The 60,948-nt window shown below is 41.0% G+C and overlaps 2 protein-coding genes across 9 annotated transcripts; both read right to left on the bottom strand.

Moving 5' to 3' along the window:
• Positions 1–16,295: 16,295 nt before the first annotated feature.
• ZNF287 (zinc finger protein 287) lies at positions 16,296–28,626 on the bottom strand. 7 transcript variants are annotated; one of them, XM_060204467.1, is made up of 6 exons: positions 28,222–28,482; positions 24,998–25,501; positions 24,059–24,156; positions 22,593–22,719; positions 21,554–21,640; positions 16,296–18,085 (listed from the first exon to the last, which is right to left on the bottom strand). In XM_060204467.1, the coding sequence occupies exons 2-6, from the start codon at positions 25,398–25,400 to the stop codon at positions 16,482–16,484; spliced, it is 2,319 nt and encodes a 772-aa protein (XP_060060450.1). In that variant the 5' UTR covers positions 25,401–25,501; positions 28,222–28,482; the 3' UTR covers positions 16,296–16,481. The 7 variants fall into 7 exon arrangements, with proteins under 7 accessions (XP_060060450.1, XP_060060451.1, XP_060060452.1 ...); XM_060204468.1 differs by having other exon boundaries at positions 24,998–25,498; XM_060204469.1 differs by lacking the exon at positions 28,222–28,482 and adding an exon at positions 28,096–28,221.
• A 3,740-nt stretch (positions 28,627–32,366) lies between these two features.
• On the bottom strand, positions 32,367–54,738 carry ZNF286A (zinc finger protein 286A). Of its 2 annotated transcripts, none has more exons than XM_060204473.1 (5): positions 54,331–54,738; positions 52,881–52,969; positions 49,904–50,018; positions 48,605–48,697; positions 32,367–32,735 (listed from the first exon to the last, which is right to left on the bottom strand). In XM_060204473.1, the coding sequence occupies exons 1-5, from the start codon at positions 54,479–54,481 to the stop codon at positions 32,608–32,610; spliced, it is 576 nt and encodes a 191-aa protein (XP_060060456.1). In that variant the 5' UTR covers positions 54,482–54,738; the 3' UTR covers positions 32,367–32,607. The 2 variants fall into 2 exon arrangements, with proteins under 2 accessions (XP_060060456.1, XP_016041970.2); XM_016186484.2 differs by lacking the exon at positions 32,367–32,735 and adding an exon at positions 39,929–42,317.
• Between the last annotated feature and the right edge of the window lie 6,210 nt (positions 54,739–60,948).

The following is a 60,948-nucleotide window of genomic DNA, read 5'->3' as shown; positions in this document are numbered from 1 at the left end:
TCAGGCAGTAGCACAGCGGGTCAAGCACAAGGACTGATGTAAGGATTCTGGTTCGAGCCCCCGGCTCCACACCTGCAGGGGCGTCGCTTCACAAGCAGTGAAGCAGGTCTGCAGGTGTCTATCTTTCTCTCCCCCCTCTGTCTTCCCCTCCTCTCTCTATTTCTCTCTGTCCTATCCAACAATGATGACATCAATAACAACAACAATAAAACAACAAGGGCAACAAAAGGGAATTAATAAACAAATAATAAATATCTTTTAATAATAAAAAAAATAAAGTATCAACTCCCTGATTCACTGAGAATATGCAAGACTCTTCAACATGAAGGATAGCTACGTCAATCTCTTGATTCGAAAGCTATTGTACTGAGATGAATTACAAGATCACTATCAGCAAAGCTCGATTTGAAGCAGTGCTGAGAAAAAAAGATCAGAGAGAGAGATAGACAGACAGACATCTGCTTTGCTTCTGGGGTTGCCAGAAATATCAGATTGATGTCAGACTGAGATCTTTGTACAAACAGCTCCATACTCCTGGTTGTGAGCAACTTGGGTCTCAGTAAGTATTTGATGTTTCGCAGATCCGTGTGTATCATTCTGTCTCTGAGCAGGCCTGACAACACTGCTTGGTTTGGCTTCTGTCCAGCTGTGACTTAGTCTGGAAGGCAGAGTCAACAGGGAGGATAGCTAATCTAGTGTTGCTAGGCGATGGCTCTAACTCCAAGGCGATCATGTCCCCTCCCCTCTCCCCAGTGGCTTCAGGTGAGTGTCCTGATGCCAGACCGGAAACAGCTGAGGTTCCTTCCGGTCTGAGCTCAATGGTCCAGGACTCCTGTGTCTGCAGGACTCCTGTGTCAGCAGCCAACAGAGATGAATGCCGGGCTCAGAATGCACCTGGAATGTCAGTCAGGACTCCAGCATCGCTTAGAGTTCTCCCTCCTTATTCCCCCCAAATTTGATGACTGCTCTTTCAGGATTCAGGGGTGGGGGTGGGGGTACATTTCCAGAAAGCTTTTCTGATTTATTTTTAAATATTTATTTATTTATTCTCTTTTGTTGCCCTTGTTTTATTGTTGTAGTGATTATTGTTGTTACTGATGTCGTCGTTGTTGGATAAGATAGAAATGGAGAGAGGAGGGGAAGACAGAGAGGGGGCGAGAAAGAGAGACACCTGCAGACCTGCTTCACCGCCTATGAAGCGACAACCCCTGCAGGTGGGGAGCCGAGGGCTCGAACCGGGATCCTTCCACCAGTCCTTGCGCTTCATGCCACCTGCACTTAACCTGCTGCGCTACCACCCGACTCTCTGCCTTTCTGATTTATATTGTGCAGTCTCAAGAAGAACTCACCCGCCCCACACCCTTCCTGTCATCTATGGGTGTGTATTATCCAGAATACTTTGTGGTACTTTGTTTTTGCACTGTTTAAGTGTCTGCCAGGTGGGGGCGGGGGTGGTGGTGTCTCTGCCCACACCTGGACTTCTGAGGGCAAGGCCGGCCCCTCGTCTCAGTCCTCTTGGCACATCTTAGTTTTTGGTGCCGGATCTGGGAAGGGTTTGTTCAATAAAAGCCCATTGGACAAAGAGATAAACAGTCATTTTCTATAAACAAAAAAAGTAAATTTTACAGCACATGTAGGTTTTGCGTTGTGTCTGTTCTTTTTTATTTAAAAGATTTATTTTATTTATTACCTATGGAGAAAGTTTTACATAAATCAGAGAAAAGGAGAGAGAGAAAGAGAGAGAGAGAGAGAAAGAGAAAGAGATACCAGAGCACCACTCTGGTACATGTAGCTTCAGGGCTTGAACTAGGAACCACAGACTTGAAACTCCTGTGCTCACCAGTTGAACTTACCCCCCTTCCGCTCTTGTGTCTCTTATTAACAGTAGTGGCAAAGCAGATGGGGAAGTAGCTCCAGTGATAGAGCCTCACACTTTTGTGCCTGAAGTTCCTGGTTCTATTCCCAGGGTCACATGAATGGAGCAGTGATCTGGCTTGTCACTCTATTTCATGTGAAACTCTCTCTCTCAAATAACGATAACAATAATAATAACAATAATGATAATAATCATGTCTGTAGGGCAGGGAGATGACTCACTTGGTAGTGTGCACACTTTATCACACCTGAGGGCCTGGGTTTGAGTCACTAGCCACCAGTGGCAGCACTGACATGGGGAAAGTGTCCAAAGTGGTGCTTAGAGCCCCTTCTTTGTCTCTTAGCCTCTCTCTCTTTAACAAAAATTTAAAAATTATCTTTATTTATTTACTGGATAGAAACAGCCAGAAATCAAGAGGGAAGGAGGTGATAGAGGGGGAGAGAGACAGAGAGACACCTGCAGCCCGGCTTCATTCATTGCTTGTGAAGTTTTCCCCTGCAGGTGGGGACTGGGGGCTTGACTATATATAATTTGTTTAATCATGTGAAAGATAAGGAGAGAGAAAGAACCAGACATCACTCTGGTACATGTGCTGAACCAGACAGACATCACTCTGGGACATCACAGAAAGAACCAGACATCACTCTGGTACATGTGCTGAACCAGACAGACATCACTCTGGGACATCACAGAAAGAACCAGACATCACTCTGGTACATGTGCTGAACCAGACAGACATCACTCTGGGACATCACAGAAAGAACCAGACATCACTCTGGTATATCACTCTGGTACATGAATGGACTCAGGACCTTATGCTTGAGAGTCCAGTGCTTTATCCACTGTACCACCTCCTGGGCTGTTGGTATGCATGAGACCCTTTCTGTTTCATTTGGTTTAAATCCCCCCTGCTTAACACTATTCTATTTACATAACCACTTCATTCTATTTATATAACCGCTGTTAACAAGTACCTCCCTCCAGGGCATTGGTTCAATCCCCACTGTTTCATGATATGTTTTTGCTCCACCCCCCCTCCTTGTCACACTCTGATTGTCACCAGTCACTTTTCTCTCCACCCTCTCTATGTCACACCCTGTTTCCACCCTACTTGGCAAGTATATATAAAGACAGCATTGTGAGTTTTAGAGTACTTTACCTTTAGTTTAGCTCAGCTCAGCTCGGCTTAGATTGTGCTGCGTCCTGCATGAATAAAGAGATACTGCCTACAGCTCAACTATGAGTCCCTGGTCGTCTGTTACCTGCCCGTGAAGCCAGCCCGGCGAAAACAACCTAACCCGTCGAAAACGACACTGGGCCACCATATATATATATATATATATATATATATATATATATATATATATATATATATATATAACAAGGATAGGAGAAAAAGAGAGAAAAGAGAGAGAGGGAGAGGGAGAGAGAGAACCAGACATCACTCTGGTACATGTGCTGCTGGGGATTGAACTCAGGACCTCATGCTTGAGAGTCTAATGTTTTATCCATTGTGCCACCTTGCAGACCACACTCACAAAGTTCTTACCCTCACCCTATCTGCCTATCTGTCATCCATTTATGTATCCTCTATCTGTCTGTCTGTGTATCTATTTACCCATCTACCTATCTATATCCAACTACGTTAGTGGTTGTGAACTTCCTGGTTGTGGCTAAATCATCACATTCATTTAGGACACGCCCTTTTGGCCTTATCTCTTCCTCTAGTTCAACATTCAATGACTGGTCACACACAGGGAAACTGATCCTCTGAAGAGCATAGACTGTAGTGAGCTCTGAGGCAATTATTATAATGCTGGCAGTTCTCCTTCATAACATGTATGTGAAAGAAAAGAAGGTGAGCTTGGTTGGCCTAAAGTGTTCCACTTTGATCTGGGGATGCCAACTCGTATCCAGTAGCTTGAGCTCACTCGCCTCCTCCTTGTTTTACTTGGATTCTAAAAATGAGTGCATCCTGAATCAATAAGCTGGAGTGATGTGCAGGGAAATCTGGCTCTGCTCAAGCTTTGACTCACTTCTCAACCTAGTCAAGGCTTAGAAACTGAATGACTAGAATCTCTTTTTTTAAAAAATTATTTATAAAATAAAAAATATTGACAAGATCATAGGATAAGAGGGGTACAATTCCCACCACCAAAGTTCCGTATCCCATCCCCTCCCTTGAAAGCTTCCCTATTCTTTCTTTCTTTCTTTTTTTATTTTTAAAAATTACCTTTATCTACTGGATAGACACAGGTAGAAATCAAGAGGGAAGGGGGTGATAGAGAGGGAGAGAGACAGAGAGACACCTGCATCCCTGCTTCACCACTCAGGAAGCTTTCCCCCTGCAGGTGGGGACCAGGGTATCCAACCTGGGTCCTTTTGCATTGTAACATGTGCGCTTAACCAGGCGTGCCACCACTCGGCCCCAGCTTCTTTATTATTTATCCCTCTGGGAGCATGGACCCAAGATCATTAAAGGGTGTGGGAGGTGGAAGGTCTGGTTTCTGTAACTGCTTTTCCTATGACAATGACTAGATTCTTTAAGAGCACGCATGCATTAGTGCCATCTGTGATAATACAGTCAGCGGTGCTAGAAAGGAAGCATGTGTCCCTAAATATCACTGCATTTGGGCACAATCACTCCAAAATATTGTGACATGGAAAGACAATACAGGCATTGAGTGAGAGTGGGAGCACAGTTTCACACCCGTTAAGTGATTTGGAAACGCTTATATATTACAATACACGATGATCTGTCCTTTAAGCGTTTGCATGTGGAAGTGGGCATCTGAAGGGTTGTAGCACTGGATCTGTTATAGCGTGGTGGGGAGAAGATGGTCTAAAATTGGATAGGAAGTTGTAGTATCAAGGTGCCAGGAGGTGGCACACCTGGTTAAGTGCTCACATTATAGTGTGCAGGGACCCGAGTTCAAGTCCCTGGTCCCCACCTGCAGGAGGAAAGTTTCACAAGTGGTGAAGCAGGGCTGCAGGTGACTCTCTCTCTCCTCCTCCTCTTTGCTTTCTCATTTTTTTTCTCTCTCTCTATCCAATAGTAAATAAATAAAAATATTTAAAACAAGAAAATTGTAGTAGCAACAAGGCTGGGTGTGTGTAGCTGTGTGTCTGTGTATATTCTGTGCATCTCAAACGTGCCTTGGTGGTACTAGGTTTCATTGTCTGGATTCCCTTAGTATTTTTTAAGTATTTGTTTATTTATTTCCTTTTGTTGCCCTTGCTGTAGTTATTATTGTTGTTATTGTTATTGATGTAGTCGTTGTTGGGTAGGACAGAGAGAAATGGAGAGAGGAGGGGAAGACAGAGAGGGGGAGAGAGAGACACCTGCAGACCTGCTTCACTGCCTGTGAAGATACTCCCCTGCAAGTGGGGAGCTGGGGGCTAGAACTGGGATCCTTAGGCTGGTCCTTGTGCGTTGCGCCACCTGCGCTTAACCCGCTACGCTACCACCTGACTCCCACCTAGTATTTTTCATGAGTGAACTCACACACACTCAAACTCAAACTTTGTCTCATGGGCAGATTGCCTGTCTATAGCAGTTTCCTTGGAACAAGTCTGTCTTCTCAAAAGAAACATCACAGGAACCAGGAGATAGCTCACCTGGCAGAGCGCATGCCTTGCTGTGCCTGAAAACATGAGTCTGAGTCTCAGCACTACAGGGGAACACTTCGGATGGTGGAGCTATGCAGTGGTGTTTCTCCTCCCTTTTTGTCTCTGCCTCCATCTTCCTCTTAAAACAAAACAAAACAAAACAAAATGCTGCTCTGGGAAGCCACTCAGATATAGCACACATGTAAGGTCCTGGGTTCACTCCCTGGAGCAGCGTTAAAAAAAAAAAAGAAAATATCTGGGGTTGGGCGGTGGTACAGTGGGTTAAGCACACATGGCTCGAAGCGCAGGGACCGACTTAAGGATCCTGGTTTGAGCCCCCAGCTCCCCATCTGCAGGGGGGTCACTTCACGGATGGTGAAGCAGGTCTGCTGGTGTCTGTCTTTCTCTTCCCCTCTCAGTCTCCCCCTCCTCTCGATTTCTCTCTGTCCTATCCAATGACAATGACAGCAATAGCAACAATAGTAGCAATGACAACAACCATAAACAACAAGGGCAACAAAAGGAAAAAAAAAAGCCTCCAGGAGCAGTGGATTCATAGTGCAGGTACCGAGTCCCAGCGGAAAAAAATAAAATCACAGTAGTGGGCCAGGCAGGCATCGGTGGACCTGGTTGAGCACACACTACCATATGCAAAGATCTGGGTTCAAGTTCCTGCTCCCTACCTGCAGGGACGACACGTGAACAGTAAAGCAGGTCTGCTGGTGTCTCTCTCTTTCGCATCCCCTTTTTAACTCCCCCTTCCCTCTCAATTTCTCTCTGTTCTATCAAGTAAAATAAAAAGGAAGAAAAAAAAAGGAGAATAGTGACTGCCAGGAGCTGTGGGTTTGTAGTGCCGCACTGAGCCCCAGCAATAATAACTTTGGTGGCATCATAGGACCTTGCCGTCAACTTGGATCAACAATGGTAGAGAATGTCCCATCCTCCGAAGGGAGTATGGACAACATACTCTATGCTACACCTGAGGAAGATGGGTCCTGATATTGGGGCAGCTTGGAATGTTCCTAATAATGATCACAGAATGTGAGCTCAGATCTACAGGGATGCAGAGGTCACACAGGCTCCTAAGCTGAATATGGGTCCCAGATCACATCAAATTGATAGGGTTTACAGTCAGCAATATTTATACACATTTCCCATATTTGGAAGCTACTCTCTTCCCTGATCCAGCTTTCTGATCTTCTGACCAGCCATGACATCATCTCCCCTAGACAATAACTTGGATCCACCTGCATATCAGATTTCAGACTCGGGGAAAAAAACAACAACAAAACAACTAGTATAGCCACAGGCCCTTTGGAATATAACTAAAATATGCCTACTAACTATCTACAAAACAGAGGACCCCCCCAACTCTTCATCTGCACTATTCCAGCCTTTAGGTTCATGATTAGTCAACAATTTGTTTGACTTTATATGTTAACTCTCTTTTCAGCCACCAGGTTCCAGATACTAGCATGATGCCAACCAGACTTCCCTGGACAGACAACCCTACCAATATGTCCTGGAGCTCCGCTTCCCCAGAACTCTGCCCCATTAGGGAAAGAGAGAGGCAGGCTGGGAGTATGGATCGACCTGTCAACGCCCATGTTCAGCAGGGAAGCAATTACAGAAGCCAGACCTTCCACCTTCTGCATCCCACAATGACCTTGGGTCCCTAACTCCCAGAGGGATAAAGAATGGGACGGTTATCAGTAGAGGGGATGGGATATGGAGTTCTGGTGGTGGGAATTGTGTGGAGTTGTACCCCTTCTATCCTATGGTTCTGTCAGTGTTTCCTTTTTATAAATAAAATTAAAAAAAAAAGAAAAAAGAAACTTGCTGGCAAACAAACAAATAGATCAACATTGAAAAACTCATTGTATTTTAAATATTGAATTGTTCATCAGTTTTTATAAATTTCAGTTAATATCTTATTTTACCTTTTGGTTCAGTGTGCCCTAAAAGATAATTCCATACAAAAACGAGTTAACAAAATTTAAACATACATTGTGAGAATAAAAGCTACTTATTCATGAAAATAAGTTCATTTAGGATTCATCTTGGGAAGATAACATGTTGGAACTATAGTTATAGTTTAATTAGATGAAGATGTTTGCACTGGAAAGGTTATTTTTTCCATGAGAGAATTCGGGCTCCAGCACAGGTAGTGTCAGCAATGGAATCCAGACCTCATCCATGCCAACGCCAGAATTGCACCATTGCGCCACCTTCTGGGCAAAAGTTAAATTTAAATCCATTAAGTCATACAATTTTAGCTTTAGTTTTTTTTTTTTTTTTTTTTTTCCAGAGCACTGCTCAGATCTGGCTTATAGTGGTGTGGGAGATTTAACCTGGGGCTTTGGAGCCTCAGGCATGAGAGTCTCTTTGCATAACCATTGTGCTATCTATCCCCCAGCACCCCCAGCTTCTGATTTTATGGTGTAAAAATTAAAATGCAGAAACCTCTTTTGAATCCAACTGAGCTATTCTTCGAACCCCAAAAGTCACTCTCTTGGAGTGACAAGATAGCTGCTGGTACTTGCTTTGCCATGAGTTCGCCCCAGAATAGAACCCGGCCCCCACTGTGCTGGGGAAACCTGGGTGCTGGGGTGTCTTCCTCCTCTACCTTCCACTTTCTGGGGGAATAAAAAATATCAGCCTGGCTCAGTCAAGTCCCAGCAATGACACAAATAAAATCGCCTCCTTTCACTCCGATTTATTCCATTTTAAAAGCACCGGAGAACATACGACAGAGGAGGAAAAACCTTAGAGTTTCTCATATTCCGTCTGGTGTAGAATTTCTCTTGTAACTAATGTGATAACACATAAGTGAAAAGTTCTTCAGCTGTGTAGTGAAACACACATTTTGACTGAAATTTTTCTTTTTCTTTATTTTTTTTTATAAGTGATTTAATAATGATCAGCAAGATTGTAAGATAACAGGGGTACAATTCCATATAGTTCTTGCCGCCAGAGTTCCATATCCCATCCCCTCCATTAGAAGCTTCCTTATTCTTTATCCCTCTGAGAGTATGGACCAAAACTCTTTATGGGGTGCAGAAAGTGGGAGGTCTGGCTTCTGTAATTGGTTCTCCATTGAACATGGATGTTGGCAGGTAGATCCACATCCCCCAGTACGTTTTTATTTTTCTCCTAGTTGGGTAGGGCTCTGGAGACGTGAGACTTTGGGACACACTGGTGAGGTCGTCTGCCCAGGTAAGTCAGGCTAGATTCCTAGTAGTGCCTGCAACTTGGTGGCTGAAAGGTTGTAAGATATAAAGCAGGACAAACTGTTTAATAAACAAGAACCTAAAGGTTACATTTGACAATCTTTGCAGATATTTAAAAAAATTTATTAGTGATTTAATAATGATTAAAGAGATTGTAAGGTAACAGCGGTCTCATACAAATTCCCACCACCAGACTTCTGTATCCCATCCCCTCCGTTGGAAGCTTTCCTAGTCTTTATCCCTCTGGGAGTATGGACCCAGGATCATTATGGAGAGCAGAAGGTGGAAGGTCTGGCTTCTGTAATTGCTTCTCTGCTGGACGTGGACGTTGGCAGGTGGATCCACAGCCCCACTGGCTGAATGTTCTGATACATGCTTCACAGCACTCCTGTCCAGCAAAGATCTTCTGAGCTCATAGTGGGCTTGGATGTGTCAGTGTTTGTACATAAATTCATAGTAACAAGAATTTTATTTACTGTGAATTCCCTGCACAACCTCCTGGACCACATAAGATTTTTTTTTTTTTTTTTTTTTTTTTACCAAGCACTGCTCAGCTCTGATTTATGGTGGTGTGGGGGATTGAACCTGGGACTTTGGAGCCTCAGGCATGAGAGTCTGTTTGTATAACCATTATGCTATCTATCCCCAGCCCACACAAGATCTTTTTCTTTAAAACTTTTATATTTTATTAGTGATTTAATATTAGTTTACAGAACTGTAAGATTTTTTATAAAAAAATATTTCTTTCCCTTTTTGTTGCCCTTGTTTTTATTGCTGTTGTCATTATTGTTGTTGTTACTGATGTCGTCATTGTTGGATAGGACAGAGAGAAATGGAGAGAGGAGGGGAAGACAGACAGGGGGAGAGAAAGATAGACACTTGCAGACCTGCTTCACCGCTTGTGAAGTGACTCCCCTGCAGGTGGTGTTTCCATTTTATATAAATAAATAAAAAAAATAATAAAAGAATCATGTCATCACTGCCAGCACCTTACTCTGAAAAGGGGTAATTAACGGAAGTGAGCATGACCCTTCCAGTTGGTTGAAGAAAGCTCTTGTAGAAGAATGCAACTAGTATACATAGATTTTGAAAGTCACTCTTTTTGTAAATCTCAAAATAATCAGTTTAGGTAAGGATCACCATCGGATACTAAAATCATTCAGAGAAAGGTTAACTGCGAACAGGATATTCATATGCTGCCAAAGTGTCAGTTCAGATTGCTAACTGCAACAGGGAAAATGTCTCTTCACATTGGGAAGAAATAGTGTAGTTAATGGGAGTTGGGTGGTAGCGCAGTGGGTTAAGCGCAAGTGGCACAAAGTGCAAGGAGCGGTGTAAGGATCCTGGTTTGAGCCCCCAGCTCCCCACCTGCAGGGGAGTCGCTTCACAGGTGGTGAAGCAGGTCTGCAGGTGTCTATCTTTCTCTCCCCCTCTCTGTCTTCCCCTCCTCTCTCCATTTCTCTCTGTTCTATCCAACAACGATGACATCAATAACAGCAACAATAATAACTACAACAATAAAACAACCAGGGCAACAAAAGGGAATAAATAAATATCTAAAAAAAATTTTTTTAAATTAAAAAAAAAAGAAAAGAAATAGTGTAGTTAACACTTTAGATGGGCAATCAAGTTTCATTTCACTAAATGTCAACCAGACATTTATGAGGCTTTTCTTCTTCTTCTAGCGTTTGCCCTTCTTCCGTAGCCAGTCAACAGCGTCAGGTTGAGCCTGATGTCAAGTTTCGAGACCTCCTTTGAATCTGGAGAGGTGGCAACGTTGACTATGTGGGTCATAGTCTGTCTGGAGCCGCAGGGGCAGTTCGGGTCGTCTCTGGCTCCCCAGCGATGGAACATAGCGGCGCACCGGCCATGGCCTGTTCCATAGCGATTGAGGAGGGCCCGATCATAACGTGCTAGGTCAAAGCCAGGTTGACGCTCGCAGGGGTCTGTGATGAGGTGTTTGTTCTTTACCTCAGCTGACTGCCAGCTCTGTTTCCAAGAGACTGGAACAGAGAAGTTCAGTGTAGGCGTAGGGGACCAGATTGGGTGACGAGACGTCAAGTGTTGGACAGGGTGGGCGAAGATATCCGCGTAGATTGGCAGGTCCGGTCGAGCGTAGACGTGGGAAATGAACTTAGATGATGCCGCATCCCGACGAATATCTGGCGGGGCGATGTTGCTAAGAACTGGCAGCCATGGAACCGGGGTGGAACGGATGGTTCCAGAAATTATCCTCATGGAGGAATATAATTTGGAATCGACCAAGTGGACATGGGGGCTACGGAACCATACTGGGGCACAGTATTCCGCAGTGGAATAGCATAATGCCAGAGATGATGATCGCAGTGTGGAAGCGCTCGCGCCCCATGAGGAGCTGGCCAGTCTTGCAATGATGTGATTCCTCGTGCCCACCTTTGCTGCAGTTTTTATGAGATGTTTGTGAAATGACAGAGTGCGATCAAGAGTAACGCCAAGATAGACCGGCTGGGCTTCATGCCGGATTCTCGTATCGCCAAGCTGCACATTAAGCTCACGCGAGGCCGAGGCATGGTGTAGATGGAAAACAGATGATACCGTTTTTGCAGGGATTAGTTGCTAGGGATTAGTTGCCATTTTTTACAGTAATCAGATATCAGAGACATGAGGCTTTTGATGTAATGCAATATGAAATACATCGTGGAAGTACTGTTAAAAATCTTTTTTTAAAAAATATTTATTTTCCCTTTTGTTGCCCTTTTTTAAATTGTTGTAGTTATTATTGTTGTTGTTATTGATGTCGTCATTGTTGGATAAGACAGAGAGAAATGGAGAGAGGAGAGGAAGACAGAGAGGGAAAGGCACCTGCAGACCTGCTTCATCACCTGTGAAGCGACTCCCCTGCAGGTGGGGAGCTGGGGGCTTGAACCGGGATCCTTAGCCAGTCCTTGTGCTTCGCGCCACATGTGCTTAACCTGCTGCTCTACTGCCCAACTCCCTGTTAAAATTCTTTAACCTGAATTGAATCCTGTCTTGGCCCTAGACAGTAAATTTACATAAACTACAGGAGATACAGGAACAAGATAAACAAGCCATATGTAAAGTATCAGTTAAATCCTGAATGTGAGGGGCCAGAGAGGTGACTCAGTGTGGCGTATGTTTCTTTTCTGCATGGGGCCCTATGTTAATTTCCTAGCACTACAAAAAAAAGAGAGAGACAGAGAGCTGGGTTTGGTCCTCTGATCTCTCTTAATAGAAAAATAAAAACACTTAAAAACACTCTGAATACAAGAGTCTACTATTGACACAAGCTATTAAGAAATATGTCCTGGAAAAAGCCAAGAGTAGAAGACACTTCCAGATAAACGAAGATTTAACAAGTGTGTGTAAAGCTAGACTAGATCAATGGAAAAAATTTTTTATGGTGGTGCCAGGGACTTTATTTTTAAAATTTTATTTATTTATTTTTTAAAAGGTTTTGTTTATTTATTAATGAGGAAGATAGGAGAAAGAACCAGACATCACCCTGGCACATGTGTTGCTGGGGATAGAACTCACGTCATCATGCTTGAGGGTCCAAAGCTTTATCACTGTGTCACCTCCTGGACCACCATTTTTTAATTTTTATTTATAAAAAGGAAACACTGACAAAAACTATAGGGTAAGAGGGGTACATCACACAATTTCCACCACCAGAGCTCCGTATCCCATCCCCTCCCCTGATAGCTTTCCTATTCTTTATCCCTCTGGGAGTATGGACCCAGGGTCATATGGGATACAGAAGGCAGGAAGGTCTGGCTTCTGTAATTGCTTCCCCGCTGAACATGGGCATTGGCAGGTTGATCCATTCTCCCAGCCTGTCTCTCTCTTTCCCTAGTGGGGTGGGCTTCTGGGGAAGCAGGACTCCAGGACACATTGGTGGGGTCATCTGCCCAGGGAAGTCCGGTTGATATCATGGTAGCATTTGGAACCTGGTGGCTGAAAAAAAAAGTTAACATATAAAGCCATACAAATTGTTGACTAATCATGAACCTAAAGAATGGTATAGTTCAGATGAAGAGTTGGGGGTCTCTGTTCTATAGATAGCTAGTAGGCCTATTTTAGTTATATTCCAAAGGGCCTAATGACTATACTAATTTTTTTTTCCTGAGCCTGACATCTGATATTCAGGTAGACTCAAGTTATTGTCTGGGGAGATGATGTCATGGCTGGAAAAAGGACCAGAAAGCTGGATTAGGGAAGAGAGTAGCTTCCAATATGGTAAAGGTGTATAAATATTGTTGACTGTAAACCCCATTGATTTGATCTGATCTGGGGCCCATATTTAGCTTAGCAGCCTATGTGACCTCTGCATCCCTGTAGATCTGAGCTCACATCCTGTGGTCATGAGTAGGAATGTTCCAAGCTGCCCTAGTTTCAGGACCTACCTTCCTCAGGTGGAACATAGAGTATGTTGTCCAGCCTCCCTTTGGAGGATGGAACATTCTCTAGTGTTGTTGATCCACATTGAGGGCAAGGTCCTATGGGAGCCCACAAAAGGGTCTATTGTGTTGTTCCTAATAGAGATGACCAATAACAATGGAGACAGGGATTTATTCAAGGTCCAGGCCCATCATGTCTGTTTGGGAATCTCAGGACTCCCTGAATAGGGCCTCAGCTGATGGGGTGGCCTGATAGCAACTAAAGAGTCATTGTTTAAGTATGCCAGTCTCTTGCCCTTATTCAGCTTTTGCAGTCCTTGCTTTGATAAGGTTAGCTTTGGAGAGAGTGAGGGAAGTGTAATAGGAAGTATGCGAGGAGGGTATTGAAGTCCAAGTAGACACTATTTCATTAGGAACTTTATGGTATCTTTTAGATCATTCTACTTGCTTGTTGCATATACTGACTCACTGCAGACTACTGTGCACTTTTGCTTTCAGGTATATATTTTGCCCTAATTTATGGATACATGTGAACATATGCTCTATCTCATGGAACCTGTTCTATATCTAGGCTTTGGGATTTTGTTAGGAAGTGAACCACTTTTTAATGGAATTAGAGAATCCTATGAAAGGAAAGGTCTCACCTGAAGGGGTGATATTCCATGCTTGAAATCTTTGGACACAGTCTGAAGTGAAGCATGTTGAGGTGATACTGGTTGCATTGATTAGGTTGGGATCAGCAGATGCAAAATCATTTGGTAGGAATTGAGAGAAGCATTCAGGGAAGTGAGCCCCATCCTAGAGGTTCAAGGGGGGGAAATATAGGCCCTACAGAGGAAGTGGGAGGCTCCTGCTGTCTTAGGGTTTAAGAAGGCAATAGATAGTTATTGCTAGAACAAAATATTTGGCAGTTGGGTTAACTTTGAAATATCCCTGTTAGGATTTTCTGTATCATACATAACATCATCATAATTTATGTCCTTTGATGTTATTTGTATATAGCTATGTCTTATAGAGTAACACCACCAGTTGCTTCTGTCAATGGAAAAATTAAACATAAACTAAGCATTAACTAGAAATTCTATACTCATTTTGAAGTTTGATCCTTAAATGGTACTGAATTTATGTAAAGGCTATCCTTAAGTGTTTAGGGGGTAAAATGACATTTCTGTATGTTACTATCCAAACGTTGAGTGGAAAATATGGCAAAATGATAATTCTATAATCTTGGTGGTGGGGCCAGCAAAATACCTCATTTGGGTATTAAGTTGCAGGGCTGGGTGGTGGTGCACCTGGTTAAGCGCATGTTGCAATGCATAAGGACCTGTATTCAAAACCCCGGTCTTCACTGCATGGGGAAAGCTTCTTGAGTAATGAATCAGTCTTGCATGTGTCTCTCTGTCTCTATCACTCCCTTCCCTCTCAAATTCTGGCTGTCTCTATCCAATAATAAATAAATATAATTAATAAAAAAGTATTGTGTTGCCACATGTGTGACCCAGGTTTAATCCTGGCCCCCACCACATTGAAGGAAGCTTTGGTGCTGTGTTCTCCTTCACTCTCTCCTCCTCTCTCTGCCTTTCTGCTCTCTATTAAAAAAATCTTGATGGTGAATCTTCATTTCTGCTAAACATATTGGATTACACATGAGGTTATACAACTGTAAATGTGGGGAGACAAACCACAAAGATCTATGTTTCTGTTATTACCATACTGGTAACATAATATTACTATACAGGGCACCAGTTGCCTTCATGTATTTGGGAAGACATCGTAAATGCATTATTTACATTAAATACACAAAGGCAGGAAATACAAATCAATGCAAAGACAGATGCTATAGTTTCAAATTCATTCCAAGAGAACAAAGTGTGATGTAAAGTATGAAGTGGTATTACAAAAATCACATCTTACATATACTGGTTATTTTTTCAAACATGCTAACATAGCATAAGCATAATTTGATTATTATGAAACCTGGATATAAACTGCACTTAGTGAAGGATGACTGTATAACATCAATCATGTTACACATATGTAAGGATAAGGAAAGCAATTTCTTGAAGAAAACATTCAGCATGAAAGTCTTTAAGATGCTACCAATATAATCTTTCTTTCTGCACCTTACTTTATGGATGTTTACATAAATAGTAATGTCCAAATGAAGCATGGTCAATGCATACTTAAGTGGATGTTTATGCTACTAGTATACCCATTTTTCTCCCTCTTGCTCAGGAACAGTTATTCAAGCATACTCCATAATTTCTTTAGGGATGTTACCATTTGTAAGGTCTAGGGATTCTGAGTAGCTCCTATTATCTAGAAAGTGTCTACGATTTTATATATATATATCCCTAAAAATTATTTGAAATCCTACCACTTTCACTCCTTAATAATTTTATCTAATTATTCAGCTCTATTAATTCAACCAACATGTACTTACCTAAGGTATAAAGGCACTGAAGAAATAAGAGCAAGATTTCAGTTCTCAGAATATGATCTTATATTGAGAATTTTATATTAATATAATGGTATTTTCATTGATTCCCTTTTGTGTTTTTATCAATATTCCTTTTGTTTAGGATTTACAAACTCAGTAACTATTGTTTAATTATGATTCTACCAATGATAGTTTCTGCATCAGAGTTCTTCCCAATGAAACATTTTCAACTAGTCTTAGGCAAAAAAAAGGGTGAAAATTATACTATATGATTTTTTTTTCCTTCAGGATGACCTTATATATCAAAAGCTAATGAAACTATGGCCAGTATGTCTTGAAGATTTAAGTGTGTTTTCATGTTTAACTATATGTGTCCATGACTTCAAGGGTTATATACACATTATTTTCCTTATCCTGACATTATTGTTCTATTGTTTCTCTTCCATAAATATTTCAGTAAAAGAACATGGAACTAGACTGTGGTCACATAATTAAAACAATTTTTAAAAATCTACCGACTCCCCATGACATTTATGGCAATATAGGGGAAAGAATCTTCTAGATATTTAAGGCTTTCAAGACAAGAAGAAATAAAGGCTTGAGAGCAGTTTTTAAAAACATTTGTAATCCCAGGATTACTCTCTAGTTTGGAATCTACTTGATGGAAGCTTCCCCAAGTTATATTCATAAGGCCTCATTAAGAAGAATATGAAATACAATGAGTTGAGCCACAAGTTCTTGAGTACTCTTTTATAGGGCTTCTTTCTGGAATGAATTTAACTGATAGGAAATAAAAGTTTAAGTAGTGAATGAATTTTTCTTAAGATTCACATTAAATAGGTTCTATCTACATGACTAGTTTTGACATTTCTGAAAAGTGGTATTGCATTTCTTAAACATGTTAAGAGTACAAAATACAAGTTATATGGCTAATTTGCAAAACCCATGTCAAGTCTTACATGTTGATTACGACTTCTGGCACCTGTATGGACACGCTGATGTTGAATAAGATTTGTACTTTGAGTGAAGCTTTTACCACATATACGACATACATAGGGTCTCTCTCCTGTATGAATTCTCTGGTGTTGAATAAGGCATGTTCTCTGGCTAAAATCTTTATCACAGTCCTTACATTTATACGGTCTTTCTCCAGTGTGAGTCCTCTGATGTTGATTAAGTGATGAAGAATAGATAAATGCTTTTCCACATTCATTACATTTGTAGGGTTTTTCTCCAGTATGAATCCTTTGATGTTGAGTGAGGTTTGCTCCTTGTCTATATGCTTTCCCACATATGTTGCATTTAAAAGGTTTTTCTCCATTATGAATCCTCTGATGCTGAGTAAGGTGTACACTCTGGCTGAAGGCTTTCCCACACACACTGCATTTGTATGGTTTCTCACCAGTATGTGTTCTATAATGCTGAGTAAGGTTTGCACTCTGGCTGAAGGCTTTCCCACATATATTGCATATATAAGATTTCTCTCCTGTGTGAGTTGTCTGATGCTGAATAAGAGTTGAGGAATGAGCAAAGGCTTTTCCACATTCATTACATTTATAACACTTCTCTCCAGAATGAATTCTTTGATGTCGAATAAGGTAAGTACTCTGACTAAACACTTTCCAACACTCATTACATTTATATGGTTTCTTTCCAGTATGTATTTTTTGATGTTGAAGAAGGTGTGTGCTTTGACTGAATGTCTTTCCACATTCATTGCATATATAAGGTTTTTCTCCAGTATGAACTCTCTGGTGATTAATCAGTGATGAACTATGGCTGAAAGTTTTACCACATTCCAAGCATTTATACGGCTTCTCTCCCGTATGTGTCCTTTGATGTATAGTAAGATGTGCACGTTGACTAAAATCCTTCCCACAGTCATCACACTTATAGGGTTTCTCTCCAGTATGAATTCTCTGATGTATAGTGAGATGTGCACGTTGGCTGAAGGCTTTACCACATTGGTGACATTCATATGGTTTTTCTCCAGTATGCATTCTTTGATGTGCAATAAGGGATGAAATATGTCTAAATTCTTTTCCACATTCTTCACATTCATAAGATTTCTCTTTGGTATGGGTACTTTGGTGTTTCACATAAGATGGGTTTTTTCTAAATTTTTTCCCACACACATTACATTTATAAGGCTTCTCTCCAGGAAGAATTTTCCCATGTACAATACCATAAGGGACATGACTGAAGGTTGCCCTGCCTTCATTATACATAGATATTTTATTATCTAATTGGGCATCAAACTGTATAATTAGGTTTGAATGCTTTTCAAAATTATTTCTGTATATATCATATTTACTAAGATAGTCTTCCATCAGATCATCTTCTTGTGAAAGGTCTGGCTTCAACCTCAAATCTCTTTCATTTACAGAAATTCTTTTGAAAGTATCTGCTGTTTGACTCTCTAAACTTACATCATAATCATATGGTCCTTCCAATTTGATGGTCTGGGTTTCCTCCTTTGTGAGTTTTAAAGTACTCTGTGTTGAAGAACAGTCTTGAATTTCTGTTTTCCAGTCTAAAATATAAAAGTATATATATTTCATTTACTTGAAGAAACAGAACTTCTAAGAAACAGTAAACATGAATAAAATGTCTAAAATAAGTATGACTCTGACAACCTTATAACATGATCCTTAAAGATTGAGAAAAAATAAAAATCAGAGAATTGTTAATAATAATAAAAAAATCTCTTCAGTATTCAACATAGGAAGATTAAATTAAAAAACAGGTAGGCCAGGAGATAGGAGAAAAAAACAGTAGTAAGATTATGTAGGATAACTTAGACTAGCTTTATGGATTAATTCATATTATGGGCTCATAAAATAGGCATGTTAACTTTTAGGACTACTAAAAGGTACAGTATTATACAATATTCCTAAAACAGGGTCTTGGGAGGTGGTTCAGTGGTAGAGTGTGTACCTAGCATGGATAAGGCCTTGGGGTCAATACCCAGATCTATAAAAAATGATAAAGTGTTGCTCTGGTCTCCCTCAGTAAATAAACAATTTTATTTCATGGAATGTTTACCTGCTCTAATATATTTAGTAAATCCTTTATAGCCTAAAACAATGGTTCTCAAAATACAGCCCCCTAGACTAGTGGCATAAACATTACTATCATGCGGATATACATTAAGTCATTGGGTTCCACCCAAACATATTGAATCAGAAACTCTGGAGTGGGTCTAAACAATTTGTTTCAGCAAGCTTACCAGATGGCTTGGGTAGGTGTGGGGGGGGAGGGAGAGAAAGAAAGAAGGAAAATAAGTTCAAAGTATCATTACTTGGAATAATCTAGCCTCTTTTATTATTATTTTTTTTTAATATTTCCTATCACACCTCATATTCTGCTTAAAGCTATTCACATAACTTAAACTACTTTAAATTTTATATAAAGGTCATGCCAATTTCAGACTCTAGGCCTTCTCTTAAAATTTTTCTCTATTAAAAAAGTTAATGGTGACTGGGGAGATAGCACCACTGGTAGTACAAAGAACTTTCATGACAGGTATTGCAAGCCCTCCATAGACCAGAGATGAATTGTGTGATGGTATAAAAAAACTAAAAAAAAAAAAGTTAATGGCCCAACTAATGCTGCTCTCTCCTTCTTATGATGGTGGAAAATCAGTAGCGTCATGTGACTCAACCTAATATAATGCTAAGAATTGTGATAAAACTTGGCCTCACATAATTAATTCATAATTTTGTGTGTTCTATTTCCAACTTACTGGCAACATCTGAAAATGGTTTACATTTCATTAACCTTTTTTTCAGAAAACGGCTTAAGACTAGATATGGTGATCATTTGACTGAACTGAAGAAGTAAATGAGAATACTTTGAAGGTTTACTCAAATGAAAGGATGATCATGCATACCAACAAAACAAAATCTGGTCTCATACCAAGCTGCAAGCAATAAAGTATTCATTCATTGATGTCTAGTATGTTTCCAGTATCTGCTTTAAAGAAAGCTAAGTTACAATATCTTTTCCTTTTGAAATTTGTGAAAATTTGGAATATAGTCACATGTAGAGTTCACAATAAAGTAAAAATGGTACTAGACAGTTTAGAAACTTTTCAAAGATGTAGACCCAAGTGTAGTAACTTTATAAACATATCAGTATAGTCAGGCACTGGCACACCTGGTTGTGTGAACACAATACAGTGTTCAAGGGCTTGGATTTAAGTCCCCAGTTCCCACTTGTATGGGAGAAGCTTCATAAATGGTGAAGCAGGGCTACAGGTGTCTTTTCCTTTTTTTCACCTCTCAATCTGTCTCCATCCAAAATACATAAATAATAAAAGCAATAAATATATTAATACATTAATAACTGTTATGCAACCAATTTTTAAGTCAGAAAAATGACAGGTGTACTCATCAATAGAGAAGTAGTTAGACTAAGGGATAATGAAATACTGGTAATTAATGAAAAAATGTGCATGTACTACGTGGCTATTAAAAATGGTGAATTCACCTTCTTCACCTCATCTTGGGTGGAGCTCGAAGGAATCATGTTAAGTGAGATAAGTCAGAAACAAAAGAATGAATATGGGATGATCTCACTCATAGAAGTTGGAAAACAAGCTCAAAAGGGAAAACATTAAGCAGAACTTGGACTGGAGTTGGTGTATCGCACCAAAGTCAAAGGCTCTGGGTGTGAAGGGGAGGGTTCAGGTCCTGGGACATGATGGCAGAGGAGGACCGAGTGGAGGCTGAATTGTTAGGTGGAAAACTGGGAAATGTTAATGCATATACAAACTTATTGTATTTTACTATCAACTATAAATCATTAATGCCCCAATAAAGAAATAAAAATAATTCTTCCAGACAGACCCCTGGTCTTCTTCCCCCTCAATTCTCATTAAGTACTGTGATAGAGAACTGGGGAGACAGCAAAATGGGGATGTAAAAGACTCTGCATGCCTGAGGTGCTGAGGTCCCAGGTTCAATCCCTAGCACCACCTAAGCCAGAGCTGAGCAGTGCTCTGACCTCTCTCTCTCTCCCTCCTCTGTATTTAACTAAAATAAATAAGTACAAAAAACCAAAAAAAAAAAAAAAAAAAAAAGCAAACAAAAAAACCAAAGCTGAATGTACATAACAGCATGCATAGGAAAAGTCAATCTGTGTAAAGATCTATTCTAGTATACATAAATAAATGTCTACATACACACAGATAGTGATAGTCTAAGGAGAGAATATGCTTGTAATGGGTGAGGGGAGGGATATACATTTAAGTTTCTTCCTTTTACTGTTTTTATTTACAAACGACATTATTTTGATTCAAATACAAAAGTAAGAGTTGATACTTGGGAGTAATATTTAATGAAAATGGCAGTTACATTATTGTAACTAGCATAAAATCTCACTAGAATTAGACAAATATTATCAAAATGATTGCAATAAGATTGTAATTTCAAAATATATTTTCTATTTTTTTCAGAGATTTGCTTTTATTTGGAAAATAAATCTCTTTCTGAGGGAGACTTCCTTAAGGAAGCAAAGCCAAAGAGTTTTGTGGTCGTTCCAGGCAGGTAGGGGTAGCCTTGTGGGCAATGACGTGACTATATTTGAAAAATAGATTTCACCACACTTACTTTTTCTTTTTCTTTTTTTTGTCTCCAGGGTTATTGTTGGGGATGGTGTCTGACTACAAATTCATTGCTCCTGGCGGCCATTTTTTCTATTTTTTGTTTCTGTTGTTGTTACTGTTATTGTTATTGTTGGATAGGATAGAGAGAACTCGAGAGAGGACGGGGAAGACAGAGAGAGAGAGAAAGACAGACACCTTCAAACCTGCTTTACCACTTGTGAAACAACCCCCCTGCAGGTGGGGAGCCAGAGGCTCAAGCTGGGATCCTTAGGCTGGTCCTTGCACTTCACGCCATGTGCACTTAACCTGGTGCGATACCTCCTCCCCCCCTCCTCCCCCACCTCACTTACACTCTTAAGTACAAACAATTACATGTACTGAGTATTGTCTCACCTGTACTGGGGCCTTCTAGAATTTCCTTCACCACCATCCATGGTTCTTCCAGCATGGGGATCACAGTTGGTCTGTACACAGTAAGCCCTGCTCAGGAGGAATATAAAGAAATAAACAGTTGTTTAAAGTTATTACCTGACTTTTACTTATCTGTGAGAACAAGGGCTCATGGGCATAATCTAAGAGAATCAGGCTATATGCCTTTTTAGAGCTAGGAAAAAGAACAGTTGTCACCCAGGAAAGTAAGTGCATGGATATCACTGGGGAAATTGTGAATGGGAATGGGGCAGCACCAGGGGCCAGGAAAACCTGTGCATTAGAAACCTTGAATTTGGGAGTTGGGCGGTGGCATAGCAGGTTAAGCGCAGATGGCGCAAAGCGTAAGGATCCCAGTTCGAGCCCCTGGGTCCCCACCTGCAGGGGAGTCGCTTCACAGGTGGTGAAGCAGGTCTGCAGCTGTCTGTCTTTCTCTCCTCCTCTCTGTCTTCCCCTCCTCTCTCCATTCCTCTCTGTCCTATACGACAACATCAATAACAACAACAGTAGTAAGTACAGTAATAAAACATCAAGGGCAACAAAAGGGAATAAATAAATATTAAAAAAACATTTTTAAAAATTAAAAAAAAAAGAAACCTTGCATTTGAGGGGCCAGGCGGCAGCACACCTGGTTAAACGTTCACATCACAGGGCACAAGGACCCAGGTTCAAGCCCCTGATCCCCACCTGCAGGGTGAAAGCTTCACAAGTGGTGAAGTAGGCTTCGCTGCAGGTGTCTGTCTCTTTCCCTCTCCATCTCTTCCTCCCTTCTCAATTTCTTTCTATCTAGTAATAAATAAACAAATAATTAAAAAAGAAAAAGAAATCTTGCATTTGAGAAAAAGGGAGTAGAATGTAAGTTATTTTATTTTTTTTCCCCAAATGGAAAGAGTGCACTGATCTCTATGCCCAATATTCAGCAAAGTATTTCACAGGCCTGACCCTATTCTTCGAAGCCAGGGAAAGGAAGCTGTGAGGTGGAGTGGCTGACCATGACACTCACCCAGAGAGACCATGTTCCAATAGTTCTGCAATGTCACAGTTTTGTACAATTCCTTCTGCACAGGACGCATTAGCTCCCAGTCCTCCGGAGAGATGTCCACGGCCACATCTTTGAAATTCACTGACTCCTAAAATATCCAATGCAACTTAGTGTTCCAAGAACTACCGGAAAGGGAATAGTCCTAACAACAGGAAGATGTGTGGTGGGCTCACACCTGGGCTGGCGGAACAGCCCCTAGTTCACTTTGACAGTTCACTGCTTTACATGTGTGCAGCCCAGGGTTAAGCCTGGCTCCCACTGGGTTGATGGAGCCTTCAGTGTTGTGGTCTCTCTGTCTCCCTCCTTCCCTTTCAGTCCTGTCTCTATCTTAAAATCAAACAAACATGATTACGTTCATGTTTTTCAAATAAACTCTGTGAGACACTTGGAAAAACTTTTTTTTTTAATTTTTAAAACCACATTCAGTTAAAAAGCTTTTTCTATTTCTTTTTTTTTTTCTCTTTGCCTCCAGGGTTATCAACGGGGCTTGATGCCAGCACTACTAATCCACTGCTCCTGGAGGCTTTTTTCCCATTTTGTTGACCTTGTGGTTGTTAATGTTATTGTTGTCATAGCTATTGTTGTTGGATGGACAGAGAGAAATTGAGAGAGGAGGGGAAGACAGAGAAGGGGAGAGAAAGGCAGATCTGCTTTACCGAGTGTGAAGTGACCCCCCTGTAGATGGGGATCTGGGGGTTTGAACTGGGATTCTTAACAGTTCTTGTGCTTTGTACTATCTGCACTTAAGCCAGTGCACCACCGCCCGGCTCCTTCTCACTAGAAATGTTTATTACTGTTGTTCACATTTTTTTTTTTAGATTTTCTAAGAATTCCCTAGTACACATTCATATTATAAATAATTTCAGCCTAGTTACCAATGTCAGACCATATGTCAAACTTGTATAGTAAATCCTTCTCTTAAAGGGACCTGATTTTTTTTTTTTTATTCCCTAAACAACACATATCTATGAACCATATTAATAGTGCAGAACACATGGTCTTTCTACTGAGGAAGAATAATACTAGTAACTATTACTTAATGACTTACCACAAGGATCATAGTATTGAATCTTCACAATCTAAGAGGGAAGTTCTATTTATCAGAGATGAGCAATTCAGGCTAACCGTGGTTAATTCACCTTACCCTAAATCCCAGATCCAGTGGTAGAACCAGGAAACAAATGTAGGTCCACCTGGCTGTGGAGGTCAAGTCCTTAACCCCCGCTTGATCTGCTGCCTTCAGGTCAAAGAATGAGAAACAGTATTTCCGGGGCAGGTAGTGGAAGTTCCTCTCCTACATAGTATTTTCACCTCCATTAACAGCCCAGAGTGACTCAATAAGGGAAAAACTTAGGTCCTTGGTAGGAAGCAGGGGAGACTCTCACACGCTAAGAGTATTTTAAAATTAAAGAGAAACTAAAACTCACTTTGGTCACCAAGTCATTTAACCACCCTCTCCGGAAGGCCTGTCTTCCCATAGGGTCCTCCTGTGAGCTTTCTTGGGTAAGTGCAGAATTCTGAGGAGCTAGGAAGAGAAAGGCACCGTGATGGAGGATCAGTCTTGTCTGTGCAGGCTAGAAAACTCTTCACCAAATCTATTCTCTTCACTCTTGTCAAATGACAAGTCAGAACCAAACCCAAACCAGCACCCCTACTTCAAAGAAGCAGGAGAGTCAGCGACTTCTCTTAAAACAGTGACGGCTTCAAAAGCCAATGAGGTCTATGTCCTAAACGTCACTTTTTTTTTTGGTTTTTGTTTTGGCTAAATCCTTATCATGTGCTTTTATCTTCTTAATGAGGAAATGTTTTCTGAACCCCTTTCTATCTTTCTAGAAGTCTTGTTACTAGAACAGCAAGTGGTTTATTGCCAGGATGATTCAAACTTCTGCAGGGAAACTTCCCGAGGCCTCCTACATAGTTAACTTAGGGCATTAGAAATTGTTTTATGGAGGCGCGGGTGGTGGTGTGTCTGGTTGAGCGCATGTATTACAATGCTCAAGGACCCGAGCCCCCGGTCTCTACCTGCAGGGGAAAGCTTCACAAGTTGTGAAGCAGGGCTGCAGGTGTCTCTCTGTCTCTCTCCCTCTCTATCACCCCCCCTCTTGATTTCTGGCTGTCTCTATCCAATAAATAAAGATAATAAAAAAAATTTAAAAAAAAGAAATTGTTTTATGACACTAGATAATGTGTTACTTAGTCCCAAGAAATCTGGAAGGGTGACAATATACAGGAGGGGGGCTCTTTAAAGCCTGTGCTCGCTCATTCATTGGCCTTGGCTCTCTGCGATTTCTCTAAAGCGCCCTGATGTGCTAGCGGCTTTCTCTACCCACCCAGGCTGCCACTCCTCTCTGTTCTACAATTCTCACCTTCTTCTTCCAGAATCTGAGTCAAATCCTCCACCAGAGTGACCACGTCCTCGCTGCTTTCTGGGAACTGGGACTTCACCCAAGTCCTAACCTCCCCAGGTAGGATGGTCAGGAATTGCTCCAGTACCAGCAGGTCTAGGATTTGTTCCTTTGAGTGAATCTCAGGTCTCAGCCACTTAAGGCAGAGCTCTCGAAGTTGATTCAGTGCCTTTCGAGGACCGGCCACTTCTGGGTATGAAAAATGCCTAAAATTCTGTCGACAGGTCTCAGTGTCATGGAATAGTCTTGCAGCAAGGGTTTCCTTCTCAACACCGTGGAGTCCACTCTGAGCCTTGCCTGACTTCCACATTAGAAGCAGTTGGGGACGTGATGAATTGATCATCCTCTTGCTTGAGGCTAACATTGTTACAAATGGAAAAGCCGATCTGGCAATAATAGCCTTTATTTCTCCCGTAGCGCTTGATGTCTCATGTTACGGCCACAGAGACATTAAATCAAGGTCTGCTGCAGTCAGAGGAAGAACAGATTCAAGATAGAATTAGGAATGTTACAAATCCTGAGCCCAGTCTTGAAAGATGATTAAGAGTCCCTGAAACACAAAAATGGACTACAAGGTCAAGGATTCCTGACGTTCTCTGCTATACATCCATCCACACCTCAGTGTGTACAAACACACAGACTTTAATTTGGTGTCTCTCATCCACAGCCTTAGGTTTTTAATATAAATGCAGTCTGCTGGTGAAGGGTGCGGGTGGGGTTTGAGACTGATTTTAAAAGATGGTGATGATAATCCAGTAGGTGGGAGAGTGGGTACAACACTAAATATTCACATAGGAGGTTCTGAAGTTCAATCCCAGGCATCACATATCACATATGACAGAGTGATACTCTGGTTCTCTCTCTCTCTCTCTTTCTCTCTCTCTACTTAATTAGTAAATTGCAGTCCAGGATGTGGTACCCTGGAGACAGAGTTGGACCTTCAAGCATAACATTCTGAGTCAACTCCAGGCAGTGCATATACTGGAGTGATCTCTCTCTCTTGCTTCTCATTCTCATAATTAAATGAATTTTTTTTTATCAAAAAGGCGATGAAAAAAATGAAGACTTGAATCAGCAAAGCAATAACTCAAACTTCTAGCTTGTTTGACCTTGAAACTGAAATTTCTTAACGGAAAAACACTTTACTATTTTTTAGTTACTGATACCTACAGAAGCTATAATGATGGCGGGTTCACTTAATCACCTGGGCAGAAATCAATCCCATAGAACAAACTGGGAGGGGACTTTCTTAATATAGTGCTCCAGGTTCCCAAGGGGACTGTCAGAGAAGAAGGGTGAACTATTGACCTGCTTTGAATCTATTTTTAAATATTTTTATTTATTCATAAGAAAGATAGGAGTGGAGAGAGAAAGAAGCAGACATCACTCTGGTACATGTTGGGCAATGAACTTGGGACCTCATGCTTGAGAATCCAACATTTTGTCCACCGTGTCACCTCTTGGACCACTCTGCTTTGAATCTTTATGCCAGAGTAGCCTAGCTCTTCACTCTCTGGAAAGCTGGGGTGACAAGCTCATTCCTCTGAAAAGTAGAAGGGTTGATAGCTCAAAGGGCACTGGACTTGCAAGCATAAGGCCCCCGAGTTCTTTCCTTGGCATTGCTTACACCAGGATGATGCTCTGACCCTTCTCTCTCCTTCTCCTGTTAATATATTTTTATGGGGACGGGGAAGAAAAAAACCTACTTTCTGCACCCCATAAAGAATTGTGGTTCATACTCCTACAGGATAGGGAAGCTTCCAATGGAGCTGGGACATGGAACTCTGGTGGTGGGAACTGTGTGGAATTGTACCTCCATTATCTTAAAATCTTGTACATCATTATTAAATCGCTAATATAAAAAGAAAGAAAAATGGGGAGGGGGGTTGGGGTTGACTTAAAATGCCTTTCAGGCTTCCACAGGAGACAGTTCCAGAAGAATACCTTTGAGTTCAGATACCCAAAGAAAACCTCGGAACAGGAGTGACCTGGAGAAGAACCACCAACTGTCCACTGGCTCTACCTCCGGGCTTTCCTCACCGCAGACGCAGCACCTGGGAGACATGTCTACACTGCCTGAAGGAGATGCATGACCGCCGCCCCTGAACCCCTTGGTTAGCCCGTCAGCACACCTGTGCCCTCAGCATCCAATGCACTGCCAGCATTCTAGGCACCCCCAACATCCTCTGCACCCCCAGCATCACCGGCACCCCCAACATCCTCTACACCCCAGCATCCCCTGTACGCTAGCATCCTCTACACTCCAAGCATCCTCTACACCCCAAGCATCCTCTGCACCCTCAGCATCCTCTGCACCCTCAGCATCCCCTGCACCCCCAGCATCCCCTGCAACCACAGCATCCTCTACACCCCAAGCATCCCCTGTACGCCAGCATCCTCTGCACCCCCAGCATCCTCTGCACCCCCAGCATCCTCTACAACACCAGCATCCTCTACAACACCAGCATCCCCTGTACGCCAGCATGCTCTGCACCCCCAGCATCCTCTGCACACCCAGCATTCCCTGCACCCCCAGCATCCTCTACGACCCCAGCATCCCCTGTAGGCCAGCATCCTCTGCAACCCCAGCATCCTCTGCACCCCCAGCATCCTCTGCACCTCCAGCATCCTCTGCACCCCCAACATCCCCTGCACCCCCAGAATCCCCAGTACCCTAGCATCCTCTGCACCCCCAGCATCCTCTGCACCCCCAGCATACTCTGCACCCTCAGCATCCCCTGCACCCCCAACATCCCCTGCACCCACAGAATCCCCAGTACCCCAGCATCCTCTGCACCCCCAGCATCCCAGCAACCCCTGTACCCCAGCATCTTCTGCACCCCCAGCATCCCCAACACCCCCAGCATCCTCTGCATCCCCAGCATCCTCTGCACCCCCCAGCATCCCTTTGCACCCTGCACCCTTGCACCGCCTGCATCCCTTTGCACCCTCTGCACCCCTGCATTTCCTGCATCCCCAGCACCCTCTGCACCCCCTGCATTTCCTGCACCCCCAGCACCCTCTGCATCCCCTGCACGGCCCCCAGCCCCCCCACCAACCCGAGCCTGGCCTCCAGCGGGTGCCCTACCTCTCTAGGCCGCGGGCTCGAGCCCCAGCAGCAGCCGTGGCGTGGCGCCCCCCGCCGCCCGGGCAGACACCCGCGCCCAGCGCTCCCATATCCTTACCGCCAGGTCGAGGGCCCGGCGGCCGCGCAGCTGGAGCGGCCCGAGAGGCCCCGGGCAACAATGGCGGCCGGGTGCGAGCGCCCGCGTGGCGAGCTCGGTCCCGCACTGCAGAGGGGCCCCAGGCGCCGCCACTTTGCTTTCCCGACAGCAGCTCGTTTCGCGGCCGGGGACCGTGCGACCTGCGGGCTCTGGGAAGCCCGGGCTCCCGGTCCTCCGCGATAGCGCTTCACCGCGACCTCGCCTTGGAGCCACTGCGCATGTGCCCACGGAGACCGCTGCGCGCCCTCGGAGCCAATCAGAAGCCGAGCTTCGGCCCTCCGGCCTCCCCCAGCCTCGTTCCAAGGACCTGTCGCCATGGCAACCTCCTCCACCCATCACTAAGATTTGCTGGCTAACCGCAAGATTCTGCAGGGAACTTCAAAGTTTCCTGGGGTAGCGACAAGGCAGGTGGAGGACTTGGAGGCTGGGAAGGTATCCGTTTCTAGGGTAGAGGGATGCAAATACGAATGTGGGAGCGGAGTGGGGAGATGTGTGTGTGTGTGTGTGTGTGTGTGTGTGTGTGTGTGTGTGTGTGTGTGTGGTGTTTTCCACGATGGTTTGAATCCCTTCTATAATCACCCAGAGCTAGAGCATCACCAGAGTCCCAAAGGGTGAGCTAGGAATAAGTGTCTCTAAAGGCAGAGTCACCCACAGGGTTGGTTTGGGATTTACCGTGCATAAAAATCACTGTTAACGTTTCTGATCATTAAGAATCTTATTCTGAAGCTTTCCACTGCAAGATATAACAACATCCAGCAAGCAGAATGCTGTTTATAATCACAAAACACTAATGTTTTATCTAATTCTTTTTTATATTTATTTTTTAATTTGATAGGATAGAGAGAAATTGAGAAGGGAAGATAGGGACAGTGAGAGACATCTATAGCACTGCTTCGCCACCTGTGAAGCTTCTCGCCTGCAGGTGGGGACCAGGGGCTTGAACCTGGGTCCTAGTTCATGGTAACATGTACATTCAATGAGATACACCACTAGCTGGCCCCTTTATCTATTATCTGAGGCTAAGGATATGAAAGCAGTCTCCCTCCTTATGAATCGCCCCCCCCTACATAAAACACGTATGCAGAAAAGAAAGACCACTATCTCTAAACTAGGAAATGAACTCTCACAAGACCCCAACCAGCTCACACTGTGCATCTGGACTTCCAGCCCCCAGAACTGTAAGGAATTTTTGTACTTTATAAGTCAATAACAAACTAGTTCTCAAATATATGCAATTTTTCTAGGGAAAAAGAATACTCTCATTTCTTTCTTTCTTTCTTTCTTTCTTTCTTTCTTTCTTTCTTTCTTTCTTTCTTTCTTTTTTTGCCTCCAGGGTTATTGCTGGGGCTCAGTGCCTGCACCATGAATCCACTGCTCCTGGAGGCCATTCCCCCCACCTCCTTTGTTGCCCTTGTTGTTGTAGCCTTGTTGTGGTTATTGCTGTTCTTGTTGATGTCGTTCGTTGTTGGATAGGACAGAGAGAAATGGAGAGAGGAGAAGACAGACAGGGGGAGAGAAAGATAGACACCTGCAGATCTGCTTCACCGCTTGTGAAGCGACTCCCCTGCAGGTGGGGAGCCGGGGCCTCAACCGGGATCCTTAGGCCTGTCCTTGAGCTTTGCGCCACGTGCTCTTAACCCGCTGCGCTACTGCCCCATCCCCCATTTTTCTTTTTTAAAAATATATTTTATTTATTTATTAATGAGAGGGATAGGAGGAGCGAGAGGAAGAACCAGACATCACTCCGGTACATGTGCTGCCGGGGATTGAACTCATATTCTCTCTCTCTCTCTCTCTCTCTCTCTCTCTCATATACCTGTTCCTCTCCTTCTCTCTCTCTGTGAAAGAGACCTGGAGCTGTAAAATCATGCGTGCGCAAAACCTGGGCTCTGCAATAAACAAGCAAACAAACAAGTCAATTTAAGGTCTGGTAGAAGTTAGCTAAATGATGTGCAGGTGGGAGCTGGGCAGTAGCGCTGCGGGTTAAGCGCACGTGGCGCAAAGCGCAAGGACTGGTGTAAGGATCTCGATTTGAGCCCCCAGTTCCCCACCTGCAGAGGAGTCGCTTCACAAGCGCTGAAGCAGGTCTGCAGGTGTCTTTCTTTCCCCCTCTCTGTCTTCCCCTCCTCTCTCCATTTCTCTCTGTCCTATCCAACAACGATGGCATCAATAACAATAATAATAACTACAACAATAAAACAAGGGCAATAAAAAGGAAATAAATAAATATTAAATATACATAATATATACGTATATAAAATGATGTGCAGGTATATAAAACATAAGATACACTTTGGTTTCATGCTGACATAAAACTTTAACTAATAGAATTCTGGACAATTGACTCCAACCCTCTGTAAATTATCTAATTTTGCAGGGAACTTCTCAAGGGCGGTCCATGATACTGAAACGCTCAAAATGTCCCTAAATGCAAGGAAATACTTAAGATATTTCTTGGCTGAGCTGTAAGATGGTACAGGATGTTCTGGAACAACCCAATGCAACTCAATGTAAATATTCTTCTGCATAAAGGTCAGACTTTTAAAAAAATTTCATTATTGGAGGATTAATGGATTACAGCTGATAGTAAAACACAATAGTTTGTACATGTATAACATTTCCCAGTTTTCTACATAACAATACAACCCCCACTAGGTCCTCTGCCATCATGTTCCAGGACCTGAACCCTTCCCCCCACCTCCCCCAACCCAGGTCAGACAATTTTACTGATCTACAGAAAAATTTCTCATGGAGCCAGGAAAATGTTTTCCCCAAGAATGTGAAAGCTGCATTCCAGGAAGTGGCACCGTGGATGAAGTGTTGAACTCTCAAGTGTAAGGATCTGAGTTTGATCCCTAGCAGTGATGTCTCATTGTCTTCCTTTTAGTTCTCTCATGAATTAATAAATAAAATATTTTTAAAAAATAGATAAATCTTTAAAAATAAAATGTAAAACTTGGAGGCTGGGCAGTGGCACACTGGGTTAAGCGCACCTTGTAAGCAGAACATCCCAGTTTGAGTCCCCCAGCTTCCTACCTGCATGGGGGTTGGGTGGTTACATCACAAATGGTGAAACAGGTCTGCAGTGTCTATATTTCTCTCTCATCTTCCCTTACTCTCTCAAATTTTGTCTTATCCAATAAAAAAGGGGAAAAATTGGCTGCTAGGAGTAGTGGATTTGTAGTGCTGGTACGAAGCCCTGTCAATAATCCTGAAGGCAAAAAAAAAAAAAAAAAAAGGAAACCATGTCTTGTATTCAGCAGTAATGTCTCTTCGACACAAATGCTGATGTTCAGAATTACTTCATTTGTTCTAGAGAAAAGTAAATGGAGCACTTTCTGAGACACCAACCTCTTCTAATGGTCACACACAGTATACTAGATAACTTTATCCATGGAAGTTAGGAAGCATGCCCTGCGAGCTTAGAGTGTTTCAAGGTGAGACATAGGCTTTCTTTCCTCTTCACTTCTTGACACTGAAAGGAGAGGTGTGTTGGTCATACTGGTGAAAACTGTAAACACCCTAAAGCAAAATCAGCCACCACCCTGAAACCTGAGGAGGTTGCAGAAATCAAGGTTGCCGGCCATTATGATGTCGTCATTCCAAGACTCACATCATACTGACAGAGTGGCTGTCCTGATGTAACTTGTACTTCTGTCTTTGGATTTTTTTTCAGATTAGTATTTTATTTTGAGACAACTGTTGATTCCCATGAAGTTGTAAGAAGTAATAGAGATTGCCTAGCTTTCCACCCAGTGGTGAAAGTCTGTCCAATATTAGAGTACAACATTATAACTAAGATCTGCACATGGATATAGTCAAGATATATATTTATTTTTTAAAATTAAAATTCTATTTATTTAATTTTTTATTAATATATTTATTTATTTATTTATTGGATAGAGACATCCAGAAATTGAGAGGGAAGGGGTAATAGAGAGAGTGAAAGACAGAGAGACACCTGCACACCTGCTTCACCATTTGTGAAGCTTTCCCCCTGCAGGTGGGAACTGGGGGCTTGAACCTGAGTCCTTGTGCACTGTAACATGTGCGCTCAGTGAGGTGCTCCACCTCCCAGCCCCCAAGATAAACATTTCCATTTGCAAAAGGAAGGTTTAAAAAAATTTTTTAAATTTATTTATAAAAAGGAAACACTGATAAAAGCCACAGGATAAGAGGGGTACAACTCCACACAATTTCCACCATCACAACTCCATATCCCATCCCCTGATAGCTTGCCTATTCTCCATCCCTCTAGGAGTATGGATTTAAGGTCATTATGAGATGCAGAAGGTGGGAGGTCTGGCTTCTGTAATTGCTTCCTCACTGAACATGGGTGTTGATAGGTTAATTCATACTCCCAACCTGTCTCTCTCTTTCCCTAGTGGGGCGGGGTTCTGAGGAATCAGGGCTCCAGGACACATTGGTGGGGTTGTCTCTCCTGTGAAGTCCGGTTGGCATCTGGAAACTGGTGGCTGAAAAAAAAGTTAACATATAGAGCCAAACAAATTGTTGACTAATTATGAACGTAAAGGCTGCAATAGTGCATATGAAGAGTTGGGGGTCTCTGTTTTGTAGACAGCTAGTAGGCCTATTTTGTTTATATTCCAAAGGGCCCGTGACTATACTAGCTTATTTTTATCCTGAGCCTGAAATCTGATATGCAGGTAGATCCAAGTTATTGTCTGGGGAGATGATGTCATGGCTGGAAAAAGGACCAGAAAGCTGGATCAGGGAAGAGAGTAGCTCCCAAATATGGGAAAGGTGTATAAATATTGTTGGCTGTAAACACTTCTTTAAAAAGATTTTTATTGAATAGAAACAGAAAAGCTGAGATGGAAGGGGAGAACAGAGAGGAAAAGAGAAAGACACCCTCAGCACTGCTTCACCAGCTCATGAAGATTCTCCTCTGCAAGTGGGGACCACAGGCTTGGATGTGGGTCCTTGTACAGCAAAAGGAAGCTTTATTAACTTCTCCAGGTGTTCTCTAGAATCTCTTCCCTCTCACTGGTGGTGCAAAAATAAAGGTTCCTTCTCACAAAATTACTGGGTCCCAGTGGAAGTGGGGTTCAGAGCCTTCTGGTTATCATCCCCTAACACTTCCTTCCCCTTCTTGAAATATTGACCCAAATCCTTTTTTGGGGGTGCAGAAAGATGGAAATCTAGCTTTTGTAACTGCCTCTCTGCTGGACATGGACATTGGCTGGGAGCAAATTGTCTACACCAGTCTAACATCCCTGCTGGGACACAGAACACATTTTCCAGAAGACTCCAGCAAAACAAAACAGCTGGATTCAGAGACTCTTCACTCGATTGAGGAGACAGCATAATGGTTATGTAAAAGACTTTCATGCCCAAGGCTCTGAGGTCACAGTTTCAAGCCCTAGCACCATTATAAACCAGAACTGAGCAGTCCTCTGGTTAAAAAAATTGTTTCACAATATACCTTTTTCTTCAACTCTGACAGTAGTCAGTGTGAGAAGTATATTAATAGGAAAAGTCATATTTGGGAGTATTAATGCAATTTACATTGAGTTTGGACAATAACTCCCCCCTTACTGATGCTTGATAAATTTTTGGGTTATTAGAAAAGTCATGATATATATTATATATATATTTATATATATATAATTATATATAATTATATAATATATAATTTTATACATATATAAATTATATATATTTATATAAAATTATATAATATAGTATATATATAGATTATATATAGATTATATACATATTTTATTTATTAATGAGAAAGAGGAGGAGAGAGAGATAAAGAACCAGACATCACTCTGGTATATGTGCTTCCAAGGATTGAACTCAGGACCTCATGCTTGAGAATCCAGTGCCTTACCCAATGTACCACCTCCCCAACCACTGAAATATTTTTTCTATGCAAAAATGTGTCATGATTTTTCTGACAAAAATGCAAAAATGTGTCATGATTTTTCCGACAAAAATGCAAAAATGTGTCATGATTTTTCTGACAATCCAACACTTTAATCAAACCTATGAAGTCTTGCTTGGTTTTGAAACTTCCTCCAATCTTAGAGGCCCAAGACTCTCCCTTTCTTCAGCCGCTCCTTTCCTCTCCTTCCCTTCTTTCCTGTCACCAGGGATTCACTGCTCCAGGTCAACATTTTTTTAGATAGAAGGAATAGACAAGAGACAAGAGACAAGAGAGAGAGAGAGACAGAGACCATAGCACTGAAGCTTCCCCCAGTGGGAAGCAATGGGTGTTGGGTTTGAATCTGGCTCATCGGCATGACAAAGCCAGTGCACTGTCTGGGTGAGTCCTCTTCCACATGCTTCTTATTGAAGAAAAACACAATTAGTTAAGGTGTCACTAATTTCAAAATAGTGTGTGTGAGCTGGAGTTTGGTCCACGGTTACCAGATACATGGTAGTCATTTTACTCAAGTCAGAAAAGGTCTTTGAAAGATTATCATCTAGTTGCAGGCAGAGAATCTTTATTTCTTCATTTCTCCCCAATCTGAGGGACTCATCCAGCTTGTTGCACGTATGCAGAGTGAAATTCTTTAGGACTCAAGCAATAGTTCACTGGGTAGGGTACATGACTTGCCAGCCCTGAGCCCCAGGTCTGAGTTCCTGGCACCACTTGGGAGATGCTATGGTACTGGAGGCTTGGCACCACTTGGGAGATGTCATGGCACTAGAGGAAGCTTTGGTAGTGCAAACACTGATAATTGACCTTTCTTTTTGTAATGCAAATGTCTGGTTTAGTCTTTGATGTGGAGTCAATACATTCCCAGTCACTGACTAGACAGAATAACAGAATATGGCATTCCCCTCTTCCCCACACCGCACTGAGTTTCCTTAGTTTTTTGATTAAGATAACTGACCATTTCAGATCACTTGTGTCTTTCCCCCTCTATTTTCCATGCTCTTTAAATCTCCACTCTTAAAAAATTAAGCACTATTTTTTAATTTTGAAATTTGACAATAAAGGATAAGCCCAAAAAACTCTATTTATTTATTTATTTATTGGTATGCTTCTAAATTCTGCTTCTAAGACCCCTTCTGTTGCATTGCTTGAGGCTGTGGTCTATCTATATAATCATTGTTTTCATTGGTTTAATCCCCACTGGTTTGCACACTATTTTTCTTCTCCCCACCCCCTATCCTATGTACTTCCTCTTCCTGACACTTCTGCCTCAGGAGACATAAAAGACAGGGCTTTCTAATGAAGAGAGAATTAGAAGAGATTAGATTGTTGAACTGCATCCCTGCTCGTAAATAAAGATTGAACTGCGTTCCCAGCTCAACCATGAGTCCCTGGTCGTCTGTCTCCCACACTCATTGCAATTATATTTTTTCTATTTAGTATGGATTTTCAGATATACACTAAGCTATGACTTATTCCTAAAAGCTTTCCCACAATCATTACATTTGTAGGGTTTTTCTCCAGTGAGTGTCCTGATGTTTTACAAGTTTTGATTTAAAAGTATAAGATTTCCTACACTCACTACAACTAAAAGGTTACACACTTCAGTTTGACTTCTCTGGTTCTATCCTATAAAAGCATTGGCTCTCTGATCAATAGAATCTTTTGCATTACCTCACGCCACGTGTTTGGTTCCTGAGTCATCTATCTCCCGAGTTGTTGAGTGAGTAGCAGCCCAGGCTGAGTCCGGTAGAGTTCTCTCCAACCCAGAGAGCACGCACCCACGGAAGAGGCACCCCCACGCTAGCCTGCAAGGTTTGACCCTTAACACTGCATAGAGACTGAGAAAGGGAACAAAACAAGTGCACAGTACTTTTGTCTTTCTGATGAAAGAAAAAAGGTCACATTGTGAAAAATGTGAAGAGTAGCAGTTCAGTAAAAATATCTAGTTTTCTGATGGCATTGCACTGAATTATAAGGTAACCGCTATCGAACAGGCCATGGCCGGTGCGCCGCTATGTTCCATCGCTGGGGAGCCAGAGACGACCCGAACTGCCCCTGCGGCTACAGACAGACTATGACCCACATAGTCAACGACTGCCACCTCTCCAGATTCAAAGGAGGTCTCGAAACTTTACATCAGGCTCAACCTGACGCTGTTGACTGGCTACGGAAGAAGGGCAAACGCTAGAAGAAGAAGAATAAGGTAACCCATTGGTGTCAGATTATATGTATTACCGTAGGATATTCTTATTATCAATAAAACCTATACTGAGGAACAGGTTTTGTGAATTCCAAAACTCACTGTCAGGGTTGAAGAAAAAAACTAGGAAAGGGAGAAAGTTGGGACAAAATACTTTTGCCCATACTAATAGGAAAAAAGTGAAAATATTCTTAATATTTTTTCTATTAAATCTTTATTTAATAGAAAATTGTGAGATTTAGTTATGGAGCCAGTTGGTTGCCAACATTATACTGTTGTTTTTATACTTTTGGATGATGCTACATTGCTCTCCCAAAAGTAACTTACATGATGCTATTTTTCTAATCACCTTTTTGCTTATTTTAAACTATCTTTTGATTAAGTTATTCCCTTCTCTCACCCTGATTATTTTGGCTTCATGAGTAGCTTGTACTTTGTGTGAGAATTTATAGAAGCATTTAGTAGAAACCTTCCTCTCCTCATGTGTATCTCGGTTGTGGAGGGTGTCGCCCAGTCCATCCCTCCAGAGGCTGTAAAGCCTAAATTAACTATTAGCAATGTGATTGGTTTCCTGATGTGGAGATACTTCTCAAGTAGACTTTTTGGACTGGGGAGATGACTAAGCATTAGAGCACAAAATTTACATAACTGATGCTTCACATTTTGTTATTTTATTTTGCAGAACTGGGACCTTATGTATGTGTGATGTCAATGCTCCCGAGCTACATTTTCATTCAGAGTTGTAGAGATACTACTGTACTGGAGATTACTTTGGTGCTACAACACCTCCTTTGTGGTGACAAGGCTCAAACCTGAGCTGCATATAGGCATGCATTCTACTAGGTAAGGACCCATGTTTGACTGCTGGCACTACTCATGCCATAGGTGAGTGGTGCTCTGGTCTCTCTCACAAGAAGTAACAAAATATTTGGGAGGCGAGGGACAAAAGTACTGCTTTGCTATACAGTCATGGTGATTGAGTCCAGGACCTCATACATATAAGAAATTCCTCAACTCCCATCTAGTATGTCATTTTCCTGACCACTGTAGATGCTTTTTATGATCTGTCTTTGCTTAATTCCTTAAAATAAAATTAATAAGAATTTAAAACAAGTTTACAATTGTCTGACCATAATATATTGACATTAAGTCAAGAGGTCAAATTTATAAGTAATCTAAATAAAATGTGCTTATAGATAGCCAAAAATATTTGAAAAAAAGACCATTATGCCTTCTAACATTCATGTTAAAGTACACAGTCAAACTGTACAGTAAACATAAAAAGAACACTGAAATAGTGTGCTATGGCAGAGTTCACAACAACACTAACTTAAGAGTCCGTCAACACCATTGAAACTGCAACACTTTACAATTCTGGGTCTCTGGAAGGATAACATTATTTCCTAGCTTAGTGATACTCAGAAAGACAAAAGGCAAATTTCAAGCAGTGTTAAGCAGGTGCATAGAGACTAAGAAAGGTAACAACAAAATAAACAGTTGTGCAGTGCTTTTCTTTCTTTTTCTTTTCTTTTTTTTTTTACTAGACATCTTCTCAGCTCTTGTTTATAGTGGTGCAGGGGATTGAACTTGGGACTATGGAGCCTTAAGCATGGGAGTCTGTTTGCATAACCATTACGCTATCTACTCCCACCCCAACAGTGTTTTTGTAAGTAGGTTGAGATACCAAATGGAAGCAAGAGCAGAAAGAAATGAAGCCCATCTATGAAGAAACAAAGCAGGGCAGTCAATTCTTAATAACACTAGGTGTTAAATATACACACACCTTAAGTATTTCTGACTGATACTTAGCCACTAACTAAAGGGAATGTTTGTTAGTCCCCAAATTCATGTTAAAAGCTAATCTTCAATGTAGTGTTAGAAGAAGGCAATTAATCATATGGACAGAGTCCTCAAGTGCAAGCTCAGTGCCCTTTTAAAGGAGGTCCTAGAAAGTGTTTCCATGCTTTTTCACCATATGAGGGCACAGCAAAAAAGATATTTAGAAACCAGGATGAAGACCCTTACCAGACACTGCTAGTGCTTTGATCTTAGTCTTACCAGTCTCCAGAACTAAGATAAAAATTTTTTGTTTCAATTACTTAGTCTGGGGTATGTTTTAATAGCATGTATGTGCACCAGCCCCCCCACCCCCAAGAGGCTTTGTATATAGTTATTTACTATGTGTGGAGTCCTTCACGTACATTTCCTTATTTAACTCATAAACAGTGACATTTCCATTAGACTGTTAAACAGATTTTCAAGGTCATGTAACTGCTAAATTGAAGTGACTCAATTAAAATGCAGCCCATCTTGATAGTCAAAGTTTGGGTCCCAAATAAATTTCCTTTTATTCAATTATTTGGCTTATTGAGAAGTATCAAGGTTTTTCTGGACATATAATCTTTGCTATAAGTATTCAACTCTACTTTTATAGCACAGAGAGCCCAGAATAACTTGAAAATGAGTAGGGCTGAGTTCCAGTGAAACTGGAAAATGTTAGTGGGATGGACTTGGTCCATGAATTCAAATGATTTAGTTCCTACTTTAGGCCATTAATACTACAGTGATGAAATAATTGAGCTCCATTTTTCATTTATTCCAGTCTCAGCTATTCTACTAACCTGATTTCTAAGATTTTAGCTCTTCTCACTAACCTCTATTTCTTCAGTGATTTTTCATTATTTCCAAAATCTCTTTCTAATCCTTTGTTTTCATTCTCTATTGTCTTACTTTAGTTCCACCATCACTGGATTTATACCTGATTCATCCTTAGTGATCCTACGTATACTATCACTTCTTTATACTTTATTCTATATTTGTTCAATATTGTAACCAAGGTATACAGATAGGGAATTATAGTAATACAAATAACATGAAGGAGGCAAGAGTATGGGCTTGTTGCTAGACCTCCATACAGAACAAGATTTAGGAGATGAGAAAGAATAATACTATAATTAATCACACCTCTACTTAGATAGTAAAGTACAACATTTTGACAAATATGTACTCAGCTATTTTCTTTCACTTCTAATTTCACTACTGAACTTTGGTCATCTGTGCAACTTCTATCAAAAATCAATGGGTTTCATGCTTTTTCTATTTTTTCTATGGTGCTAGATCTACCAAAGACCAAACAAAATACAGAAAACAAGAAAAAACAATATGGGTAAACATAAAAGCTAAAGAAATGACAACTTCATCATGGAAGAAGTTGTTATATACTGATGAGTCACTGTTCCATGATTTATTTTTTGTCTATTTTCTTTTCCTTTCTTTCTTTCTTTTTTTTTTTTTTTTTTTTATCAGAACATAGATAAGCTTTGGTTTATGGTGGTGTAGTGAATTGAATCTAGGGCTTTGGAACCTCAGGCATGAGTTTATTTGCATAACCATTATCCTGTCTGCCCTTTTATTTTCTATTATCTGTCTGGAAGGTATCTTTTGTGTTACATAGTTGCTTGTTGAAGAATATAAAGAAATAAACTTCAATACTGACAATTGAAAAGTAAGGATTCTTTCAACTGCAGGGATAAGGAAAGAGAAATTTGACTTAACAGTTAGGACTTTGACATATTCTCTATTTTAAGGATAATTCCCACAAGTAAAAATTAACTTTTATATAGCAGAGGAATACTATTGATCTCAAGGACCAGCACAATCTATAGGGTTATATTATTTCTTTTGTGAACAAATTCTAGTTTTGTTTATATAATCATAAATAACATTTGGAGAAAGTCAAGGAATTCAAGAATATTTCAGTTCTTAGTCTTTTTGTAGCTAATATAAAAGAAATGACACCTTCTGGAAAATTGTCCCTTTTTTAATTTGTGAAGTTGGGGCCGCACACATGCATGATTTACAGCTCCCAGTCTTCTTTTTCAAGGAGAAAGAGGGATAGACATCATAACACCAGAGATTTCCAATATTATAGCACCTCTTATATGGTGCTTAAGTTGAATTTGGGTCACATATATTGTAAGATGTGTCCTATTCAGTTAATTTTCTCTTTTTCCATGTAGAAATGATACTTTCTGAACATCAATTTTAGATACAAAGAGGAATAATGTATCTTCTAATGAGGATAAAAAGTCTGTCTAACCTACCAAATAAGAATTTTTTTTTATTGTTGTAGTTATTATTATTGTTGTCGTTGTTGGATAGGACAGAGAGAAATGGAGGAGGGGAAGACAGAGAGGAGGAGAGAAAGATAGACACCTGCAGACCTGCTTCACCACCTGTGAAGTGACTCCCCTGCAGGTGGGGAGCCGGGGTTTGAACCGGGATCCTTATGCCAGTCCTTGTGCTTTGCGCCACCTGCGCTTAACCTGCTGCACTACAGCCCGACTCCCATAAGAATTTTCTAAGAATGGAATAAATTATAATAGGACTTTGATATGAAATACGGCATGGGGGCTGGGAGAGGACACACATACTGAATCTCATAATTATCACATTGGCATCATACTCCCAAGGATTCATTGAATTTCCACAAAATAAATGTACATGAGAGTGTTGGGGATCAAAATCTTAGGTGTTAGGAACTCAGAAGTTTTTGTTATTAACATACCAATGGATTATGGTTTAAATTATGCATTATACTATATAACACCAGATTCATACAGAATTGGCCCATAAGCAGCATTTTATAATTCTAGCTAAACACCTGATGCTTAATAGAGATAAAACCAATTTATATTTCTTAACATTCACTAAATTTTCAGGATTGCTCTTCAGTGTGAATTCTTTGATGTCTGATGAGGGATGAACTGCACTTAAAGCTTTTTCCACATGCATTACATTTATAGGGTTTCTCTCCAGTATGAATTCTCTGGTGTTGAATAAGTGCTGATGAGTGAATGAAGGCTTTTCCACATTCACTACATTTGTATGGTTTCTTTCCAATATGGATTCTTTGATGTTTTGCAAAATTTGAGCTTCGGCTGAAGGTTTTCCCACATTCATTGCATCTGTAGGGTTTCTCTCCAGTATGGATTCTTTGATGCTGAACAAGATGTGTACTCTGACTAAAGGTTTTTCCACATTCACTGCATTCATATGGCTTTTCTCCAGTATGAACTCTTTGATGTTTAGTAAGTGATGAACAGTGGCTAAAGGATTTTCCACACTCCTGGCATTTATAGGGCTTCTCTCCAGTATGAGTTCTTTGATGTTTAATGAGTGCTGATGAATGAATGAAAGCTTTATCACATTCATTACATTCATATGGTTTCACTCCAGTATGAATCAGCTGATGCTGCACAAGATGTGTACTTCGATTAAAACCTTTCCCACATTCATTGCATTCATAAGGTCTCTCTCCAATGTGAATTCTTTGATGTATTGCAAGGGATTCACTTTCTGTGAATGCTTTCTTACACTCACTACACTCAAAAAGAATTCTACTATGAGTTCTCTGGTGTTTAGTTAAATTAGCTCTGTGACTGAAAGATTTCCCACAATCATCACAGCTATAGGGCTTCTCTCCAGTGTGAACTCTCTGGTGTCGAATAAGTATTGACTGGTAAGTGAAAAGTTCACCACAATCATTACATTTATGAGGCTTTTTCTCCTTATAGGTTCTCTTCTTTTTCACTAAATTTGCTTTTGGTTTCAATTTTTTTTCATGTGCATGGAAAGTATAGGACCCTTTCAAAACTCTGTCTTCAGTAAGGACAGAATTCTGATTAAAGGATTTCCAATATATATCATGTTTACAAGTTCTTTCTACTGAAAGTGAATTTACATGAGTGAACATATCTTTTAAATGTCTCTCCTGACATCCTTGCTGATGCTTTAGCCAATTTTCACATTCAAGAGTTGTTTCCAAACTGGAGTTATAGACAGTATTCCTTGTCAGTCTCTCCATTATTGCAATTTGACATGATTCTTCTTTGGAAAAATTTTGCACTGAAGTTGAATCTTTACTCTCAGGTTTAGTCTCCAAGCCTGAAAAAAAAAATTGAAAATGCAAATTTCCTTTGTATTCTATGTTTTACTAAAGGGAGTTCTATAATAATAAAAGAGCTAATGAAGGTGAGAAGCATAGGCCCTATGACCAAGTCACATTAAATGAGGATGTGCAAAAAGAGGCAAACAAATGCATATGATATGCAGTGAAAATGAGTAGAGTTAGGAGAGTCAGAACAGATAAGGATGATCAGAAACAAAGGAAAAGGAAAAGGGATGCAGACTGAAAATATATACTAAATGGATGAGTACACTAGATTATGAGAGAAGATAAACAATATTTTTTAAAGTTATTTATTATTTTGGATAGAGACAGACATTGAGAGGGGAAGGGGAGATAAAGAGGGAAAAAGACAAAAGACACACCTGCATCCCTGTTTCACCACTAGTGAAGCTTTCCCCCTGCAGGTGGGGATCAGGGTCTTGAACTCATGTCCTTGCACACTCTATTGTGTGTGCTTAACCAGATGCGCTGCTGCCTGTCCCCTAAAGCAATTTTTTTTAACATAGAGAGATAAAGTGAAAGAGACTACAGCACCAATGCTTCATTTAATATACTGGGGCCAGGGCTTAATTCTGTACCACAAACATGGCAAAATAGTACAGTATGTAAGTAAGGTATTTCATTGCTCTGAAACACTTTTTTTAATATTTATTTTCTCTTTTGTTGCACTTGATGTTTTATTGTTGTAGTTACTGATGTCGTCGTTGTTAGATAGGACAGAGAGAAATGGAGAGAGGAGGGGAAGACAGAGAGGGGGAGAGAAAGATAGATACCTGTAGACCTACTTCACCACCTGTGAAGCAATGCCCCTGCAGGTGGGGAGCCGAGGGCTCGAATCGGGATCCTTCCTCCAGTCCTTGCACTTTGTGCCACCTGCGTTTAACCCTCTGTGCTACAGCGGACTCCCTACTCTGAAACACTTTTTAAAACACAAATTATCATTTAAATTTGACAAATTTTATCTCTTTAGAAACTGAAGTGGCTTTACCAAAAATTGTAATCAAAGAGTGAAGGTGTAGGATTAGAAAAATCTAATAACAGAAAAAAATCATATTCTGAATTACTGATTCATGAATACTGTTTGGAAAATATAACTTCCAAAGTGGATGCTGGAAGAGTAAGAAGAATCTGAAAAAAATGTTTGTTTTAACCTAGAGTTTGGGTAATATACTATCTCCCAAATATATTTACAGAATACCATAAAATCATTGAAAGGTTTTTTTTTTTTTATATATAGTTAGCTTTAAATTCCATTTAAATTCCATTTATATATAGTTAGCTTTAAATTCCATTCCAATTCTGTTTATACTGAGAAAAAAATTTCAATGAACAGGCGCCGGGTGGTGGTGCACCTGATTGAGGTGCACGTACTACAATGCGCAAGTACCTGGGTTTGAAATTCCGGTCACCATCTGCAGGGGGAAAGCTTTACGAGTGGTGAAGCAGGGCTGCAGGTGTCTCTCTCCCTCTCTACCATGCCCCTCCCTCTTGATTTCCGGCTGTCTCTATCCAATAAATAAAGATAATAATAAAGAAAAAAAATTAAAAATTTCCAATGAATAATGTCATAGTAGCATATGGTATGTTTACTATAAATTCAGGGATGTAATAATATGAATTTCAATTCACAACTTCATTCTTTTTATTTTCATAGTTTTTTAGCTCATCCTCAAAAATATTTTATGACGTTGAGAAAAATGTTGATTTATAGGGTTATTGTCTGAGAAGTACATTTCATATTTCTCTTATTATTGAATGTCTACTGCTGTTAAATATTTAGCATTTTTCATCTTAGTATAATGGGTAATTGTGACCTGAAAGTTTCCAGTTGTTCAAATCTACTTTCACCCAAATTGCAGTCTACCATTTGCAGTTTAATAATCCCTCATAATACTTCTATATGTCCCTACTAAAATGTATTATCTTCCTAATATATAATATCAAAAATATAAAAGCTATACACATGCACAAGGCTATTAACTACAATCCTAATCTAGACAGCAAAAGATTGGTAGCATTTTAAATACCCTTTTAGAAAAAAATTAAGTATGTTATGGTATGTACATATACAGAAGTACTATGCAGTTAAATGTGAAAGACCTCTATATACTCTGGAGTGATATATATATATATATATTGCTTTTTTGTGTGTAGGAAAATGAGAGGAGAGAAAAAATATCTATATATATGATTGGCTGTATTTTCAAAATCCCAGGGTGGATTAATAAAATACTAATAAAAATGTCTTTCTATAGGGACAATATCAGAACAAAGGAGAGAGTGTAGGATTATAGGTAGGCCTGTTAATTTATTATGAATGTAACATCCAGAACTTGGATTTGGTAGGGTGTATTGCACCAAAGCAAAGGACTCTAGAGAAGGAGTGGGAGGTTGGAAGAGAAGAGAAATTTGAAGTCCTGTTGGATTTTGATGAAAAAGGACCTAAGTTGTGGTAAGAATGTTCTGTAGAGAACTTTCATGGGGATATAAAAGATTGTCCTCCACATTAGCAACTCCCCAATAAAAGTTATTAAAAAAGTCACTTCCAATATAAAACTATGATAAAAAGGTAAGCTAAAATAATGTGGCTGAAAGGCATAAAGAAATAAGTTTATATTCAAATGAAGAACAAAGAACACAAAACATTAATTTGAAAGGATATATGTTCCCATATGTACATACACACTTATTCGAATAGCCAAAATATGGAGGGGCCAGGGAGTAGTGCACCTGGTTGAGCTTGCATATCACCAAAATATGGAATCAACCTAAATGCTCATCAAGAGATGACTAGATAGAGAAGTTTTGGTTATATGCTCAATAGAATATTACTAAGCCATTAAAGTCATCAACATTGTGTTGATTAGGACAAAATGGATGGAATTAGAACTTATGCTAAATCGAGTAAGAATGTGAACAACTACCAAATGACATCACTTATGTGTGGAATATAACTAATTAACTAGAAAACTTAAAAAATAACAACCAAACTGATTCTTAAACACTGTGAAAACTATGTTAGCAGAGGAAACTGGGGGTGGGGTGGGGTGAGCTTAGTGGAGGGCTCCACTTGGTTTGATGGTATACGGACTGTGGTTGGTTGATGTAGTCAGTTGTATACATATACACAGCTGTGAAAATATACTTCTAAAATCTTATTGTAAACCAGTGTTAAACCAATAAAAAAGAGAAACAGAATTAAGGAAAATAAAAAGGTGATAATTTCAGTGAATATGAGACAATTGATGCTATGACCACTTATTAAACATTTAGAAGAAAGTGAATTTTATCCACTTACCTATTTTTCTTTGCATTTCCTCATTCAAGAAATAGCTATTGAATATCTACCATATGCTAGCATCTATGCTAAACACTGACGACACCTATAATCCAGATGTGGCCCTAAATGTGCATATCAGGGGAGAATTTAAATCAACATTTCATAAATATTCAAATACATGACACTAGATATTGAAATAAAAAGGTAAATGATAGTATGAAAGAATATAGGGGAGTCCAGGGAGATTAGGGGAGGTTTCCCAGAGGAAGTAAGAAGTGAGCTGGAATAAAAATGGAGCTGAGATTCAGGTGACTATTCCAGATATATAGGTATTAAAGCATCAAGGAGTGGTCCAGGTAGAGAGAATGGTGTGTACAAAAAGTTCCCAGATGAGAGAAACATGTAAGAAAATCAGAGGACTAAAGCATCAATGCTGGAATCAGAATCCATGAACGCAATTTCTGTATTATCTATGGCAAATTATTTCACCACCCTACCTCAGTGTCCTGATGTATGAGGTGGAGGCAGTAACAGTATTTATTTGATACAGGATAAAAACTGTTTTAATGGGAGTTGGGGGTAGTGCAGCGGGTTAAGTGCAAGTGGCACAATGTGCAAGGACCGGCATAAGGATCCAGGTTCGAGCCCCCGGTTCCCCACCTGCAGGGGAGTCGCTTCACAAGCGGTGAAGCAGGTCTGCAGGTGTCTATCTTTCTCTCGCCCTCTCTGTCTTCCCCTCCTCTCTCCATTTCTCTCTGTCCTATCTAACAACAATGACACTGATCATAACTACAACAATAAAATAACAATGGCAACAAAAGGGAATAAAAAAACCTGTTTTAATGAGCATTAATTGAGAATACTTTTACACTACTTAAAACTGACTCAATAGAAATGCTGCTTAAGTGCTTGTTGAACAGATGAAACATAAACAGTAGTATAGATAGAGATCTCAAAATATGGACCATGAAATCTTGGAAGTCCTTCAGTAAAAATTTTTTTCAAACAATATATGTTACCTGCTGTTTCACTGTCTTGACATTTCCGTTTATGTGCTAAAAGAAAGTTGGTAAAACTTTCATGGTTTTGTGTAGTATCTGAATAACAGCTAAAATAATCTGAATATTCCTTTTAAAAATATATTTTGTTTTGAGGGCCAGGTGGTAGTGCAGTGGGTTAAGTGCACATGGCAAGAAGTACAAGAATCGGTGTAAGGATCCAGGTTCGAGCCCCCCGGCTCTCCGCCTGTAGGAGGGTTACTTCATAAGTGGTGAAGCAGGGCTGCAGGTGTCTTTCTCGCCCCCCTCTGTGTCCCCTCCTCTCTCAATTTCTCTTTGTCCTATCCAACAACAATGAGAGCAATAACAACAATAATAATAAACAACAACGGCAAAAAGGGGAAAAAATAGCCCCAGGAGCAGTGTATTCATAGTGCAGGCACCAAGCCCCAGCAATAACCCTGGAGGCAATATATATATATATATATATATATATATATTTTTTTTTTTTTTTAATGAGAAACAGACAGAGAGGATACAGAAAGACCAGAGCAGTGCTCAGCTCTGGCTTATGGTGGTGTAGGGGATTGAACAGGTGACACTGTAGCCTCAGGCATGAAAAATCCTTTTGCATAACCAGTAAGCTATCTTCTCAACCTTACCTGAAATTCTATAAAATACTTTTTTTTAATAACTATATGCTGGTATGAGGCTGAATTTTTTTTCTCAGAACATCAACCAAAGTAACATATTACAAAAAACTGCATTCAGAAGTAGATATCTGGGAGTCGGGCTGTAGCGCGGCGGGTTAAACGCAGGTGGCGCAAAGCACAAGGACCGGCATAAAGATCCCGGTTCGAACCCCGGCTCCCCACCTGCAGGGGAGTCGCTTCACAGGTGGTGAAGCAGGTCTGCAGGTGTCTATCTTTCTCTCCTCCTCTCTGTCTTCCCCTCCTCTCTCCATTTCTCTCTGTCCTATCCAACAACGACAACAACAATAAAACAATAAGGGCAACAAAAGGGAATAAATAAAATAAATATTTAAAAATTAAAAAAAGAAGTAGATATCTTCTGTAAAGACATCAAAGAGATATGTAAAATGTAAAACAATGCCCTATGAAGAAAGAAACTTCAAACAGGCGACCAGTTGGAAAATAGGAGATTAACTATCAGTATTTAATATACAGAGATTTCATAAAATTTCAGGTCTCTTTTGAAAAAATAGAAGCATATTGAATAATAACCAATTGGAGTAGAAGTTGGCAAACGTTCCCCCCCATCCCAATAATGTTTCAGTGGAACTTAAAAAATTAGTTAATTTTTTTATGAGAGAAACACCGTATCATTGCATATACTGTGTCAGGGACGGAACCCAGAGCCCCTCATGCATTTAAGTATGTGATTCACCACTGCGCTACCTCTCTGGCCTCTAAAAAAATTTTATTGGAACATAACCATATTCAGTCATTTATAAATTGTCTATGCTTTTATATTACTATGACAGTTGAATGTTTCAGTAAATATATTCAGTTCCATAAGACTAAATTATTTACTATTTAGATTTTTATAAAAAATGCTTATCATTGAGCTAAAACTAACGGAGTAATGGTACTGCTTTCGCTTGAGGCTTTATGTTTTTTTCCAGTGTACCAATCACCACCCTTCTAGCTTAATTCAGTTTTAATACTTTTTAGCCCATACACGTACTCAAGTTAGTGATTTGGAGGTGTAAGAGAAAGGGAGATTAAAGTAAACCTGACTTCCAAACACGTAATGGTTCAAGAAAAGAAAGGTAGGAAGATACAACTAGAGATGATGTAAGACTTTCATGCCTGAGGCTCTGAGATCCTAGGCTCATCCTTATACCACCTTACGTCAGAGCTGAGCAGTGCTCTGGTCTCTTTATCTTCCTCTCTATCATCTCTTATTCAAATAAAAAAATATATATATTTATATATATTAAATTTCCATCTATCGAACTCACCTGAACAGCTGTTTTGGGTTTTCTTTCTCTCAAGCATCAATGGTTCTTTTTCCTTCTCCAAACTGCAGTTTTTGGCTTTGGAAACTGGAAGCCCTGCTCATTTAAAAAGAAAAATAAATGAGACTTAGTTATTTGTGATGGGTACAAAGACCTAGCCCAGAGAACAGTCTCAACCCCTTCATGCACAAAGACAGTGCATTACAGGAAGATATGGAAGAAGGGAGGACAGATCTCTGAAATAAGCTTTAAATATTTGCAGCAAGAGTCTAGGTCTGGTCAGTTGTTCATATGTATATGGAAAAAAAAAACCCAGGGGTGGGAGAGATAGAATAATGGTTATACAAACATACTCTCATGCCTGAGGCTCCAAAGTCCTAGGTTCAATCCCCCACACCGCCATAAGCCAAAGCTGAGCAATGCTCTGGTGTTTCTCTCTCTCTGCATCTCACTCAAAAATAAAATAAATTACTTTAAAAAATGTTTTTGACTATAAAAAAAACAAAAGACTTTTTCTTTCTTGAGGAGAGTCAGGGAGACACACAGATCAGTGGTTGGTTTAGGGGAGAAGCTGGAGAAGGTAGGACAACAGGGACAGTTAAGACAAAGTTATGACTATGATAACTGATTTATATTTTTTCTTTTGTGCTGCTTCAGTTACTAGAAGACACTTAGTTTGGGAGTCTATTACATGAAGTTTGGGAAAGGTTATCATAGCCCCTTCTACCCCTCACATAAACACACTTAAAAATGTACATGGGAAATTTTCACTGGCTCTAGGAATTCTTTTCATGATGAACACATGAACCTATATGCTGGCTGGCACTCCTAAAAGAGAAAGAGAAGCATCACCTTTTTTTTTTTTTTTTCTTTTCCTTTTTTCTTTGCCTAGCTCCCTAACTGAAAGAACAATGTAATTCTAAAGCTGCCAATGGGAACCTATGATAGACAGAGAGATCTTAAGAATAAAGCCAATTTAGGGCAAAGTCAAGCCCTCTGGTTTAAATAATAATAAAAAAGAAAAACCCGATAGTTTCTGTTTAATCTGAGCCAATATGTTTTCCCCTTTAAAGTGTGAATTAGGTTTCTGTCCCATAAATCCATAGAATTTTGATACCAAACTAGCACAGACATTTCACCGAGAGCCTGAATAGAAGTGGAATTTCTCTGGGTCCCAAGGGGTTAATACTTTATAACTCCTGAATACAAAAATGAAGGGTCTGTAGAGTTATTTCACTTTCAGTAAAATAATGAATGGCCCCATATATAGATCGGAGAGGGGCAATGAGAAGCAGTCCTTACAAAATGAGACCAGGTTCTTATAATTCTTCAGCATTACATCCCTTTGAGCTGGATCCAGCTTCCCCCACTCCTCCGGGGTAAAGTCCATGGCCACATCCTTGAAAGTCAGTGATGCCTAAGACACACACACAAAAAAAAACTTTAATTACCATATTTCACTCATTAGCTTCCTTTTCACCCCCGAGTTTCTGATAGCCGGTGAAGTAGATACAAGAAATAGTAACAGTGGTTAGGGCTGTGGTAAATTATAACTATTTTAACAGTGGTCAGATTTTGAATGTTCCATGTAAAGCCACTGGCTATCACTTATGTACAAAGGATCTTGTGCTAGATTCAATATGAAAATCAAAAGAACCAAGATCATGTTTTCTTCATTGAAAGATAATTTCTTGTGGGGGGAGGGTTGTGAGGGAACAAAAAGTCAGAATATGAACATGAGTCTACAAAGTAGTTTGGGAAAGCAAACAAATTATAGGCAGTGGAAAAAAAAAAGGCATGTCTGCCCAACTCCTTTCAAGTCCTCAATAAAAACTTGAAGAATCATCCTAGTCAATCTGAAAATAAATTGAAATGCAAAACCTGTGAATGGAGTAGTCATGCAATGAAAAGACTGGTAGTGAGCGTCAGATCCAGACAAGCACGAGACTGACTCAAGGCAGACAGTCTATTTAAACTGAAAGATGCTGGTAACAGGTCAACCAGTGGTACGGATATAACTCACAAGCAAAAGAGTAAATAGCATGGGATTAAGGTTACAGAAGTCAAAAATTCAAAAGCTATAAGGATATTGATATATACCAATATTGAATATGCCTTTAAATACAGAACATAGAAATAATATTTTAGAAGCTGGGTGGTGGCACACTTTGTTAAGTGCATATGTTACAATGTTCAAAGACCGGGGTTTGAGCCCCTGGTCCCCACCCGCAGGGGGAAAGTTTTACAAGTGGTAGCTGGGCGGTAGCGCAGTGCGTTAAGCGCACATGGTGCAAAGTGCAAGGGCCGGTGTAAGGATCCTGGTTACAGCCCCCAGCTCCCTGCCTGCAGGGGGTTGCTTCACAAGTGGCGAAGCAGGCCTGCAGGTATTTATCTTTCTCTCCTTCTCTGTCTTCCCTTCCTCTCTTGATTTCTCTTTGTCCTATCCAACAATAAGAACAGCTATGACAACAATAACAACTAAAAGGCAACAAAAATGGGAAAAATGGCTTCCAGGAACAGTGGATTTGTAGTGCAGGCACTGAGCCCAGCGATAACCCTGGAGGCAAAAAAAAAAGAAGAAGAAGAAGTCACTTTGCCTCACAGAAAAAAAGTTTTACACAAGATCAGAAGAGAAAACACAAGTAGAGCCTGAACTGGAATTGGTGTATTGCACCAAAGTAAAAGACTCTGGGGTGGGTGGGTGGGGAGAATACAGGTCCATGAAGGATGACAGAGGACCTAGTGGGGGTTGTATTGTTATATGGAAAACTGGGAAATGTTATACATGTACAAACTATTGTATTTACTGTTGAATGTAAAACATTAATTCCCCAATAAAGAAATTAGAAAGAAAAAAAGGTTTACAAGTGGTGAAGCAGTGTTGCAGGGGTGTCTCTGTCTCTGTCTCTCTCCTTCTCTATCTCCCCTTTTGCTCTTGATTTATGGCTGTTTCTATCAAATAAATAGATGAACATAATTAAAGAATTAAAAAGAAAGAACCTTAAAAAATAGAAAGATTATTCTAAGGTTATTAAGAGATTAACAAAGAGAGGCAGAATGTCAACACCTGGACACTCCAGATGAACAGTATTTAAGAAATCTTTCTACAACCTTTGAACATGTTTTAAAAAGCACGCAGGCCCACTGGGAAGTGGATAAAAAGACAGTGTGACTTTATGGAATCAATATATATGAAACAGTACTGTAGATGTACTTTTTCTTATGATTATCCTGGTAACATTTTCTCTAGTTTGCTTTATTATAAGGCATGTATGTATATGACATATAAAGGATACAAAATATATGTTTTTAAGACTATGTTACTGGTAAGGCTTCAGGTTAACAATCTAGATATATGGCTAAGTTTTGGGTGAGTTATAAGTTACTGTCTAGCTGAGGAGACAACATAGCAGTTCATCAACAAACTTTCCTGCCTGAGGCTCAGAGGTTCCAGGTTCAGTCTCTAGCACCATAATAAGCCAGAGCTCTGAGCAGTTTTAGTATAGTTTTAGTTTTAGTTATACAAAAGAGTGACAGGGGTCAGGTGGTGCACCTGGTTAGTGGAACACACATGTTACAATACCTAAGGACTAGGGTTCAAGCTCCAGTCTCCACTTGCAGGAGCAGAAGTTCCTTTCTTTCTTTAAAATTTTTTTTTTTTAATTATCTTTATTTATTGGATAGAGACAGCCAGAAATTGAGAGGGTAGGGGGAGATAGAGAGGGAGAGGGACAGACACCTGCAGTACCACTTCATCACTTGCAAAGCTTTCCCACTGCAGGTGGGGACCAGGGTCTGTGCACTCAACCAGGTGCACCACCACCCAGCCCTTCTTTCTTTAAAATTTATTTATTTTTAACCAGAACACAGCTCACCTCTAGCTTATGGTGGTACGAAAGACTGAACCTCTGATATAAGAGTCTGTCTGCATAATCATTATGCTGTCTCCCTTGCCCTAATATTTTTTTTAAATTTATTTATTGGGCAGAGACCAAGAGAAATCTAGAGAGGAATAGGGAGACAGACAGGCACCTGCAAGCACTGATTCACGGCTTTGCTAAACTTTCCCCCTGCAGGTGGGAACTGTTAGCTTGAACCTCAGTCCTTGCACATTATAACATGTGCATCCAGTCTCACACCCTCATCCTATTTCTCTGTCTCTATCATCCTAATAAAAGTAAAGGAAAAAAAAAACTGAAACAAAACAACAACAACAAAACAGGCAGTGCATCTGTGAGAATAAAAGTGCAATTTTAATACTCTGTAGAGATTCACTCACTTGGGATTTGGCTGTGAGGCACAGAGCTGCAGTCTCTCCACCTTTTATGCTCTTCTCTTGGGCAAAGGGAGGATCCTGGGAAGACAAATCTAAGGGCAGGAAAGTAACGGTGGAGTTTTCATCTGTCTCCAGACTCAAATTTACAAGTCTAAAAATCTTTCCACAATAGTTTGTGCTCACTACAAACACAATAACAGAAAAGAGTACCAAACAACCCAGAATCCCAGGATCAGGGAGAATTATCTACTCAGGCTGTAACAACATCCAATTCCTATAATCATAAGACAATTTGGAAGATGGTATTCTCTAAACTGGAAATTAGGATGTAAGTCAGTTTATTTCGACATGAAATTACTATCAGAAACATAGGCTCAATGGTTTTCAAAAATCACCCTGCAAGTTTAAAACTCAAGATTTTACTGAAAAAAAAAAAAGATTTTAATTTGGATCACATCTCTAAATATTTATTATTTGCTTCCAGTTCTGGTTATGTTTGGGGGCCCATCTGTAAATGTAACATCAGGAAAAGGGTAGGGGAATAGTCTGATGTAGGTCAGTGACCAACCTTCAACCCAGAAGGCAGTAACTGATTACATATATATATATTCTATTCTCTCCTATGACAAATAAAATTACTTATTTACTCTATTGAAATGATACGATTATGTGCAAAATGGAATAAAACAGGCATGGGGAAATATTTCTACCCACCCCAATGCTAAAATTCTCAGGTCCACTGATGGAAGCTAGGCCAGTATAGTCATCATAAAGGAAGAACGTCTGAGAAAAAAGCTACGGAAGTCAATGTTTGAGCCTTAGAAGCTGACATTACTCTTACACTTGCAGGTGACTTTGAAAACGGGGGAATGTCCATACCACGCCCTCCACTCTCACTGAGAGTCCACCATCGCCAGAACAAAGGAGCCAGGACAGTGCTCTCAGCTAAGAACAACTCAATCTATTTCAGAAAGAAAACTCCCGTAGGGGCCCTGTGGTGGCGCGCCATAGCACCTCCAGCAAGGACCTGAGTTCGAGCCCCAGGTGCCCACCTGCAGGGAGGTGGGGGGGAGGGGGATGAAAGCTTCACGAGCCGTGGAGCAGGGCTGTACCCTCTCTCTCCCCCTCCCATTTCAATTTCTCTGTCCTTTCAAGTTCAAAAAGCAATAATAATGATAAAAAGATTCTCGGCCTATTGCACCAAAGTAAAAGGCTCTGGGATGGAGGGCAGGTGGGTTTCGGGTCCTGAACCATATGGCAGAGGACCTCGTAGGGGTTGTATTGTGATGTGGAAAATGTTATGCATGTGCCAACTATTGCAGTTCACTGTCGACTGTAAACCATTAATCCCCCGATAAAGGAAAAAAAAAATCCTATTTAAACGTGGGGGAAAAAAAAAAAAAAGATTCGCCCTTCTAGGACACAGATTCAGCAGCCTTCGAGCAGTTCTTACCTGTCTCCTCGGACCTCTCGGCCCAGTCTGTGTCCATGGCCAGCACCTCCTGGGGGGTCTCAGGGCTCCCCCCCAACCCCCGCCCCCCTGCATCCCGGGGACTCAGGCTCCGCCTGTGCGCGGTAACCTGGAAACCGAGGCGTCCCGGCATCGCCCCCCCTCCCACGCCGGGTCCGGGGTAGATGCGGGGGCTCAGGGTCTCCCCGCCAGGCTCCTTTCCCGCGGCGCCCTCCCGCACGAGCCGCTCCCCCGATCGCCCCGCACTAACTCCCCGCCCCTCCCCGGCCCACAAAGGCTGCGAACTTCTCGGCCCAGCTCGCAGTCGCGCATGCGCGGGTCAGAGCGCAAGCGAGGCTCGCAGGCCGCATCGCTCTTAGGAACTACAACTCCCAGAAGCACCCGCGAGTCGCCCGGGTCCGCTTCCTCCGCAGGTAGGAGCACACGTGGCGCTGGAGGGGGAAAAAAAAAAAACCAAAAAACCACATCCTACACGACACTTTTTTCCCCCCTTTCTCCCTTCAAAAGAAACCATTTCTTTAAAATTTATTTTCCCTTTTGTTGCCCTTATTGTTTTAACATTGTTGTGATTATTGTTGTCGTTGTTGTTGGATAGGACAGAGAGAAAAGGAGAGAGGAGGGGAAGACAGGGGGAGAGAAAGACACCTGCAGACCTGCTTCACCGCCTGTGAAGCGACTCCCCTGCAGGTGGGGAGCCAGGGGCTCGAACCGGGATCCTTCTGCTGGTCTTTGCGTTTTGTGCCTAACCCGCTGCGCTACCGCCGGACTACCAGAAACGATTTCTTTAGAATAAAATCAAAAGTAGCTCAACTGTGAGCGTACATTTTGAGTGACAGCTACTTTTAAGCTGTGTGAGCCCTAAAAAGAATTTTTCTTTTTTTCTTTACTTTTCCAGAAATCTTGTGTACACAGCACAAAGCAAAGAGGTCATTCCCTAGCCCCCCCACCAAAAAAAAAAAAAACCACCGGCATTGTTATCACAATAGCAGATAACATAACTTTAAGCTGCCATTTTAGTGAAAACAGCAGCGCTGGATCCCTCAGCTAGAAGAGCAGAATTAGCATCAGTCAGAGGGGCATGTCTGTGCTTCTGTCTACACCGCAGGATGCCTGGGGCCACTTTGGCTGTGAGGGAAAGGGAACCCCCTTACATGGCTGGTAGGAATGCACATTGGTCCTACCCCTGTGGAGAACTGTCTGTAGGCTCTCAGTCAGAATGCTAGAAATAAACCTACCTTACAACTTGGCACCCCCCGCCATATATCCAGAGGAAACCAAAACACCTATCTGAAGAGATCTATGTATGCTTATGTTTATAGTAGCACAATTTGTATTGATAAAAGCCCAAATTTGGAAGCAACCCATATACCTTAGGATAGATGGATGGTTAAAGTTGTGATAAACAGCACAGGACTTATCTGTGTGAGGCCCTGTGCTGGGCTGGGCTAGCTTCACGGGAGGGAGAGAGACGACCAGGGACTCATGGCTGAGCTGGGAACGTAGTTCAATCTTTATTGACGAGCAGGGATGCAGTTCAACAATCTAATCTCTTCTAATTCCTCTTCATTAGAAAGCCCTATCATATATCTCCTGAGGCATAAGTGTCAGGAAGAGGAAGTATGTAGGATGAGGGTGGGGAGAAGGAAAATATTGCATGAACTAGTGGGGATTAAACCAATAAAAACAATGATTATGTAAATAGACCAGAGTCAAACAATGCAACAGAAGGGGTCTTAGAAGAAGCAGAATTTAAAAGAAGGCCTGGGTTCAGTCCCTGGCATCACAGGAGAGAATAACAGACAAAATAAAGCATCTTCATAGATTATATAATGATGCTTTGGTCTTAACTTTCTTTCTTTCTTTAAATGTAAAACAATTTTATTCATCCATTACAAAACATAAAAAAAGTAGTAAAACTTGTATCTTCCCCCCTGAGCTAAATCTCTTAGGACAAACTATGCTCCTTAAAGACTGGACTCCCTCACTATCCAAGGTGAACTGTTATCAATGATTTCTCCAGATACTAAAGCTTAGTCATCATGCTTATACACTTATTGTGCAAAGATAATGATTCAGACCTGTGCCCTGTGTGATGCCGTGAACCTAAGAGAAATGCTGTGTGTGGGGGGGTGGGTAGTCAGAATCCCATTAGTTCTTTATTGTCAATTTTTACAAAAATAAAATCATTGAACCAGCAATAACAGACACCACAGTAATACAAGACAAATGCAGCTTCACCTGGGAAATTGTGGGAACCAGAAACTGCTACCAATTAGATACATCTGAGAAGCTCTTCAGCCCAGTGAAAACTTAAATCTTAGGAGATATATCTCACACTGACCCTAACTTGAACCCAGGACAGGGGCTGAATGGACCCTCATGGTTCTAAGTAGTCTTAAGCGGTGGACCAGGACAGCAGGGGCCTGCCTTTCCTAAGAACCTCTTGTGTTAACCTCTGATACAGGGTGACATCTGGAACCTTGGGTGGAAAGGGACCTGTCTGTCCTGTTCTGGAGACTGTCATCAACTTTGGACATAATCAGAGCTGCTCCTGGACTTGCTGACAGGACTGCAGAAGCTCCAGGACTGGCACTTCCCCACCCCCACTTCACCCCCACCCCAGGTGCAGAAATCCCAAAAGCTGCTGGCCTCCCTGCACTTTCAGGAGAGGACTTCAGTGGCTCCTGGCAGGCCGGCTGCATCAGGTGGTCTTAACTTATACACACACACACACACACACACACACACACACACACACACCTACCCTTTCAAAGATGCAACACAGTATTTTTAAATATAGTCATTATGTTACTGCATTACATTTTATCCACCCTTGCAATCTATCCTAATTCCTGAAGCAAATAATTTTTATTTCTCTTAGCATGAAGCTTATCATCCCCGTTAGTGTTAGCGAGGAAAAATCAAGCCACCATCCACTGCAAGGAAGCAAAAGATGTTTATTCACGAATTCGTATCTGGGCCGAGTGGTGACTGACAGCAGTCTACCAGCTCGACCCTAAACAAGGCTCAAACCACACAATTTATAGGAATTCAGACTACACTCAGGGAGGGGGAACACATCACCTTATCAGCCTATATCCAATAACATGCTATAGAAAACACAAAATCCAATCATTTCAAACTTAGCAAAAGCATGATCCATTCAAAGCAAAGTGTGGGCTAGTTTCAAACATTGCAAAAATCACACAACCAATTGAATCTAGCCAGGTAGGGTCACCACATCCCCCCACCATCAGCTGCCCCTTCCTAGAAAATAATTTCCTAGTGCAAAGGCCCTGATAAGCTCTGCCTGTTTGCAGGGTCTTGGTAAACAACCGGTGGCTTACTGATTCTTGGTAAACAACCGGTGGCTTACTGATTAGGTCCTGTTCTTCAAGGGGGAAAGTGCAAGGAATTTTCCATCTCACACTACAAGCAACTTATACTAAAAGGAACTTAAAAACTTCTGCATAAAAAGGGAAATTCAAGGCTACTGCCTTTTACAGTTGGCATCAGCAGTTTTAAAAGAGGATCATGTGGGTGGGAGGGTGTTTCTCAGTTGTGTGGAAGTAGAAGTAGAGATAGATTTGGCAATCTCTCTCATCATTTGATTCTCTCTGTAAAATCTTTCTAACAGATCACTGAGGTGAATTGTTGGTCATTGTTTCTCCTTTGTCTAATTCTGCTTCTGTTTCTATCCACCAGGTTCCCCTGCATTGCTTAATGCTGTCTATTTACGTAATCATTGTTTTGTCTGAGACCTGCCCTGCCTACAGGGCATTGGTTTAATCCCCACTGGTTAGATCCCCACTGGTTTAATCCCCACTGGTTTGCACTCTTTTTCCACTCCGCCCCCTCTCCTAGTCACTTCCTGTTTTCCACCCTACCACTTCCATCTTAGAAGATATTTAAAGGCAGATTCTTTTCTGATTAAAAAACACATGGGACTGAGTAACCCCTCAGCCATGAGTTCCTGGTCGTCTCCCTCCCGCTTGCAAAGCTAGCCCAGCATTTGGCACCTGAACAGGGACCTGCAGTAAATGACTGGCAAAGGCTGTGTGAAAATAAAGTTTCCATCTGAGTCATTTGACTTAGATATGCAAGTGTGCACAAGATAGCTCTTGCTTTCTGCTTAGAATCCCACGGGGATGAAAGCTAAGTGTACAATTATGTGTGGTGCAACAGTTGTATTGAAGGTTTATTCAATAATGTGCTTTAGGATAATTTTTGTATAAATGTAGTGGAGAGGAAGCAAGCACAGCTGAGAATGTCCTGGAAGGCATAATTCACTCAAGCATTTATAAGCCCGAGAGAGGAGTGAACAGACTAATGGAATCAACAACTTTTAAAAGTGGGCCATGAAGGTTGAGTAGATTTTTGAGAAGAAATGTTTAAAAAGTAAGTGACATTCCATTCTTCTTCTAGCGTTTGCCCTTCTTCCTTAGCCAGTCAACAGCATCAGGTTGAGCCTGATGTAAAGTTTCGAGACCTCCTTTGAATCTGGAGAGGTGGCAGTTGTTGACTATGTGGGTCATAGTCTGTCTGGAGCCGCAGGGGCAGTTCGGGTCGTCTCTGGCTCCCCAGCGATGGAACATAGCGGCGCACCGGCCATGGCCTGTTCGATAGCGATTGAGGAGGGCCCAATCATAACGTGGTAGGTCATAGCCGGGTTGACGCTTGCAGGGGTCTGTGATGAGGTGTTTGTTCTTTACCTCAGCTGACTGCCAGCTCTGTTTCCAAGAGACTGGAACAGAGAAGTTCAGTGTAGGCATAGGGGACCAGATTGGGTGACGAGACGTCAAGCGTTGAACAGGGTGGGCGAAGATCTCCGCGTATATTGGCAGGTCCGGTCGAGCGTAGACGTGACATTCCATCAGGAACATCATCATAAGCCCTCCTGTGGGTCTCTCCAGGACCTTGCCCTTACTATAAACTAGCAATAGTAAGGAATGCCCCACTCCCTGAAGGGATGGAGGCTGGGTCAGCCTACTCTGCCACTTGAAGAAGTCTAGTCCTGACATGAATGTAGCCTAGAATGTTCCCAGCTGACACCACTGGACTGCGAGCTCAGACTGACAAGGACACAGAGGTTACACAGGCTCCTGGTACTAAATATGAATAGATATGGACCCTAGGGTCAGATCAATGGGGTTTACAGCTAATGGTATTTATATACTTTCCTCATATTTGGGAGCTACTCTCTGCCCTAATCTAGCTTTCTCATCCTGTTCTCTGACACCATTTTCCCAGACAATTCATATAGTTCACTGTTAGCTGTCAGTGAACTGAAGTCATGGGCTCCTAGGAACATACCTTTCTATATTTTGCTTATTAGCCCTTTTGTTTCATGTATGGCATGTAAAGATCTTCTCCCATTCTTAAAGAGGTCTCTTTGGTTGGGTGGTGGTTTCTTTTTTTTTTTTTTTTAATATTTATTTTATTTATTCCCTTTTGTTGCCCTTGTTGTTTTATTGTTGTAGTTATTATTGTTGTTGTCATTGTTGGATAGGACAGAGAAAAATGGAGAGAGGAGGGGAAGACAGAGAGGAGGAGAGAAATAGACACCTGCAGACCTGCTTCACCGCCTGTGAAGTGACTCCCCTGCAGGTGGGGAGCCGGGGTTCGAACTGGGATCCTTATGCCGGTCCTTGTGCTTTGCGCCATCTGTGCTTAACCCGCTGCGCTACAGTCCGACTCCCAATGGGTGGTGGTTTCTTTAACTGTGCAGAAGATTTTCAATTTGATGTAATCTTATTGGTTCATTTTTTTGTCTTCCTTGCAATTGCATTTATATAATTGAAGATGCCTATAAAATTTAGATGGAAAAGGGTTCTGTCAATTTTTTCCTCTAAGTATTTGATAGTTTATGAGCTAATATCCAAGTTCTTGATCCATTCGGAGTTTACTTTTGTGTGTGGTAAAATGCAGTTCAGTTTCATTCTTTTGCGTTTCAACCCAATTTTCCCAACACAATTTGTTGAAGAGACCATCCTTCTACATTTTATATTTTGAGCCCCCTTGTAAAAAATCAGATGTCCAAGGTGTTTTTTAACTTAGTGAAGACAACCTTAATGCCAGATGAACCATAGGCTTGGATAGGAAGATCACATCCTTAATCTGATCTTCATAGGGCTTGGCCACTTTCTCTAGCAAACAGCTTTGATGAACCTGTGTTGCTCAAAGTCATTTTAAGATATTGTATTAGACATAGAAATAGTTTGCTCTTTCAACTATGAGAAGCCTCAGAATTCTGGAATTTATTTTCCATTTTACTTTAGCTTGAAAAATTGGCAGTTTGGGTGGGGGTAGATAGCATAATGGTTCTGCAAAGAGAGTCTCATGTCTGAGGCTCGGAAGTCCCAGGTTCAATCCCCTGCACCACCATAAGCCAGAGCTGAGCAGTGTTCTGGTTTTTCTCTCTGTGTCTTTCTCTCTTTCTCTTTCTGCATCTCTCTCAAAAATAAAAAAATAAAATACTTAAAATATTGGCATTTCCCCCCTTTACCTCCACTCTTTAATATTCAGGAGTATTTTATAATCAAGAAAAAATTCTGCAAATCATACAAAAAAAGATTCAAAGAGAGGAATAAGTTAACACCC

The sequence above is a fragment of the Erinaceus europaeus genome, chromosome 12 (genome assembly GCF_950295315.1).
Source record: "Erinaceus europaeus chromosome 12, mEriEur2.1, whole genome shotgun sequence".
In the NCBI taxonomy this organism is placed as follows: Eukaryota; Metazoa; Chordata; class Mammalia; order Eulipotyphla; family Erinaceidae; genus Erinaceus; species Erinaceus europaeus.
The sequence above is the reverse complement of the archived record's forward strand: the minus strand, read 5'-3'. Positions and strand labels throughout refer to the sequence as shown.

Excerpts from the sequence above, each read along its gene's own strand:
- ZNF287 (XM_060204467.1), bottom strand. The coding sequence starts at position 25,400 with ATGTTAGCCTCAAGCAAGAGGATGATCAATTCATCACGTCCCCAACTG. Across the intron at positions 24,157-24,997 it reads TCAGATTCTGGAAGAAGAAG|CTCCTCAGAATTCTGCACTT; the intron begins GTGAGAATTGTA and ends TTCTCTTCCTAG. Across the intron at positions 22,720-24,058 it reads TAAATGACTTGGTGACCAAA|GAGTCAGTGAATTTCAAAGA; the intron begins GTGAGTTTTAGT and ends TGGATATTTTAG.
- ZNF286A (XM_016186484.2), bottom strand. The coding sequence starts at position 54,481 with ATGCCGGGACGCCTCGGTTTCCAGGTTACCGCGCACAGGCGGAGCCTG. Across the intron at positions 48,698-49,903 it reads TAAGAACCTGGTCTCATTTT|GGCTTCCAGTTTCCAAAGCC; the intron begins GTAAGGACTGCT and ends TTAAATGAGCAG. Across the intron at positions 42,318-48,604 it reads AACCCAAAACAGCTGTTCAG|GCTTGGAGACTAAACCTGAG; the intron begins GTGAGTTCGATA and ends TTTTTTTTTCAG.